Genomic DNA, 71184 nt, shown 5'->3' with positions numbered 1-71184 from the left:
TGTCCAATTCTAGTGAGCTTGAAAAATCAATATTTTACCACTTTTATTCTTCATCCTCTGTTAGAACTCTCTTAGCAGCTTACTTGTAATTTATTTAAGTAGTCTTCAGGAATAGTTCTCCGGGTTTCTTGAAGGATATTCAAAGCTCTTCTTTGGATGTTGGATGTTTGCCATACTTCTTCAGGAAAGTTGATATGTGGGGTCTGGTATTTTCAGTCCACTTTTTGTGTAATTTGGCATACTTCAGCCTTTCCTCCCTGTTTCCTTCCTTAAGTATGGCTTCTTGACAGCCACCTTTCCACTGAAACCATTTGATGAATCTTCAGTGAAAAGTAGATGGATCAACTGATGGGCCAGATGCATCTCTCAGGTCACGTTTCTGGGTTTGTTTTGGAGGTTTTTGTTTTTCCTGTTTCTTAAGGACATGACTTTCAGATACTGGTTATCTGCTGGAGATACTTTTTTGGACCACCACTTCTTCTTTTGTCTTCCACGAGTCCAGCGTTGGCAATTTTTAAAGGACACACTGCAGACCATGCGAAGATATCCCAAGTTTAAGGGAATCACCTTGTTGGGTCAAGGTGAACCACTCGTGTCTTAGTGACAAGCTGCTAGCAACAAAGTGCCTAAAGATACAATTTAAAATCGTCTCTTTGCTAAGTTGTCTGTTATGTGTGGACATAATACTTTGAGTTTGGTGCCTTTTCTATGCTTGAATGATTCATAGGGCAGTGTTAAGCGGTTTAACAAGAAACAAACAAACAAAATGAAAATGGTAAGGTACAGGGATTAGGCTAAAAATCAGTAAAAAGGCAGCCAACCTCCAAAGGAAAAAGTTTGAAGGACCTCCAGGAGGCCTGGAGAACTATTGCTTAAGACCGCTTTACCAGAAAGTCTGACTGTTGGAAACAAAATATAAAGAAAAGAGAGGTGGATGAAGACTTTTGCACAGCACTATATAAATGATCAGATCTGCCTCAGAATGTATAATTATCAATAGTATATTGATGTCACAAGTTGCTGAGCAAATGTCTGCAAACATATGGACAGATACCAAAATGTTACCGTGTTAGTTAACATGTTCTGGATCAGCAGATTAAGTTTTAGGTGAAGTCTCATATAATTCCCCTAATTAATTTGTGTTAAGGCTTAACTTTATGCATGGTTAACGGTGTAGGCACATTCAGTGCCAACTAGGCGGCTAGTTGTCTGCTAGGTGTCACCTCATGTTGTTCGACTCACTGAACAGGAACTCTCTGTCGTGCTCGATGACACACTTTGGAACATTTTTCAAATAATCAGCTGTATAGTTAAGTGCACCAAAAGTTTTTAGATAATGAACATCTATGATTTTATTTTTCATGGTAGCACTAATAAGAAGATGTCTGGGTACATAGAAAATCATCTTGTTAACCAAGCGAATTAAGTTCAACCCATTTTCTCCAAATATTGCCTTTTCTAGCTCCAAAGAAACAAGATGGAAATAAGATGGTCCACAAGGTAAAACTAAATGCTTCAAAATGTAGTAACATCGCCTGTCCATTTACCTCCATAGCAACCAACCAGGGGCCATGAACACTAAAAACTTAAAGAACATAATAAACGTAAATTTACAGAATGACACTCGCACAAATTGTGTGTTTCTCAGTGATAGCATCAGTGAGAGTAAAAGGCATCATCAGCAATTTGCTCCACAAACACTCAGCAGCTCTTGAGCGCCCTGAAGGCTCCACAAATGCACATTGCCTCGCTCAGAAGAATCAGCAGGCAGTCAGAGCCAGTGTATGTGACTTCCAACAGAAAGTCAAAACAAGCGGCTCTGACATGAAAAGACAGGTGATGAGAGGGGAAATGAAAAGGAGTGTCAGGAAATGTAAAAAAAAAAAAAAGAAAGGGGGGGGGGGGGGTGACAAGAGAGCTTAGTGGGATGGAGATGCTGTGTACTTTAGAGGAGAGAGATGGAAAAGTAGAAAAAGATGATCTCTGGATGGGGAAGACAGTGTGTGTGTGTGGCTGGCTCTAGACAGCTGAAGACAGAGAAAATGGACATTGGGGTGTGTGTGTGTGTGTGTGTGTGTGTGTGTGTGTGTGTGTGTGTGTGTGTGTGTGTGTGTGTGTGTGTGGGCCAAAAAAGAAGTTCCCATAGGGTGAAGACATATTTTAAGGTCAGGGTTAGGTAAGTAGTGGCTCTGGAAAAGGTTAAAGTAAGACTAGAGAAAATGAATGCAAGGCATTGTAATGTGTCCTGGATACCAGACTGTGTGTGTGCATGAGGTGGTGTGTGTTTGTGTTAAAATGAAAACAAATCTGCAAGGTGTAGAGACAAGGAATGTGTGCGAATTAAGAGATATGGAGATATGACAGGGGAGCGGCCCTGTGAAAATCAATGCAGCTATGACTGAGAGAGATAAAGTGGATTGAGGAGAAGTGGGGCAGGGGAGGAGAGAAAATGGTGACAATAAAGCTGGAAGAAGGGAAGACTTGAGAGAGGCAATGAGAGAGCGATAAGGAGAGAGAAAGAGACAGAGGGTGTGATGAGTATAGGAGAGAGGAAGATGATGTGAGAGGAGCTGTTGTTTGTCCTCGGGCTGCTCTCTTCGAGGAAGGACAAGAATGTGGGGGTGGTTAGCAACATTTACTGACATAAACTGAGAATGTGTGTGTGTGTGTGTGTGTGTGTGTGCGTGCGTCCGTGTGTGTGTGTGTGTGTGTGCTCATTTTTCACAGCAACCAGTCACCAATAACATTATATAAGAATGATCAAAACAGAAGAAACCATGGCAACTGTAATCCACTAGTAGCAGCCACTTGCTACACAGAAAGAACACAAAATCAGGTGTGGCAATGCAATTACAGACGATAAATATCACAAAAAAAATCATTCCCTCTTTAATATTCTGGGTCTGATGTTATTTTTACCATGAGAGGGGAGAGGCGCTTGCAGCCTAACAGGGAAGAGATGTTTTTGTTATCGTGCCACTGCAGACCGCAAGGCTCTTAGTCAGAAAATTTCTGACGGGAGCCCAGACAGTGACAGGCATAGCTTCTGGGAGATGAGCGTATTTCAGGCCTAAAACAGAGGCTTTGATGGACAGAAGATCAGGGCATCTGTGTCACTGATGACTCCGTCGCTTCCCAAAACTCAGGCACGAGCCTCCAATGACTGTCTGGATCCCCAGCTTAGGAGAGGATGAGGGGATAAATGAAGTAGCTCCAGAGAATGCCGTTTCACTAGCTACAGCTTAAAAGCTCATTTGCATCGGTTTCACCATCACACAGGCCTAAACTGGGTCTTGCATGGCCTAAATACCGGTTAGCCCACCTGTCTTTACTAATCAACCCACAGGCCTTCAAATTACTTATCAGAGTAACACAAAAACAGACCTACACAGCAAGTTTCCGTTTACTTTAAAGCCTCTGCCTCTGCCTTGTCTGTGGGCACCAGCCTCATGACTACACACTGAAAGTAGAGTTTTACAAAAAAAAAATATTGTTGTGCAAATTCTAAACGTAGTTGTTTCATTTTTTTTTTTTATAATAATACACTTGGGTTGCTCATTAATCTTTTGGTCATTAAGCTCTAATTAATCTCTAATCTCTAAACATATCAAATATTTAAACTGAGAAATGACCATCTTACCATTTTAAAGAAAAAACAAGTTCTTTTTGTATTTGATGTCTTTTAAAAACAGCTGCTGGACTTTTGAGAGATGAATGTTGTCCCATTCTTGTCTACTGTTCTTCTTTGTCATATTTTTTGTTTCATGGCGTGCTAAATGTTTGCAGTTGGTGAAATGCCTGGGCTCCAGGCAGGCTGATTCAAAACTGAGTGAACTGAGTGCCGATAACAAGCCGAATGGTCCCTCTCCTCTCTAGTCTGGAGGATGTGGCGTCCATGTTTTCCAAAAACAATTTCAAATTTTAATTCGTCTGACCACAGAACATTTTTACATTTTGCCTCAGTCCATTTTTAATGAGCTTTGGCTCAGAGAAGATGGCAGAATTTCTGGATCATGGCACAGTGAACTGTGTTCACAGACAGGGATTTCTGGAAGTTTTCCTGAGCTCATGCTGAGATTTCTGCGACAGAATCATGTCAGTTTTTAATGCTGCGCTGTAGGCTTGAAGATCAGTCAAAGATTTTCAGTCTCGTCCCTTGCGCCTTGCAAGAATTCTCCAGGTTTTCTGAATCTTTTGATGATATTACGTACTGTAGATAATGAAATATTCACAACTTTCACTTAAGGAACTTTATTCTGAAATTGTTCCACAATTTTGTATATAGAATTTTTCTGCAGATTGATGAACCTCTACCCATCTAAACTCGGCATCTCTAAAATGCTCCAAGACCCAGTTATGTTAATTAATGTTAATTATTAATTGCCAGTTGCCAATTAATCTCATTAGCTGCAAAACATTCCTCCAGCTGTTTCTTTTTACTATTACTTACTTTTCCAGCCTTCTGCTCCCTGTCCCCTTTTTTTTAGATATGTTGACCAACCAAATTCAAAATGTGCTCATATTTTTTTTCATGAAATAGTCAAATGTCTCAGTTTAAATATTTAAAATGTTTTCTATATTGAATGCTATGATTTGCAAATTATTGCATTCTGGTTTTGTTTACCTTTAAAATAGTGTTTTAGCATTTTCAGAATTGGGTTTTATTGGAAAAAGAGTAAACAAGCTTTCTTGTTTGAACATCTCTAAGAAGAATATGGCAACGCAGCTTAACTTTGCAGAGCTACATATGAACAACTCACAAAACTGCTGGAACAATGTTCTTTTGGACTGATGAGACCAAAGTGGAGATGTTTGGCCATGATGCACAGCACCACATTTCATGAAAACCAAACACAGCATATTTTACACAAAGATCTCTTACCAACCATTAAGCATGATGGTGGAGGGGAGGTGATAAGTTTGGGTTGTTTTGCAGCCACAGGACCTGTGCACCTTGCAGTCACTGAGCTGACCAAGATCATCCTAGAAAAAAACCAAAGAAATTTGCGAAGTAATTAAGATTAATTCTCTGGAGACATGTTTGAGAAAACAGCAGCTTTGTCTCTGAATTTTTAGTTGAGAGCAACTAAACCTTTAGACTTCTGCGCAGCACTGTGTGGGCACGCACAGATTGTGTTTTGTTTACTTCTTTATCACCTTCCTGTTGGTTTTATTGAACTTGCTAGGCATTGACAATATCAAAATAAATCCACAACAAAAGCCTGATCAGCCAAAATTCAAAGTGCATGATCCCATCCCGGCTGCCCTAAGGAAATGCAGGTTTATGAACTTATTATCAAATTCAGAGAGTACACCTGCATTTTGCATCATAATATTCCTTTCTTTTTTTTACCTCAAAATACTCACATAGATGGGAATAAATTAAGAAGCACTGTGAGTTTCAACCTCAAAGAGAAAAGCTTAGCTGCTTCTTAATTTACTGTTAAGGCTGATGGTCAGGACTCCAGCAGGGAGCCAAGGGCCCTCTAAATGTAACAAGGAAACAGCAGCTTGAAAATGGAGTCAGCTAGTAGATCCACTGAGGTCTTTTATGCTATAATTAAAACTTTACAATCAAATCTAAAAATCTCTCGAGGCCACTGCAGAGAGCCGAGCAGCACTTTCCTCTGATATGTGTTTAGATTTCATCAGTAGGAGACATGGAGCGAGAGGAGAATGAATTAAGCGTCTGCGTCACCTTTCACATCTCAATTCTGCCACTTGAAATAGGTAATACATCATCACTTCCAAAAACGTTGGTGTGTATATAAGTGATTGAGTGTCAGCAGGTCAGCGGTGGGGCTGTGGGTGATTGCCTCACATCACCTGCTGATATAACATTATTATCAAAAACTGTGGCAGGAATGAACAGAAGGCAGAAGGCAAACTCCCCGTGAATCAGAAGTTTCCATTCAGAGCCATAAACAGGGCATCTGTCACAGTTGCTCATTCAGTATTCCATCACATAGTCGCTCCAGACCATATGGGTAATAGGAAAATTCTGGGTAGCTAGCCAAGCATTTTATTACAAAATGTCTTGTCCTAAATAATGATCCCAAGGATGTGCTACATCAGTTCTTGATGTTAAATATTTATTTTTGATTCAGGTGCAATTTGTCAGTGTTCTGAGTTTACCGTGAATGTATATAAACATTATACATTACATTACCTGGGACCTATCTCAACTTATCTTGGGTAACACATTCACAAATGTGCTGTAGCCTGACTGATGACAGCATGCTTTCATTTTAATAAAGCTATTTATTTCCAACCAGAGTTCCCTTAAGTTTTCACCAAGATCTTATACTGATGGTGGGAGAGTTACATCTTCTCTGGTACATCCCCAACACTTCCAGTGGGGTTAAGGTCTGGCCTCTGTGGTGGCCAATCCATGTGTGAAAGTGGCTGAACCCCTCTTTCACAGTCTGAGCCTGATGACTCCAGCCATTGTCAACTTGGAATTCAATTCAATTAAACTTTATTTAAATAGATCCAAATCACAAATCACCTCAAGACAGTTTATTGTCTATTGTAAGATAAAGAACCTATAAGAATGCTCAATCTGATATCCTCCTACATCAACACAATTAATGTGGGATCAGGTTCAGCACTGCAAATGACAAGTCGCATTTTTATGATGTCATAATTTTGCGGGGAAAAAACCCTGCAGTTGTCTACTCAGGATCGGTTATGATATACTACAATTATAATATTTTCCCTTACCAGTTGGCCAACTACCAGTTTCTAAAGAAAAAATGATTATTGTTTTTCCTTGATATTAGATCTTTGCCACTAACATAATTAAGCTAACGATTATGCATTGAGTCAAAGATTTACAACATCTACTTTTATATAAATAACTAACATCAAGACAATAAGAAAATTAGGACACGGCAAACTATTTGAGTCATCATATCATCATATATGTCCCTGGGCCAGATACACCTACAATAATAGAGAGAAGACCCCAACAATCAAATGACCCCTTATGAGCAAACACTTGACGACAATGGGAAGGAAATCTCCCTACAGGAGGAAACCTCCAGCAGAACCAGGCTCAGGGAGGAGCAGCCATCTGCTGTGACCCATTGGGGTTGAGGGGAGGGCGACAGGGAAAAAACACACTGTAAAGAAGCCTGCACTATCAAGGAATAGTAATGTAACAATAATAATAATATGAAAATTGGTTACATTTTGAACTTGGCTTATGAATATAATTCCTGAAAAAATAATGAAAATCATTTGTGTCTTTCCTGCAGTTTGCGTGTAGTGCTAATAAGCAGGTGTTAGTTTCCTAATATGTGTGTTTTCACTGCAAGGATGTTAGCATGTCAATGCTAGATACTGTATATCACAGTACAGCTTCATAAAGCTGCAGGCAAGGCTGAAGATGTCTTAATGAGAATTGATTCAAATAATTTATTTTATTTGTATCACTGGGTCACAGAGAAGAGCTTCTGATAGAGGTATCCATTATGTTGCTGCTTATTTGTATAAAGACAAATACACATAGGTTAATGAGCTGGTAACAATGTAGTGAGAGAAGAAGTTTATCAGTGCATTTAAACCAGCTCGGTGTCGTTACGCTCTAATTACTCGCTGGAGTTTTCTCATTTCGCAGTAGGTCTGACTGAGCTGTATGATACTGAGTGGATGCCCAGGTGCACATTACATCTATTGTGTCTAGTGCTGAATTGTATTTATGAATATCATCATACAGCCAAGACAATGGAGCAGTTGTTGAATAGTCACCCTCTCTCTTTTGTTATGAAACCTGTCCTCATATATCATATTGCCAACCTCTACGGTTAAAATGCTGTCACATTAAAAACAAAACTATTCACTTCTCCCCCCACACGTGAAACTTTTCTGCTTATAAAAAGATGCACATACGGCAAGGTAATTTATGCGCATATTCATCGTCATTACCTTCCCTTTTCTGTTCCCCAAGATGTCTCCAATAGATGGGAGCAGAGCCCGGAGATGAGTCCTTGCACACGCTGGCTAAAGATAAAATGAAAGAAAAATGAGTCAATTAATGGGAACCAACAAGAGTAATGTCTTTTGACATGTGGAATGAAGTGTGAGGATCACATATTGTCAGTGCAGATGCACAAACAGAAAAACACAATTACTATGACCGTGCATTTCTTGCAGTTTGTTGCATCCCATGCAGTTTGCGTGTGTGTGTGTGTGTGTGTGTGTGTGTGTGTGCGTGTGTGCGTGTGTGTGTGTGTGTGTGTGTGCGTATCCGATGATCTTTGAAAATAGCTTGTGACATGAGGAAGGCCAGAGGACACAATGCTGAATCATATTGGTTGCTCCTCATATTCGATTCTCTTGTTCTCCCCTTTTTTTTAGGTGAAAGGACACATCTCATGCCTGAGGCTTCTCTCACCTTCCTGTTATTTTGGGGTTTCATTTTCTCTCAGCATCGATCTGATTTGAGAGGATAATAGGGCATCAGAGAGCGAGACTTGTTCGTTTTCTTTAAGACTGCGAGTGTCAGAACATTATCTGCTTATTAAAGGGTGCTGTTGTTCATAAGCAGCCGGCTGGAGAGCCCTGCTGCTGTACCTAATCGGGACTGAGAGCGTGACACCCTGATTAAAAACCCACTGAAAGCACTCTCACATGCACACACAAAACACACACACACGCTGTCCATGTCTGCATTAAAAACAAACCAAATGTCTCTTAGAGCCTGCATCATTTCTAAGCTTCATTCTCAGCCATACCAAAAAAAAGGCCTTTGTATTGGAGGTGCACAAAAATATACTGCGTTTATATTTAAGGTTTGCATTCTGTGGGTGGAAAGTTTTATATCCATTCTAATGAATTCATTTTCACCCTTCCATTTGATTTGTTTCCTAAAATCAAAACTAGTATTATACAGAATAATACACCCATGACTCACTAGCATCATGATAGAGAAGCAAGTTTTGAACTTTCTAGACTACTCATAGCTAAGTAAAAAGTAAAAAGACGGAATCGTCTCGTATTCAGAGAAAATATTAGGCGTTTCGTATTGAGCTGAAAATGAACACAGTTTGTCCCGGATTTCAGCTAGGATGGAAAAAGACACAAAGCTGGAGTTATTCTGTCTTTACGCTACACAGCTGTTTCTTCTTCTCTCATTCTCCCCCTCCCTCTCCTGTTTCTCCTTCAATCATGAAACTGATCAATGATCAGCTTTTCTCTCTTGTTTGTTTATCGCCCACTTTGCGCCAGAAAGAGGAAACCAGCGGATGTCACGCTAAACAACAGCAGCACGTTTAAGCTTGATCAGCTGTTCTTAGAATTTATTTAAAATTAATTTCTAGTATCAGCTGATGTTTGCTGGAGCCACAGCTGTAAAGCTGCTGGTCATGATATCAGTTTGGTTATGTGATGAGAGGGAAACATGAAGATGAAACCAGGAGATGTCCTTACTGAATCATCAGAGCTGAACAGGTGATGGAGAAACAGGTTTACCTTTTAGGTGACATGAATGAGTTGAAGGGAAGTTCTGAACTGTTTCTGAGAGACAAATAACACCAGGATCCTTTTCTAAGTAGCTGACAGCTGGTAACTATGCAGGGGCGGGTCTAGCAAAGTTTTCCCAGGGGGGCCAGGTGGGGCATTAACAGGGAGAGGTGGGCACAAAGAAATACTTTCTCATTCTCATTTAAAATATCTAGCTTTTAATAAATAATCATCTGAGTCTTACAACCAAAGTTTTTATCTGATGTAAAATGTATAGAAATCATACCTATACCAACAAGACAGTGTACATCACTGTCACAACAGCGTTCATTTTCATTCAAAGGCTTTATGGCTTTTCCTATAATACCTGGTGGGCAGGTCTCTAGTCAAAATGCCAGTCCAGCCCTGAGACTACATCACTGATCATAACAGAAAATGACACTACAACCTCATTAGCACATGAGCTCTATTTGTATATGAACTGTGAAAAAAAAAACTGCCACTGGGAATATTCTAAGAGTCTTGTGTAAAATATAAAGTAGCTTAAACCATCAAGGATCACGTGTACATGTACAGGTCTTTTTTTTGTTCCACTTTGATGATAATTTTGGTTTAGGTATTAAATATGGAATAGGAAAAAATGCTATTCCATTTGAAAAATGCTATTCCATTTGCACTTGTGCAAAATGTAAAAAGAGAAAGAAAAAAAAGAAAAGAAAAATAAGTGTGGTAAAGCTGGAAAAAGGAAAAGAAAAATTATTTTAATCCTCGCTGTCTGGAAGAGGATTGATGCACATGGACTTAAACAATGATGTAAAAGACATTTTAATTGTTTTCCAATTGAAAAACTCATAACACTAAGGAGAAAACAAACCAGCAGTATTTATGGTGCATCTCAAAGACAGATATTTAGATGTAATAACGTAATAAAAAGAGTTGTAATGCTTTAGGATATTAATATTCTGCATATTTGTTGCTTTTGTGTGAATGTGCATGAACTGGTAAATCTTTATAAGTGTATTTGTTTGATTAGCTTTGCAAAAAATATAATTAAAATATTTCTCTCACCACCCCTTTGGTGTGGTATATGTGTGCTCCACCAGCTTGTGTCCTTTGCCAGAGGCCCAGGATGTTCTGAAATACGGTATATTCTTTGGACAGATAAAAACCAAAATGAACTTGTGCTAAAATTAAGGAAAGAGAAAAATACGGAAAAGCAGATAAATAGCTCATGATCTGAGACATGCCACATAATCTGTCAAACACGGTGGAGGTAATGTTTGTTTTTTGTTTTTTTTTTCTTTTTTCTTTTTTGCCTGTCCCGTTTGGCTCTTTTGCCATCAGAATTGTTGTCTAAAGGCAAAGAAAGATGCCCAACGGATTTACTTTACCAAACTGACCATCCCAGCCTTGCCGTAATGGTCCATTTGATTCACCTTTTATTGTTTATTTTATTTTCACTTACTGAATACGGGACAGACTTGACTGGGGGAAAGAAGGGGAGAAAGAAAGAGGGAAAGAGAAACAGCTGAGAAGAGGGACGGGGGAGAAGGGCAAAAGACAAAAACCAACAGAATGGGTAGAGAAAAAAAAAGAAGAAAAAAAAAAGCATATATCAATCACCTGGATCACCTGCTGAGAAAGCAAAAAGAAAACAAGCAGAAGACAACAAGAGTAATAGAATAAACAACATCACAATGATATATGGGAATATGACAGTAAATACTAAATATTAAACATTATTGTGCAGCACATAAGATCAACAGAACACAGTGTGCTTTGAGGTAGGAGCCAAAAAGGGTGTAGTTTGTGGGTGTGATCACCCGTGTGTACACCTGTGAGCATGGACGCGCTTGTTTTTTGTTTTTTCAAAAGGTTCCTTCATGTAATGATCTGCTAGAGGGTGTGGGGGGGTCACAGCCCCCGTCCTCCAGGGCATGAAGCAGGTATGGAGGAGATCAAAACTCCAGACATCCAGAGGCCCCCAGAACACAAGAGACCAAGGAAGACCAACAGAGGGGCAGCCGCGCCACTGTCCCAGAAAGAGCTGAGGAGAGTCCCAGATGAGGGCTCACTCAGCAGCCGCGGAGCAGAAGCCAGGGGGAGTTGCAGTGACGCGCCCGTGAGCTCCGCCGGCAGCCAGCCGTGCCTGAGTGACCGAGCCCCAGGCCGAGAGGCCGGGGGCACCCCACCTCCGAAGTGGCCCGAGCGAGCCCCAGGCTCCAGGCCCCGATAAGCGGCCGCCAAGGAGTGAGCCGGTGCGTACCTGGACGCCCATCCCCGGACACAAAGAACCACCAACGCACCGATGTCTGAGGGAGTCCGCCACTGGCAGGGGAAGTGGTGGTGGGTGGAGATAGGCCTCCAAACCTTGGAGGGCCTAAGATGTCCCCAGAGCCTCCTCTGCACCCTGGTGACATACCCCTACTCCAAGGTCCTGCATGTGTGGGTGGTTGTGGTGGAGCGGGAAGAGGGAGGCAGCTGGAGATGGGGAGGGAAGGAAGGGAGGGGCAAGCGACCCCTCCCTGGGGCCAGCTCCCCCGCTGACCCCAGTGGGCACCCCCATACTCTGCGACCCACCAGGGAAAGGGGGCCCAGGCCCATCCAGACCGGGGCCCCACAGAGCCCGGGACAGTCCACCCAACCCCACCACAAAGAAAACTGCACCCACCCCACCATCCACTCATCTTCCAGACTACATAAGACAATAAACACCCAGGCTGAGATCTTCCTCCACCTCTCCTGTGTCTCCCCCTCCTGCAGAGAGAGCCCCTGAGGAGAGGAGAGCTCCTGCAAGATGTGACAATCTTCCCCACCAGTTGAAGAGCCCCCCAGGTGGCTCGATGCACCGGCAGCACCCTGCTCCAGGGCTGGGCCCCCATGCACCCACCCGCCCACAACCCCGGCAACACACCAACCAGGACCCAAGCCCCCGAGGCCCGGCCCGGGCCCCAGCCCAGAGACGGAGCGCCCCCAGAACCTCACGCCCATCCCGGACCCACCCAGGGGCAGCCAGGCTACCAGGTCAGTAACCCACGTCCGTCAGCACAGACCCTCCCCTAGCCCCGCTGCACGCAGCCGCGGTGGAGGTAATGTTATGGCATGGGGAAATACAACTGCCAGCAAAACTGGGCCACTAGTACAGGGCTACAGTACAAATGAATATTTGTATGAATGGCCCAAACCACAAAAGCAACCCAAGATTTTCTCAAGACAAAGAAATAAGACATTCCTTAGTGGCCAAGTCAGCTACTTCGTGTCAACACAACAACTTCCCTACAGAACATGCTTTTCAAAACTGAAAGCAGAGAGATCCACAAACAAGCTGCAACTGAAGGTGGCTGACCTAGCAGAGCATATCAAAACAGGAAGTACAGAACAGATTCAGTGATGTCCATGGGTGAATACCAATGGCTGTAATTCCTAAAAAATGAATACAAAGTTTTTGTTAAACCTCTTGAATTTAAGCTGAAAGTCTGCACTTCAGGTAAATTTTTGATTGTTTGATGCAAAATTCACTGCAGTGGTGTACAGAGTCTCATTGTCCAACAAATAATAGACCTAATTCTATATAAATTTGGTAAGTAGAGAAAATAATATTTATCTGGGAACACTGTCTTGAGATGTAAGTGTGAAACTGATCAGCTAGACTATCAAACATTCCCACCCTTGCTCGTGAGGACCGGAAACACTAGTCTGCACATTAATACTTTAGTGGAGAACAATGTTGTTTAGCTGTGGGTTCTGTTACAGCTGTTACACAGCGACCTGACACCTCTCTCTCTTTGTGCGGAAGTTGTAAAGAAGTAAGGGTGAACACAAGACAGACGATAGCACCACTATAGGCACTACTGTGTAGTATTTTGATCAATATAATAAGTAAACTGATCTAGGCAGTGCCAGAGTAAACTCAAATGGACCAATGTGTGACCACATACTGCACAGGTTCGTGGACATTAGCCTCCAAGGAAATAATACACTAGATACACTAATCAGACATGGTGTGTGTAATGTCTGGCTCAAAATTCCTCATATTTAAAATATTCTGTATCACATACAAATGTATGAATATGCACAATATTAAAGATTTTTATTCTGCTTGGTTGTGTTTTTTCTGTGTTTCCTATTTTTAGACTGCCTTTTCTTTTGCCATTTACACTGGCTAATACATCCATCAGCAGTAAATTTCCTAGCAAATACTGCATACAATAAAAAATAAAGTAATGCAGAGAAACACGACATGCTTTAGCAGAAAATTTACACACGCACTCGCACCTATAACTACATGGGAGCCTTTAAGCAAAGGCTGTCATTAATCTTTTACCTCCATCACTCTACTACCTCTCCACCTCTTTCTCTATTTCAGCATCTCTCTCTCTGGCACCCCACTCTAACCTTTCATTCTTTGCCCTCCTCCCAGTTTTGTGCCTCTCAACCCTGTGGTCATAAGCAGTGAGTAGTTATGTATGCATAAAAAGGAAAAAGGCAACGAGAGAGATTTTTAATTAATTTTTCCTGTCTGTATCACCCTTTATCCACCTGCTCTGCAGTCCTAGCAGGCAGTGTAACCTGGAGTCAAGCCCAAACCTCCATGATGCTGGAATTGCAATTATTTCTTCAACACCCTTATCACAAAGCACAACATTCATCCACTGAGGTTTCTCCCTTTTAAAGGAGTTTTAAAATAAATGTAGGGCTGAAAGCACACACTTTTTTGTGTGTAGTGTCTCATCTTTGACTTAATTAATACAGTTCAGCAGAAATAAATACAATCCACATTATTAAAGCTAACAAAATTCTCCACATAGCTCTGGTACCAGGTTTATGAAAGCCTAAACATCTTTTAGCCTATTTATTCAACTACAAATCACTGTGTAGTTATTCTATTCTTTTTATAATTCGCCTGTGTAATAATAATAATAATGGATTGCATTTATATAGCGCTTTTCGAGACCCTCAAAGCGCTTTATAATTCCACTATTCATTCACTCTCACATTCAGACACTGGTGGAGGCAGCTACAGTTGTAGCCACAGCTGCCCTGAGGCAGACTGACAGAAGCGAGGCTGCCATATCACGCCATCGGCCTCTCTGGCCATCACCAGTAGGCTGTAGGTGAAGTGTCTTGTCCAAGGACACAACGACCGAGACTGTCCGAGCAGGGACTCAAACCGGCAACCTTCCAATTACAAGACGAACTGCTCTTGAGCGATGATCGCCATGTACTATGTATTTATTTATAGAACGTATTTCACCAGTACAAGCAAACATGGATGTTGTGACATGCAGACAGGACTCAAGTGTAGCTCCAGTGATGGATTGGGTAGCCTCTTTATTGAACTCCAAACCCCAAATCAAATCTTATATCCACACAAATTATTCCATATGCTGTACCTCACGATGATACATGTAATTTCATTGTTCAGCACCACTGACAGTGCTGTATATATACAAAAAGTAAAGCTCGACACTGGTTATTCTTCAACTCAAGATGTGTGTTTCTATGTAACCACAATCTTAATTTTGCCCTAATCTGATCAGTCATTTTCTCATCATTATTAGATTGTACTATTCAAGTATAGATAATGTGGTAATCAAGATGTCTGTGAAGGTTCTCAGTCATCCAGGTCATCGTAGTCTAAGGAGCTTGGAAAGAAAAGCGTCTGGACTTCTTTAAGTTGCTTGAAGACGTTTCACCTCTCATCCGAGAAGCTTCTTCAGTTCTAGGGTCAAATGGTGGAGAGTCCCAAACTCCTAAACACAAACTTAACAATGTGGTGTATGCTGTACAGAATGCCCAGACCTCTACATTGGAGAGACCAAAGAGCCACTTCACAAAAACATATGGCACAACATAGAAGAGCCACCTCCACGGGACAAGACTCGGCGGTCCATCTGCATCTAAAGGACAAAGGTCACTCTTTCGAGGATGCCAATGTTCACATTTTGGGCAGAGAGGACAGATGGTTTGAAAGAGGAGTAAAAAAAGCATTTATGTCCACTGTGAGCAACCATCTTTGAACAGAGGCGGTGGTTTACGACAACAACTGTCTGCCATCTATAATCCAGTTTTGAGATCCCTTTCCAGACGCCTTAACGCCCACTTACATCCTGGGCCATCTGACATCAGGAAATCACATGATAGGGTGGGGCTAGGTTTCACAATGAGCTCACCCAAAACCCTTTCTGATTGTGACCTACACCCATTTTCACACCTTGGCTCATGTAATTAGGTAGAGGATCATTAGGGGCTCCATTGTCCCTCTTGGTGGGTTACTCCCAAGCTTAAATCTGGGACTCTCCACCATTTTACCCTCGAACTGAAGAAGCTTCTTGGATGAGAGGTGAAACGTCTTCAAGCAACTTAAAGAAGTCCAGACGCTTTTCTTTCCAAGCTCCTTAGACTGGTAATCAAGATGATTTCATAAATCTACAAATTTGGCAGTACAAATAATGCTGTTACAGTGTACTGACTTGATGTCCAACCATTTAATTACTACTAAGTTTTTAGATTTGTGAACGATGCTGTGACAAGGTGCCACTCACAGCATTCAGATCTGAGCTGACCCTCTTCTAAGCAGCTGCACTCACAATTCAATACTGGGTTCAGATCATTTAGGTGAAGAGTTACACTCACTTACCATTTTGTTAGGTCCAACATTCGAGTACTAGGTTGAACTCTGTCTTGCTTTCAAAGCTGCCTTAATTGTTCATGACAATTAGCCAATACTTCATGAGCCGATGTGAATTGAAGCCTTAGTTCCCCTTTCTTAGGTGTGGTCTTTTGCTGCTGCTGTAGCCCAACTGGTTCAAGGTTTGATACGTTGTGCATTCAGAGATGCTCTTCTGCATACATTGGTGTAGCAAGTGATTTCTTTGAGTTACTGTTCCCTTCCTGTTAGTTTAACCTTCCTGCCTTCTTGGGACCTTTTTGTGCCACTGCTATGTGTTAAATGGCTGCCATTTCCACTGTGTTCAGTGGAATATAACCAAACTTGCCACAGGATAGTTTTTACCTGTCAATGTTAATATTCCAGTGTGAATTCCTTAAATCAGCCTAAAATGGCTGAGCAGCAGAAATCCCCACACCCATCACCCTGGGGACCATTTTCTGCCCATTGACTTCCATTATAAACGCTATTTTTCAACCCCAAATTATCATCATATGATTTTATTTTTTCTTCTTTTCTTGGATGTCAATGAAGACTCAGGGCCTTGAAGTTTTAATTTTTAAATTGCAAAAAAAATGCAAAAAAAATAATGGCAGGTCAAAATGTATGTTGGTGCCAATCTTTGGTCCATCTAAAGGCCTACTTATAATGACAATCACATATTACTTCAACTGGTTTTTTGTGGAAATATTTAGTTTCGTTTTTTGGTTTTTGGGGCTTATAACACAGGGCGCTCATGTAATAACACTGGGATTTGAAGGGTTAAAACAACGAAAATATAATTAAAACTTTACATGAATATTTCAGGGAGAAGTAGTTTTACAAGGTTGGCTAATTTAAAGTGGAATAAAATATGGATATATGGTCTTTTTATGGCGTGGCTGAGAATGGTCCCTAGGGTGATGGGTGTGAGTTTTTTAAAGGATGGCAGGAGGGTTAAAGTAGTCAACAATCCCAGTGGATCAGCAGATTGTGAAACACTCAGACCAACCAGTCTGGCACTAACAACCATGCCACATTCAAAGTTATTTAAAGTACTTTTCTTTCCCATTTTGATGGTCAGTTTGAACTTCAGCAGGTTATCTTGACCATGTCTGCATGCCTCAATGCACTGAGTTGCCATATAATTTGCTAATGAGATATTTGCATTAACAAACAGATTCAACACTTCAGCACTTGTACCTGTCAAAGTGTATATGCAGATATAAACTAAAAACCAGTACCTTCTTCCTCTACTCAGTCTCTCACTGTTTTGCTCTATGGCAGCCTGATAATGGGTAAGATCAGCCTTACTGAGAGGAATAATGTGTCAGGCTAGAATAATGTTATCTGATGATTTTGCAAAACCCTTGGTAACATTCTGTACCAGCATTTTTATTTATTGTATCTGCATACAGAAACTCTGTTAATACTTAGAGTCAGGAAACCACATTCAAGTTTTTGAAAAATTGCATTATGGCTAATGATATTGTAATAAAAACCCGTCCATAACCAGCTGTGATTCCTGCACTATAATCTTTAAGCCTTACCTCGAGATTTTGAAGAACAGTGTTGTAAAGTTAGTGGAAACTGTGGTATTTGGAAATGCAGGAGCGGTCGAGTATATTTTGTCACGGTTCTGGGTCAGTGTTGACCCAGCATTTTGAGTTTCTTATATTTTGGTCTATTTTTGCATTATGAATTATTTTCTGATGTTCTGGTGCTTTGTTTATTATTATCATTATAGATCTGTTTCAGTTATTCTTGGTGAGGTATCAGTTCTTAGGTTTTGGGTTCTCATGTGTATTGCAGTTTCTGTTCAGTGTCTAGTCTGTCTCTGTGTCGTGTCTGCATCTTTGTTTAGTGGTTTCTTGTTTCCTGTCTTAAAAGTCTGAAAGTCTTTGTCTTATGTTAGTGTGTGCAGCTTAGCTCCCCCGTCTCGTTAGCCCTGATCTCCCCCAGCTGTGTCTCCCTTCTGTTACCCATTCCCTGATTACCACCCTGTGTATATTAGCCCTGCGTTGTCCTCAACCCAGTGTTGCATCGTATCCTCAGATTATGCCTGTGTGTTTCTTTGGTTTCTGTATTCACGTCACTTCACGTTTGGTTTTCATGTCAGCAATAAAGCTGAGGTTCTGATTTACAATTCTGTGTTCGAGTCCTGCGCTTGGATCCTCCTCTCTGCCTGCCCGCACACAGAGCCCTGACATATTCAGTTTCATGTCCTCTACCTAATCCTTATCTAGTGTCTTCTTCTTTTTTTGTCTGTTCATGTAATCCCTGGCTCACTTGAATCAATTGTCTGATGTATGGATCTTTCTTTTTTTCTGTATGTTTCAACACTACCATGGTGCAGACTGAATTTAGCACTGATCACATACATCCCCACTTGTCCTGTGTGATGAATCACTTGCACAGTACTGTATCAGCAATGTTCTCTCTAAAATAGGTAAAATACATGTCTCTTATTAAAACACTTCCACTTTTCTGCTGCTCTACTTCCTGTCCTTGTGACGCCTTTCTTATGATGTCTGATCTGCATGGAGGAGGAGATGATGGCACATTAATCATGACGAGTAACACTTACAACTTCCCCCGACACTTGCATACACACACACAAATTAAACTCATCCTCACATAGCCTAGAGCTCTTCTAGCCCTCTAAAAAGCAATGCAGTTCAATGCTGTTTAAGGACTGGAAGCAAGTCTCTGAGTTTACAAAAGGAAGACTAAAGCTTAGAGCAAGGTTAGAAGAGGTCAGGATGAGAGGCAAGTAGAGGATGAAGGAGAGAAACAGGAAAGATCCTCAAAGCAGGAAAATAAAAGGTGTGGACTGGAACATCAGAGGAGGAGATTAACCAGCCTGGTAGAAGGTCTAAATCAGAATATATAAAGCATGAAATAGAGGGGGATTGACAAGTGAGTGGGCAGAAGTGAAGGGAAAATGGAGACTTTGGCAGAAATGCCATATGAAATTGGCTGCAGAATTAGAGTGGGTTTGGAGACTTGATGGTGGAGAGACCAGAAAATGAAAGGATTGTGCAAAGAGGATAAAGAAGAAGGAATGTAGGAGACTTTTAAAGGCTTTTGGTGGTTACCTTCGTTCACCTCGGGCTGAAAAATATATCTGTACCTATACAGCCAGGCAAACCAATACACCCACAGCCTCTCTTTCTCTCTCAGATTTACATAGTCTCTTTCTATTTACAAATCTCTTTCTATTTACAAACAAGGGATGTTTCCATATTCTCTCCACCTGTCTAAACGAAACACCCAGCATACATCATTAAACATACACGCACAATTAAGGGCATGCTGAGGTTTGTCACATGGAATGTAAATGGAGCTGGCACCAGAGGAAAGAGGTTAAAAATATTTAACCAGCTAAAAAAACTACAGGCAGATGTTGTTTTATTACAAGAAACTCACAAACCTGTCACAGGTTTAAATGAACTTAAAACACCTGAGTTTCCTAACGTGTTTGCAGCCGGTTATAATTCTAGACAACGGGGAGTAGCAATTTTAATACATAAAAATGTTAATTTTACAGTACTCGATACAGTTATAGATCCAGAGGGTAGATTTCTAATTATTAAACTATCAATATTGAACAAAAAACTATGTATTGTTAGTATATATGGTCCAAATGTTGATGAACCCTCATTCTTCCACGGTTTTTTTAGTGCACTCTCTGAACACCTTGATTGCACACTCATTCTTGGCGGTGACCTCAACCTTGGACTAAATGAAGAAATGGATAGGCTCAACACAACAGGAACTCAGCGTAATTGGCAGTCCACAAATATAATCAAACAGTATATGAACGACTTTGGTCTTTGCGATGCATGGCGCTCTCTTCACCCCACCAGTAAGGAATATACTTTTTTCTCGCATGTTCATCACTCTTACTCTCGTCTGGACTATTTTTTGGTCAGCAGCTCACTGCTGTGTGACATTTCAGACACTGAGATTCATCCTATAGCTGTCAGCGATCATGCTCCTGTATCTTTAACACTAATGCACAAGAATAATACTACGCCAAGTAAAAACTGGAGATTTAATATATCACTACTTAAAGATGAAGACTTTATTAAATACTTTAAAAAGGAATGGACTTCATATTTAGACTTTAATGACACTCCCGGAATATCTGCTTCTGTTCTATGGGAAGCAGGGAAAGCTGTGATGAGAGGTAAAATAATTTCTTTCTCATCACACAAAAAGAAAGAAGAAAACAAAAATATTCAGGAATTAGAAAAAAACATCAAATCACTAGAAGAAGCCTACGCGTCCCACCAAGATCAGGAAACATTGAACAAAATATGCAAAACAAAACTAGAATTAAATGAAACTATTAATAAAAAAACACAATTCCTTATACAAAGACTTCGCTTGCAGAATTTTGAACACAGTAACAAATCAGGTCGATTTCTAGCTAACCAGCTAAAAATAAATAAAGAAAAAACAACTATATGTGCTGCTAAAGATTTATCGGGGAACACAATATATGATCCTGGAAGAATAAACAACATTTTTAGGGATTTCTATGAAACTTTATACTCACCACAAATAAACCCATCTAAAAATGAAATTGATCTGTTTCTTGACAACGTAACTCTTCCAAAATTACTAGACAGTCAAGCAATGGAATTGGATTCGCCACTGACGCCAAGTGAACTCCAGGAAGCCCTGATAAGTATGCCCAATAATAAGGCTCCAGGTCCAGACGGCTTCCCTGCAGAATTCTACAAAGAATTCTGGACAATTTTGGCACCAGTATTCCACAGCATGTTGCAGGAAATCGAGGAAAAGGGCAGACTACCACCAAATATGAATTCTGCCAACATTAGTCTCCTGCTAAAACCAGGCAAAGACCCTTTATTTCCCTCAAGCTATCGTCCAATTTCTCTTTTAAATGTAGACCTTAAAATAATCTGCAAAGCTCTCTCAAAGAGATTAGAGAAAATGACCCCCCTCTTAATTCATCCTGACCAAACTGGTTTCATAAAAGGTCGGCACTCTTCAACAAACACTCGTAGATTACTTAATTTAATAGACTACTCATACGATAAAAACATCGAAGCCATAATATTATCTCTAGATGCAGAAAAAGCATTTGACAGAGTTAATTGGAAATTTTTATTCGCAACTTTACACAAATTTGGTTTTGGAAACTCTTTCATAAACTGGATAAGAATATTATACAATTCCCCAACGGCTCGTATCAGAACAAATGACCAGACATCCTCCAGCTTCTGTCTCCTGAGGGGCACCAGACAGGGATGCCCACTCTCCCCTTCACTTTTTGCAATTTTTATCGAACCTCTAGCAGCAGCATTTAGACAGGCTACAACAATTAAGGGCATAAAATGTAAGAACATAGAACATAAAATCAGTCTCTATGCGGATGATGTGTTGCTTTTTCTGCAAAACACACAAACCAACCTCTCTGAGGTAATTACTTTAATAAACTGGTTTTCAAGAGTTTCAGATTATTCAATTAACTGGCCAAAATCTACAGTTCTCCCCATTAACTGCTCCTTCCATAATTCTTCCTCTGCCCCACTGCAATCCGGAAATATTAAATATTTAGGTATTAATATCTCTCCTAAGCTTTCAGACTTAACTAAACTAAACCACATCCCACTTCTAAAGAAAGTAGAAGGCGATCTGACTAGATGGAAATCTTTACCCATATCACTCATGGGAAGGGTCGCCACTATAAAAATGATGATCTTGCCAAAAATAAATTACTTATTTTTGATGATCCCTAACAAACCATCACAAGATTGGTTCAGATCTCTGGATTCATATATTTCCAAATTCCTTTGGAAAGATAAACCCCCGCGTATTAGCTTAAAAACGCTACAAAGAACCAAGGATAGAGGAGGATTAGATCTGCCTAATTTTCACCAATACTTCTTAGCCAACAGGCTTCAGTTCATCTCAGAATGGTTAAAACATACCTTCTTAGTTGAGCCCTGGCTAGATGTTGAACAGGCACTATGCAAGGATCTAGAGATTTCAGACCTACCATTTATTAGCTCAAACATCAAAAGACATGAATGCTTTAAAAGTATCAACATCAGCTTTTCTCTAACAGCATGGTGGGAGTTTCTAAAAATAACGGAGTCTTCATTAATCCCATGCAAACGTACACCTATCTGGAATAACCCTGACATATTACAAAACAATAATATGATTAATTTCCCAGAATGGAGTTGTAAAGGAATTAAATACTTAGAACATATATTAGAGGGAACAGAATTTATTCCATTTGACAGACTAGTTGAACAATATGGGATCAACAAGACAAGGTTTTTAGAATATCAACAAATTAAATCCATAGTAAAAAAGAAATTTAACCTCAGTCAAGTTGAATTACAAACACCACTAAGTGCGGCACATTTTCTTACTCTTAAATCCCCCAAATTATTATCTAAAATATACAGAACACTTTCTAAATTAGATGAATCAATATCCCTTCCTACTGCAAAGTGGGAAGCAGATTTATCAGTCAACCTAGACCAAAACTTCTGGTCTCAGATTTGCTTAAAAACTTTTAAATTAATTAAAAATCCCAGTCTGCAATTAATACAATACAAAATACTTCATAGAGTGCACTATACAGGTCATCGGATGTTCAAGATGGGCTTTACATCTTCCAACAACTGCTCACACTGTCAAGGCAATACACCAGACAATTACATCCACGCTCTTTGGTTCTGTCCACCAGTGCAAAAGTTTTGGCGCGAGATATGTGAAGACTTATCAAAATGTCTGAAATGTAACATTCCAACCTCCCCCTTAGTGTGTTTGTTGGGCAGCCTAGATAATGTCACTTCAGAAAAGAATATAGCCCATATGATCTTCACTGCCCTATGCATAGCCAAGAAAACAGTCCTCATGAACTGGAAAAATAAAAATAATCTTAATTCTAACCAATATAGAAATTATCTATTAGATTACATTAGTCTTGACACAGCCTCTGCCACCACATTAGATCAATTGCTCTGGGCCCCTTTTATCAGCTCCATCACCTAGTGGGGGTGGGGGGTCATAGTTTGGTCCCGCCTTCACTGTTGTGATTGGTGAGGGGGTAGGGACAGGCTTAGGGCGTCGGGGGGTTCCCCGGAGGCATCTTCCTTGGGGGGCTCAACCCGGGGTAGCGGTCACGTCCGGTTGAGGGCTCTGTTGGCTCTCAGGTGACTGTTTCCTCGCGGCTGCGTGCAGCGGGGCTAGGGGAGGGTCTGTGCTGACGGACGCGGGTTACTGACCTGGCAACCTGGCTGCCCCTGGGTGGGTCCGGGATGGGCGTGGGGTTCTGGGGGCGCTCCGTCTCTGGGCTGGGGCCCGGGCCGGGCCTCGGGGGCTCGGGTCCTGGTTGGTGTGTTGCCGGGGTTGTGGGCGGGTGGGTGCATGGGGGCCCGGCCCTGGAGCAGGGTGCCGCCGGTGCATCGAGCCGCCTGGGGGGCTCTTCAACTGGTGGGGGGGATGGTCACATCTTGCAGGAGCTTTCTTCTCTCAGGAACTCTCTGCAGGAGGGGGAGATACAGGAGAGGTGGAGGAAGATCTCAGCCTGGGCGTTTACCGTCTTATGTAGTCTGGAAGATGTGTGGATGGTGGGGTGGGTGCAGTTTTCTCTGTGGTGGGGTTGGGTGGACTGTCCAGGGCTCTGTGGAGCCGGGGGGCGCTACTGCACTGGGCCCCGGTCTGATGGGCCTGGGCCCCCCTTCCCTGGCGGGTCGCGGAGGGTGGGAGTGCCTACTGGGGTCAGCGGGGGAGCTGGCCCCAGGGAGGGGTTACCTGCCCCTCCCTTCCTTCCCTCCCCATCTCCAGCTGCCTCCCTCTTCCCGCTCCTCCACAACCACCCACACATGCAGGGCCTTGGAGTGGGGGTATGTCACCAGGGTGCAGAGGAGGCTACCCCCCCCCCCCCCCCCTGTCCCCTTCTGGCTGCCTCTGCCTCAATTTTATCCCACAACTTAGACATTCACATTATTCACACTCTCATTACACATACATATAGGATCTTGGGGGTGGGCACAATCACGGAGTCCAAATCACCATCAGGGTGTACACCTCACCCCTGACGTCGTTGCCCACCTCTCAATTTTAAATACACTTAGTCATTGAGGGTTAGCAGGAGGGACTATGCGCTTACCTGCTGCTCCTTGGCAGGTAGCTCCATGCCCTCCTGGGTTTTAATTGCATCTTAGAACACATATGCATCAACACTACAATGAGCGGGTGGAGGGAGGTTTGGAGTCTTCTCCCACCCCCATTCTCTGCGGCCTGCTGGAGCGGGAGGGCTAGTAGGAGGAGTTGGCCGTCCGACTGCGGTCTGGGGTGTGGGGCCTCCCTGCTGCTGCGGAGTCGGGGTGGTCTGCCTCTCCCCACCGCAGGGAAAAGGGTAACACCACCTGGGTCTGGGTGCAATTCCCCCCTCCAGGGGCAAGGGTACCTAGACCCGGTTTGTAGAGTACGCTTGGGGAGTGTGATTGTGTGTACAGCGTCTCTTTATGTCTGTCTCCACGTTGGTTGAGTGTGGAGTGAGTGCATATGAGAGCATGAGGGTGGGAATGGATGTTTGTGTCTGTGTGTGCCTGTATGTCTGTGTCTATATGTCAGGTTGGGTATCAGACGCCACCTCTCTGGGGACACCTCAGGCCCTCCAAGGTTTGGAGGCCTATCTCCACCCACCACCACTTCCCCTGCCGGTGGCGGACTCCCTCAGGTGTCGGTGTGTTGGTGGTTCTTTGTGTCTGGGGGTGGGCGTCCGGGTACACACCGGCTCACTCCTTGGCGGCCGCTTGTCGGGGCCTGGGGCCTGGGGCTCGCTCGGGCCCCTTTGGAGGTGGGGTGCCCCCGGCCTCTTGGCCTAGGGCTCGGTCACTCAGGCGCAGCTGGGGGCCGGCGGAGCTCACGGGCGCGTCACTGCAACTCCCCCTGACTTCTGCTCCGCGGCTGCTGGGCGAGCCCTCATCTGGGACTCTCCTCAGCTCTTACTGGGACAGTGGCGCGGCTGCCCCTCTGTTGGTCTTCCTTGGTCTCTTGTGTTCTGGGGGCCTCTGGATGTCTGGAGTTTTGATCTCCTCCATACCCGCTTCACACCCTGGAGGACGGGGCTGTGGCCCTCCCACACTCCCTAGCAGATCATTACATGGAGAAACCTTTGGAATGCAAGCATGCTGATCCACACAGGTATGCACACATGGGTATTCACAGACGCGGACTAAAGCTTTCTTGGCTGCTGCCTCAAAGCACACTGTGCGCTGTCTATCTTGCGTGCTGCACAATATCGTTTATTACTTAGTAAATACTGATATCTATGACTAGCTAGTTTATTGTGATGGTGCTTTGTTTTCTCTATTATTATGTTGCTCTTTGTTGTTTGCTGTCTCCTCTGTTTGTTTTTGTTTGTTTGTTTGTTTGTTTGGGTTTTTTTCTCCATACAGGTGACCCAGGAGTTTTGTTTTTTTTTCTCTCTCTTCCCCCCCCTTCTCACCGTCTCTTCTCCCCTTTGGTTTTCTTTCTTTCTCTCCCCCTCTCTCTCTCATTCATTCCCCCTGTCCTATTTATTAAAAAAAAAAAAAAAAAAAAAAAAAGATTTACATAGTCACTCACACACACAAACTAATCTCAGCACCCCTTGACTCCAATATGTAGAAGGAGCCTATGCCACCACCCTTTCTCTCTCAGTCTTTGACTTTCTGTCCTCCCACTATAGCTGAAGTCAGTTCAAGCTCAAAACATAGACAAATTATTCCAGCACGTTGCACTCTGTCTGCCGCAGATACCCCTCCTGTAGAGCTCAGCTAATACATTGCACAGACTCTTACTGCTTGTCTTATAGTTTAAGAATGATTTTACATAAAGATTTTGCAGGAAAGACTAACTAATGATAAATGTGGTCTTCAGCCAAGTGAAGAGCCGTGTAAGCCTATAGACTGCATACTGTTGTATAAACAGACAGGTACTAACAGCTGGTTCCCTGTACATTTGACTGCACTGTTAACTCACTCATGATGTAATGTAGTATCATAGCTTCTATTTACTTTAAAAGACTGCAGACAAGCAGGATACAGTCATAGTCTGTGTGATATGAACATGCATGTAGCTGCTAGATACATTCAGAAGTCTAAAGAGGCATTCAATTTCTGCTGAGACAGATGAATACAAATTATAATGAAACTAACTCAAATGACTGCATATCCTGACTTTTAGCCCCCCTAGAGGCCATGATCCAATATCATCTTAAAACTGATTGTTACAATATTACAGTGAAAGTGGTGGCATGCAATGTGCACATTTAAAGCTATTGCAGTTTCCATTTGTTTTATTACAACCAGAGGTTAAAAGTGTAGCAGAACAATCCAGAACAGGGTTCTGGTACCTTAAATCAATTAATTAAGCAATCAAATCCAAGCAGAGTCTTACATATAACCCTAGATGTCTATAAATTAAGTTATGTGCAATAATGAGAAATGACACAAGGAAAAAGTATTGAACATGCTTACTAAAAATGTATGAAATACATTATACAAAACCCTCTTTCAATTAATTATTTCAGTTGATTTTCAGTTGGATTCAGGTGAGGTGATTGGCTGGGCCATTCCAGCAGCTTTAGTTTTTTCTCTGAAACCAGTTCAGAGTTTTCTTGGCTGTGTGTTTGGAATTGGTGTCTCTACCCTCATTTCATCTTCATCACTCTGGTAGATATTGGCAGATTTTTTTTTATCAAGAATGTCTCGGTACATTTTTCATTCGTCCTTTCTTTAGTTATATGAAGTGTGCCTGTGCCCTATGCCGAAAAACAGCCCCACACTATGATGTTCCTGAGTCCAAACTTTACTGTTGGTACGGTGTGTTTGATGTGATATGCAGTGCTTTTTGACCTCCAAACATGGTGTGTATTATAGCTTCCAAAGAGTTCACTTTTGGTCTCATCTGACCAGACTATATCCTCCCAGTATTTCACAGGCTTGTCTAAATGTTGTTCAGCAAACTTTAAATGTGTTTCAACATGCTTTGCCTTCAGCAATGGCTTTTTGAGCACGGATACAGGCCATGAGTGCAATACTTACTGCTTTCTTTGAAACAATTGTACCTGCTGATTCTAGGTCTTTCTGTAGCTCTCTGCAAGTGATCGCGATCAATGTTAGGTTACATAAAGAGCAGCAGAAATCCCTTTAAATGCACATTAGTCGCTCACTGAATTCCACCTTTATATACCAGCTTTATAGAGGGGAGTTTATAGTTCATGTAACAGCCTCTTATATCTTTTTGAATTCAGTTGGCTAAATCCATATAGAGCAGCAGGAACTCAGAGAAGCTGAAAAGTCCAGCTGATCACAGCCTGTACATAAAGAAAAATCCGCTCACCAATTATTCTGACTTATTTCCAGCACTGCTATATACCCAATCCTCCACCTGCCAAATCTCACTTTAATCCCTGATTACACTTGATAATGGGTGATTTTTTTAATACATAAAATAAGACATAAAAAATCCATAAAAGCAAAAATCATTGCATTTTACAATAATTGCAAAATGTCAACACCAACTAAGTGCTGAAAGGATTATAACAGGCCAACACAACTCTAACTTAACTCATTGGTCATTCTACCATCATCCTGGTATATCCATAGCTTGCAGTGTATTAAACATATAGTTGTTTTTCTTTTTTCTTGTTCTTTTTTTCATTTTTTTTTGTGTCCACCCTTGACTGACCTCAAGCTTGGCAATGAAAAAAAGCGTATGTTTAAATTGTCCACTCTTTCACTCACTTATGCGCTCTGTAGTGTTTGCTGCAAGCAATTTCACTAGGGAACGTGCAGGCGGCAGTTGATACATTTCACACGCTAAACAGACGTAAAGCTGCTACAGAATTACAGAACACACCCATTTGAACCACATTTGAGGTCAAGGACAAATCAGTTAGTTTCTAACACAAGTCTGTGCACATTTAATTTTATTTAAAGCTTACTTTGGATCAAGTGTTTGGGGACTGCACCTGCAAGCATGCTTTTGTATACTAATCTTCAATATATAAATACAGTATTTATGCCTATTGCAAATATTTCATAAGCAGGCTACTTCACCTCTGATAAACTGGTGTCCTGTATATTGTGCTCCACCCGCTCACCTTATCTCTATGCCTATGACAATTGGGACGAGCGTGGATGGAAGAGCTACTTCACAATTCATAAGTATTTAATTATTTTATTTCTGCTTTCTACTACACATGAAACATGTTTCTGTGTTTTAAATGTAATACCTGTACTGATTTTCCAAAATTTTACCTCTAACGTGTGCCCTTTATTCAATAATGCTTAAAAAGATTAAAACTAAGACTGAATGTAATTTAAAACTAAAGTAAAACTAAACATTTTCAAATAATATGAAATAAGCTGAAGTCCACTCTGGAAACTAAACTGAAACTACATTATAAAAATAAAAACTAGTCATAAAAAGCAAAACTACTATAACTCTGCTGACTTTCCTTTACAAACGTGCAGGCTCAAAGTCCACGTTAAGCTACCCCTGATAATAACATCATTTATTCTTCACCCCGAGGCTTTAGAAAGCTACCCCAGAGCCACTGAAGACATTTTTTTTCGAGCTAACCATGACTTGTAAACTGCCTTTGACATGTAATATTGGTCTTTAATGTGAGTTACTGTCAAGGCACCTAATGGAACTATGACAATAAACATGTTTTGTGTTGAAGCATTAGCACAGGCATTTTTTATTATCTGTGAAATTCTCACTCTGTCGTGTGAACAACGCCATGTACTCACATATAAGTGTGCCATGCCAGGTTAGCATATCTGACAGAAACAAAAAAGGCGCGTGTGCAGACACACATATCAAAAACTACAAAAGACGGGCGCCTTTTTTTCTGTGTGTGTGTGTGTGTGTGTGTGTGTGTGTGTGTGTGTGTGTGTGTGTGTGTGTGTGTGTGTACAAATCTTCATAAGAGTGTTTGGAAGTAGCGATAGGTGCAGTGATGCATAGCTCATTCTTTCTCTGTGCAGGACATCTGATAATAAGCCAATCACTGCGGCTGATGGAGAAAGGTAAGTGATGAGAGCACTGTCTCACAGCGGCAAATGAGACTGAGAGGAATAGATGATGTGTGTTGCTGTAGACCAGGCTGCTTTCTGCCTGGCAAGACCACCTACCACCTGAGACCAGGGCCAAAGCAGCACAGCCAGTCACAGCTGAGACAGCCCTCATTGTCACAGAGAGCACATACGCAGTAAATGATTGCCTCAACACAGGTCTCGGCAAAGCATTGGCATGAAAATATGGACAGTTTGTGTTTGTTTCATAATTCATCATATCTGAAGAAAGATGTATAGTTCTGTCACAAGTGGAGGTAATTCTGGGCTCTGTTTCACACAGGCACTAATTATCTTATGATATATTTACAAATTAACAAGTGCTCTGTCAAGCCTCGTGACATTTCATGCATACAGAAAAGAAAACACTGATAAATGAGGCTCAGGTTCGCATTAATTACTGCACTCTAACTGCACTGAGAAAAATAAATGGTAATCTTATTTTATTTTGGTACCTGCCGTGGGACTCCTACGCAGAGCTGAAATGGAAACAGTGCTGGACTACTATTACGAGGCATACATTGATCACCCGCTTATCGCCAGCTGCAGGTCCACACTGCAGAAATACACAAGCAAGCGCACGTCCCAATATACATATGGTACAGAGCCGTCACATATCCCCCCTCCTGTATTGGTCTCGCATTACTTTTTTACTGCAACTTGAAATGCCCAGTGCACATGAACAAAGAGAACCAGAGAAGTAAAAACATCATAAGATAGGTGTGAATAATTGCAACATTTTTGGTTGGTTACTGCGTTACAAGGTCACCCTAAAGGCATAACAACACATGATCAGCTGTAAAGGCAATAAAACTTGGCATCACTAAAGCGTTGTTGGGGTGTGTGTGTGTGTGTGTGTGTGTGTGTGTGTGTGTGTGTGTGTGTGTGTGTGTGTGTGTGTGTGTGTGTGTTCATCTGAAACGCAAACTTGCAGGACAATACAAGCCTGAAGGAGACCAGGAGCACATTGCAGTTCACTAATCACATACTTACTGCCATCTTTCCCTCTGCAGTTCATCTATTTCCTGCTTTTTTCTTTCGGCTGCCTCATTTCACAGCCCTTAAGTATAAACCGAGACCAGTGATAGAGGAGCAAGACAGAGAAAAAGATCCTGTCAGGGTACAAAAAGTGTATGTATTCAGTATTCTTGCCATCCTGCAAGTCCTGGCTGTAAAACAACTAAATAACCAAAGAACTGGAAGTACTCAACAAGCTGTTTCAGTTGCATACATGATACTGACTTTCATGGGGTTTATGTAGAGGGAACAACATTATCGTGTCAGTGAAAGAGAAATCCTTTAATCCTTGCTTGTGTATGGATTCATATTCTTTCCAAGCGTGTCTTAAAGCAGCTCTCACCTGCTCATATGAACAAAATGTTTGCAGCTGCTCTGTGCTCAGATGTCCTCATTATACTGATTAGAAGAGATTTGGGATTTTGGTCTCATCACCTGCATCGGAGGCATACTAGAAACTTTTCTGCCAGAATCGACACGATGAGTGATTAAAGCAATAAGTATTTGAATTTAGTCGATGAGAACACAAGAACCAAATTAGAACAGATTTTAAAAAACACCCAAACATTTATTGGGCAGAAACCAAAATGATGTGGATATGCCAACGTTTGCTATCAAGTTCAAATACAAATCAACAGGCGAAGGAATGTCAGTAATGTGTCGTTGCTCGTTTCTGATGCCACGAATAAGCATAAGCAGCCAACATGTCAAACTAACAAACAAACTTTACCAATTTGGTGATCTATTTAAGCAGCAGAAGCTTTTTTTCCTCTGTCAGTGTCATGTCAGTGTCACTGCTGCTCTGTAATTAGAACAAGACTGAGCAAATATGGCTTGTTTGGAAATGTTGGCAGGAGAAAACCTGTTTTCTCAAAAAAGAACATGACAGCAAAAAAAAAAAAAACCCAAAAAACCCACAAGATCGCTGGAACAATTTCATATGGACAGAATGAACCAAAGTGGAGATGTTGTACAACACTACATGTGGAGAAAACTAAACAAAGGATGTCAGCACAAACACCTCAAGCATGGTGTTGGAGGAGTGCTGATTTGTGCTTGTTTTGCAGGCACAGGCCCTGAGCACCTTTCAGTCACTGAGTCAACCACAAACTCCTCTTTATACCAAAGTATTCTTGAGTCAAATGTCCAACAATCTATCAGAACAATGATCCCAAGCACAGCAGGAAATCTACAACAGGGTGCCTCGAAAAGAAAAGAAAAGAAAAGAAAAGAAAAGAAAAGAAAAGAAAAGAAAAGAAAGTGTTGTAATGGCCCAGCAACAGTCCAGACCTGAACCTCACTGAAATGCTGGAATCCTCACAAAGCTGTGCATAAACAAATGAACTGAAGCAACACTGTAAAGACGACTGGGCCAAAATTCCTCCACAGCAAAATGAGAAGCCATACAAAAAACAATTAATTGAAGTTAATGCTGCCAAAGCTGATTCTACAAGCAGTTGAATCATGAGCTGCACTTAGTTTTACACAGAACTACATAGACTACTAAATCTAATTATAATATATTAACAAGATATAATAAGAGAAATGTTACAGAAGAGATGAATGTTTTCCTCTTGCGATTTGTTGCCATTGTAGTCAGTGACCAAAGTTACTTTATATGTACAAAAATGAGGTGAGACTGAGAAACATTTTTTTTTAATGATGAAAAGAAGAGGCATGATACTTCTCAATAACACAGTTAGTATATAAGTTCTTTTCTTTTTCTTTAACTAAGCAGTAGTCTTGATTTGGTGATGATGATTTATACCATTTGCGCTGTTTAAACACAGGAAACTCTGCTAAATGAATGTTAGAAGATACAATAATATCTAACACTGGATTTAACTGTTATCATTTTGTGACAAATCCTTTTTCCATCTCTGTTTTTCTGGTAGATTCATAGAAGAGTGTGGATGTCCTTGTACCCCTAGTGCTTTCAACCTTTTAGAGACCCTGTATCTCCTTTCATCCTTTCATCATGGGGACAATGTCTGACAGTCTAATAAATCATACATTGAATAAAATCCAAACATTAAAAGAACAAGTTTTTGCTTTGAACTTTTGGTCGCACTTTGAAACTAATGTACCTCATGTATGTCAAGTGCGAGTCAGAGAGAAGAAGTTTATGTTAGAGAGGGATGCAGAGGAGACAAAAAAAAATTGCATGGGTCTGTGTTAGCTTTTCTGCTTTGATCTCTCTTGCTATTATCTACTTTCGCCCGCGGTCAAGTGTGCAGCTGTCATTGCTCCCCATGAAACAAGGAGACAGACAGAAGGGGTGTTCCTGTTGAGTGAGGACTGTTATGAGTTCTCAAGTCTGTGCTGTCGCTGCGCACAACGGAGCTTATGTAAGCAGGAGAACGAACGAGGGAGGGAGGATGCGGAAGACAAAGAGCAAAGATGAAAAAGAACAGCAAGAGAGAAAAGTGTCAGAGAAAGAGAGGGAGAAGGAGAAAGATGAGGAGAGCTGTCATCATAAAGAGTCTGACTCATTCCTACTGCTCTGGATATAGCAGTCGAGCTGAGAGGCATGTTGCTAATGTACGACAGCTCGAGAACAATTACATTCCTTCAAACCAGGATTAGGTTCATAATGTGGAAGAGAATGGGGCAGACTCCTCAAAACTAGGCTGTGAAAGGACTCAATTTCCATTGAAGCCACCTCCAAATTATGCCTGGTTGAGAGTCTTCAATATTAAATCAAGACATTCATTTAAAGGGTGGATACCATAAAGAAGTATTTCTGTCTCAAATATGCCTGAAAAAAGGAGTATTCAATGAGTTGTAGCACTGAGCTACACACTTAATGTTCAGGAGGTAAATACTGCATTTTTTAATGTAAACCTTTGGTGTTTTAATACTGAGGTGTTCACTGGGTCCATGCTGGACAGCTTTATGTGTGAATGCCTGATAGCACCCACATAAGTCAAATATATGATTTTCATTTTGTCATATTCACTGTGCCATTGTGTCTGCAGTTATCCCCAGAGGCAGTTAAGGGTCTGATTGGCATGTTCTCCCTCTGTAAGTGCCTCCAGAAAGGACTGGCTGTGAATGCTGCAGTCAAATAGCTGTAATTATCTGCAATCAGTTGACAACCGGGGGCCGACTAAAAGGCTGCTCACACACAAACATGGTGGAGGGAGAGACGCATCAAGGAGCATGGAGGGTAAAATATCTCAAAGGAAGAAGAGAAAAATGGTGGCCATGTTAGTTTTGGGGGGGGGAGAGAAAAAAAAAGATCAAATCATGAAGCAGCAGCAGATGTGTACACAAATCAGACAAGAAAAGCGCAACAGCAAAGAATCCTGTATCTAAAGCCTTATGTTGCCTAAACATCCTCATGCTTCTCCATTCAAAAATGTCCTTTTTCCACCCGAGACATTCTGGCTCTATACATTTTATTTATAAATTATTTATAAAGTGGCTTTATGAATCATATATAGAAGGTTTGTTTTGAAGTTAAAAACTCAGTATTGACAGGCAATATGTGATATGGCTGAACGCTTTCTGCTGCCAGTTGCAGTGTCGAGAATTGGCCTACTTTTCACATTTACTTGAACATACAGTACTGTGCAAAGACTTGAGTCACTCCTCATGTCTATATATTTAGCTAGGAAAATGGGAGAAAGGTGCAGTGATTGACTGAAACGTGTGGAAACATACATTGAAATAAAAAAAAAAAGTAAAAGTGGAGTCTGTGCAAATCTGACAAGCTTGAAATCAAAATTTGGTGTGACAGCCTTTATTCTTCAACCCAGCCTGAACTCTCTTAGGTACAGTTTCTCATGATTTCTTTAAAAAGACTTCAAGAGTAGTTCTAGAGATTTCTTCTGCTGAGATCATTTCTGATGAGGCTTCAGTAAACAGTAGATGGATCGACTGAAGCGCCAGATTCATCTCTCAGCTCCTGTTGTCAGATTTTTGAAGGGTTTTTTTCCCCCGTTTCTTAGATCATGACTTACAGTTTCTGTGCTATCTATCTGTAAATTGTTTTTTAGACCTTTTAGACCTTCTGAAGGTTGAATCTGTTTTTCAATAGATTTGACACCACAGTGTCTGCTCCCACCCCCACAACCTCACCTGCAGTCAGCCTGGAATCCAGAGCCACACCACTGTGCCAGCCTCTCTCTTCACATGTTGCCTCCTGTGAGATTCCTGACACCCCTCCCCCACCCATCACCTTCACTCAATACCAGGTTGAGATGCAAATGAGGAGACTTCACTCAGGCAAGTTTGCTGGACCAGACGGAGTGAGTCCCCTTGTCCTCAAGACCTGTGCCCCCCAGCTGTGTGGAGTCTTTCATAAACTGTTTATGCTGAGTCTGAGTCTGCAGAGGGTCCCGGTGATGTGGAAGACATCATGCCTCGTCCCTGTACCAAAGACGCCTCGTCCCAGTGGCCCCCAGGATTACAGGCCCGTGGCACTGACCTCCCACATCATGAAGACCCTGGAAAGGCTCATCCTGGACCAGCTGCGACCCATAGTAAGACCACATCTGGATCCCCTTCAGTTCGCTTATCAGCCTCGTCTCGGAACAGAGGACGCCATCATCTACCTGCTCAATCGTGTCTACACCCATCTGGACCAGCCGGCGAGCACTGTGAGGGTCATGTTTTTTGACTTTTCCAGTGCTTTCAACACCATCAGGCCGACCCTCCTGGGTGATAAGTTAGCAGCGATGCAGGTGGATGCTTCTCTGGTGTCCTGGATTGTTGATTACCTGACAGGAAGACCACAATATGTACGTCTCCCACAGTGTGTGTCTGACAAGGTGACTAGCAACACAGGGGCACCACAGGGGACTGTCCTCTCCCCCTTCCTCTTCACCCTCTACACCACAGACTTCAGCCACTGCACAGAGACCTGCCATCTTCAGAAGTTTTCTGATGACTCTGCGGTGGTTGGATGCATCAGCAGGGATGATGAGACAGAGTACCGGACTGTGGTCGACTCCTTTGTCACGTGGTGTGAGCAGAATCATCTGCAGCTCAACGTGGCAAAGACCAAGGAACTGATCGTGGACTTCAGGAAGACCAGGAAACACTTGACCCCTGTTTCAATCCAGGGGGTCAGTGTTGACATTGTGGAGGACTATAAATACCTTGGAGTACACATTGACAATAAACTGGACTGGGCTAAAAACACCACAGCACTTTACAGGAAGGGCCAGAGTCGTCTCTATTTTTTGAGGCGACTGAGGTCCTTCAACATCTGCCAGAAAATGCTGAGGATTTTCTATGAGTCTGTTGTGGCCAGTGCGATCCTCTATGCTGTTGCATGCTGGGGGAGCAGGCTGAGGGTCGCAGATGCCAACAGACTTAATAAACTGATCCGTAAGGCCAGCAATGTTGTGGGGATGGAGCTGGACTCCCTCAAGGTGGTGTCGGAGAGGCGGATGCTGTCCAAGATAAAGACAATGTTGGATAACACCTCCCACCCACTCCATGACATGCTGGTCAGTCACAGGAGCTCGTTCAGTGAGAGACTGAGATTACCGAAAAGCACCACTGAACGACACAGGAAATCATTCCTGCCTGTGGCCATCTCCCTGTACAACGCATCCACTTAACACACTGTTTGCTGCTACAACTACACATGTTTCTTTTCCAACTATTTATTTATAAGTGACTTATGTATGTATGTATGTATATATATGTATATATTGTACTATTCTTAGTTAGCGTATTGTCTGTCTTGTCTTAATGTTGGTTTAAAATGGAGCACTGTAACAAAAAATAATTTCCCCCAGGGATCAATAAAGTATTCTGATTCTGATTCTGATTCTTTTCTCTCATTTCTTAAGGAGACACTGCACACCAAGTTTTTGGCCTTTAGGAGTCACCTTGTTGGTGAAAAATAAGGATTTTTTCCCTGACAAATTGTATTATTCAACTAAAGAAATTGGAACAAATGATATGTTTTTGGAATGGGTTCTGCTAGTAACAATTGGTTGTTACTAGCATTGTTTTTTGTTTTCTGTTATGTGTAGACTCAACACTAATTCATCCCGTGAGTTAGGTACCTTTGTTATGCTTGACAGATTCATAGGTCAGTGTTAAGTGGCTTAAAAAAAGAAATAATTTCTCTGAAAATGCCACAAGGAGCGGATGGAAAATAAACGGAAAAGCACCCATTGTACAGAGAAGACCCTCAAAAATCCTGGATAAGTACTGCTGAAGGCCACTTAGAAAAATTTTACAAGAAACCCTCCTTTGAAGCAAAGTATAAAGAAATAAGTGGTGGCGCAAGCTCATTGTGCAGCACTGTGTTTTAGAGGATTGAAGAAGAGCAACAAGCCTGCCTTGTTTGCAAGATATTTTGTAACCCTCGCAAGCCTGCAAAATCCAAAATCTTAGAAGGTCTCGAAGATTACATCCCTAATAGCACAGACTGAGCACTGCCACTGATGACTAAGACGGGCAGAAAGAAACCTTGATTAGAAGAAGGATGACACGTGAGTAAGAGGGGGTTTATGATGTTGTCAGGCAGCACTCATTTCTCTTAACAGCTGTAACATAAGACTGACATATGAGTGGAGGATTAAGGCCACAGTTTTTAGGAATGTGTTTGTGAGGAACCTTGAGCTTGTCTTTCATATGAAATATACACATTTCTAAGCTCTTGTGTGCATAGAGTAGACATAAGGGTAGTGGAAATCAGACAGCATATTGCTTCTCTTTCAGCATGAGCCTCAAGCAGTCTTACCCATAAGTAAATTAACACCAATCAGTCCAAACCACACCTCCTGCCTCTTCCTTCATGTGCCTGTGATTGGTTTATTATTGCAACAAAACAAAAACTCCCTGCAGTTATTTGAAATCTCCAAGTGAAATCTCCTTTGGAACTTAGTGAGACCTTCGCAAATTCGTTCTAAAGTTAAAGTCATTGCCTGTATGCACAAAATTATAATTTGCCTATTCAGTTGTGAGAGATTTGGGATCTTGCAAGTTTTGTTGCGTTTTCTTCTGCCGATTTTAGCAACTGCAGAGCAGTAATAGTCAATCACACGCTTCCTCAGTGCATGAGGTTTCACATTACTCGTATCCCGTGGGCGCATGCAGCATTAGGGCTGTGACAGAAGCTGTGAAGCACTGGCCTGGAATCGCTGCTTTGGAGCATGCTCAAAGGCTAAACAGTCTCAAATGAATAGATGGTAATTAATACACAAAGCACCCGGGAGAGTGAAGTACAATCTCAGGGCAAATTAGTCCATCAATAAAATGGCCCACAGACACAATTTGAAACAGGGACTGGGGTGAGGGGTGGGGTCAGTATGATAGGCAGTGAAAAGCATCAAAGTTACATAAAAATAGACAATGAGGTCTGTAGAAAGGGGGAGGCATATTATAATCAAACATTAGTAATTAGATTTCTATCGTCTCTAAAGAAATCCAACAACTCTAACAAATTACTCTTCCATCTTCTTCACTTTTCTCTTCCCTCACAATCCATCGATCTCCGATAATGATGAAATATGGCTTTGAGATATTTGAAGAAAAGTGATCGCAAATAACCTGCACAAAATGAAAATTTCAACTGTGCTATTCTTCTTAAACCGCCCCAGTCAGAGTCATCATCTTGCATATTCCAGCGTTCCTGTGCGTCAAACTCCTTTTTCAGGCATCTCTCTCTGTGGATGTTACACCTCTGCTTCCATCTCCGAGGATGTGAAAATGATGGGCAGATTATCACATTGTCTGGACATCTGTGCATTTATCTGCCTGAGGGTGAGGTCTGAATTACAGAAAAATGCCCCCCCCAAGGTGCAGAACTCACAGTCACGATCTGGGCAGCTCCTTGTTGTGGTCTCTGAAAGATCAAAGGCTGAGGAGGGCTGCATGAAGAGATACAGAGTGGCAGAGAGGCACACGAGTCCCACGGTGGCTCCAGGAGAACATGAAGGCTTTGGTTTGAGATTTAAAGTGAAAGGCAAGCAGCACCGAGACATGTGACTGAATCCTTGCTGATCCAGTGTCATTCATCTTCAAATGCTAGTTTTACACTGTCAGCACATCTGAGAAACATGATGTCTAACACACAGGCAGATATCTGCGCTGGAAGGCGGGCAGGTTGTCCTATGAGGCTGCCTGCTAAATGAGGGCTCTTCAGTCAGTGCTGTTGACTTACTCTGAGGCTGGTAACCGCTGGTACGGTATGGCTGTAACCATATAGACATTTAAGGAATTAGCAGCTATATATAAAACTGCAAATGGACACTTAAGTTAATGAGAGAATAATAAAGTGTAATTAGTAAAGAGATTGAGTTTAATAAGCGACATATTATGGATTCACTTTGTTCTGTACATATATTATTAAGTCTGTATGGAGAGCTGCATTGCTACATCAGCAACACTGCATCCACAGAGTGCCTTGTTAGTGCTTGTAAACTGAAAATGATTCAGCCTCACAGACAACACAAGGTCACCACTTATGCTCAGGTCTTTTTAAGCATGTGTATTTCAAACTTTCAACCTCCATATGTGAACAAACCCAATTAGGAGTGCTGAGACTGAGACAGAGGTTTCATTCAAAGAAGCACAAGCAGTTGAATAAAACAGTCTATAAGATTTCTGGTGGATCTATGCAGGATAAATCATGCTCTGCTTCTGTTAGGAAGCCCTACCCACTAATCAAACATTGTCTTAATTCTCCATCTCCAGGATCCAGCATCATATTGTCTCAACAAACTGTAAATCGTCCACATCCCTTAAATTTAAGACCAAATCAGGTCTTTTGCAAGTTTCTTAATCTCTCTTTTTATTCCACATCTCAGTGCTTGGTATTAAAATATTTGAATATTCTTCTTTCAAATTAGTGTTAATACTTTTATTAGTACAAGTATTGGCTGTAGAGTTTCCTTCCCACCGTCGCCAAGTGCTTACTCTTAGTTTGATTGTTGGGATTTTGTCTCTATTATCGTAGGATGTTTACTTACAATATAAAGCACTATGAGGTGACTGTTGTTGTGATTTGGGACGAGATGAATTGAATTGAATTGAATTGAATTGAATTGAATTGAATTGAATTGAGGATGACACCAGCCACTGAGCTCACGTGTCAACATAACCACATGACAGGAAATTAAAATCCATTTACTGATAAGGACTAAGACTGAAAGCCCTGGTAAAGTCTATCAAGTCCACCCTGAGTTGTTCAGTGAGGCTCTGTTCAGAGTGTTGTCATTCTTTTTTACTGAATAGACACGATGCCTAAAATCCCTTCAGCTGTTATTTTTCTCCTATAATACATTTTCATTGGGAATATTATGTTTAGAATGAATTTAAGCTATTAAAAAAGAAAGGAAAACCTACTCATTGAGCGCACTACAGCGTCAGGCTCACCTTCTGGACTCGCTACAGAATTGAAACACTCTGTATGCATGGTACATAAGGCAGTCAAGCAATCATTTTACAATCCTGTACTTCACTGACTGGCACTCAGTGTGTACTCACCTAAAACACTTTTGAAGGACATGGACAGCACTGTTGTATTTATAAACTCACAGACCACTTCATATGGCAGCGACTCAGTGTATCTAGGCATTAAGACATCATTATGACAACCTACTGAAGTTGAAATTGAGCATCTGAATGGGGAAGAAAGATGATTTAAGTGACGGTGAACATGGTTGTTTGTCCCAGACATGCTGATCTAAGTATTTCAGAAACTGCTGCTTTACTGGGATTTTTCTACACAACCATCTCCAGGGTTTACAGAGGATGGTCCAAAAACCTCCAAGGAGACTGGCCAGACTACTTGAAGTTGATAGGAAAGTAACATTAACTAATATAATTACCCATTACACCCAAGGTATCTAGAAGAGCATCTCTTAATACACTGAAACTTGAAGCAGATCTGATACAGCAGGAGACTTTGCCGGTGAATTATGACCTCAGTTTCCTGAGAGTGCAGTTCACTGATGTGGTCTTCTGCTGATGAGCAATTGAACATTGTTTAAATGCCACAACCTGCCTTAGTATCAGCTTCATGTATCCTCTTTTTTGCGTGGATGCCTCGACACTACAGGCACCCACCTGTTACACGAAGAGAACACCTACAGTGGTCCCCTGTAGAAACCTGGATTCCACTTCATAGCATGAGTCTGGGATTACATGAAGACTCAGAGACAGCCTACCTACACAGAAGAAATGTGGCGTGTTCTCCGCGATGCTTGGAGCCATCTGTGTACCAAGCACCTTAAAAAGTGTGCAAATGTGCTGAGAACAACATTTTAAAAAGGTCACACTAATTCCTGATTTGAATACTTATTAGTTTACTTCACTTTGCATGAAGTTTATTGAAAAAAAAAATACACGGTCAGTGATATGACCAACACATTACTGTATATGGTTATGCACAGTAAAATAATATTCCAAAATATTCCATCTGGAAAAAAATAAATGGATAAAAATACATTTGGAGTAGAGGGAAAGTTTAGATATGCAGGGGGTTTTTCAGGAGTGTGTTTGTATTTTTAATAAGCCAAGCCTTTAGGGAGTTGAGACTCTAATATATCAAGTCTCTGAGCGGTCACGTATTCTGGTTTGTGACGTCTTGAGGCTACAGCACCAGAAAAACTACTTTAATTGTAAGGTTTGCCATATCAGGTCTTTTTTTCCCCAGTGATTTCAAACTAAAGCGATGTAACAGTGTAATTAAAAGCAATTAAAATAATCAAAGACTGAAACAATATTCAAGGCGTCATAGCCTTTATGTTCCAGACAGACTACAACTAATGCTGCTTCACGCTTCTTCGTGCTACTCAGTGAGAGAGGGCACAGAGCAGCTCCCACTGCGTGCTGGACAGGCAGCTTGTTCTCTGAGCACAGTCCCCATTATGTAAGGACAAAAGGGGACAGAAAGCTTCACCCAGCTAAGATCTCTCTAGTGCCCGAATCTGGAACGTACATGTCCGTGAGCAATGTTTGCTCGTTTATATTGGATAAAATGTGTCCACAGGAGGGTTAGAGTTGCCCTTGAAACATTCTTTAAGGTTTTGTCCCAAACTTGCAAAGTTTCACTTTATTACCTTGACGTGTGCTCAATAAAGGATGAAAGGAGAACCCCAGATTACAGAGTGCTGAGAAAGAAAAAAATTTAAATCTCTATGTTCATTTTGAAACTTGGTGGAATTATTTTTATCCAGATCAAATGAGCTTTCAATCAGTGATAATAGAAAGAACTCTTCACACAGATGACGCACTCTAGCATGCGGTGAAGGAGCATCCTTGGGACTAATAAGTACCGACAAATCAGCGGGGTGAGAGTGTGCATTTGGTCAATTAAGGCCACAGACAAGCTCATTATAAGCAAGCATGCCGAGTGTTTTGAATTTAAAAAAAAAAGAATGCAATAAAAAGCTGAAAATCAGCTAAATGCTGGTCGGAGTTCTGCGGATTAGATCGACAAACAATTAACACATTTTTGGGGAATGAAGTATATGTGGAGGTCTGCTAGAGGCTGCTTGCATTACATTGGAAAACAAAGAGTATATCCCCGGTTTGTTTAGGTCAGTCTCTTCACTTCAAAGGCTACAGAGCAAACATCCAATTTTAATAACTGACAGCTAAAGCAGTGTGCGATTCAACTGGAATTGGGCACAGTACCAGCAAAGGTATGACTCATCAGCATCGCCACAAGTCTGTTTATCAACACTTCCTCTCCCCTCCCACATAAAGGTGGCCTGCAACCACCTAACCCTGATATAACCTAATCAGATTTACATCTGTTCGCGTGGCTTCTTGTTAGTGGCCTCCATGTCACATAGAAGGATGAGTTTGCCTCCAGGCTTCACATCACACACAGAATGACAATACCTACTTGTCTTATTAATTTAACAAGGGGAAAAAAGAGGAAATATGCTGCAAAGCATCTGCATGAATATAATCTGCTCAGACAAAATGGCCTAATGTGTCTGAAGTGCTGGCATCGCAGATGTAGCTTCATAAAAAGAAATTTGGCAGACCCTCTGTCTGTTTGACGGCTAATATGGCTGACAGACCACAGGCCTCATCTGCAGAGCAAAGTGCCACAGACTCTATCTCCCTAATAGCGCAGCAGCGCTCTCTGCTGGTGAGTAATAATACAAAATTCAAACCCCACTCACCTCTCTTTTGCAGCATTTTTGACCATTTGCTTAAAAATATCAAAATCACTGTTTGCAGCACGTTGCTGTTCAAAAACTTTGACATTTTTCCTCCTTGACTCCTTGGACACAAAGTGATATTTATCCAAAATGGGTCAGAGTTTTTCAGAACTGGTTATTTCCACCCACCCTCATCACTCTGTGATCTAGTGGTTGCATAAAGCATGTTAATGTCAGCCCTCCCTCAGTCAGCGCCTGACACCTAATACCTTTTTGTTTTTTCATTCTCCGCCACCTGTTCATGGCTATCAGACAGTTCAGAGTGAAACTCAGCTGCCATCTTTGTGGAGGAACAACAGCTCTGTGACAAAGGCTTCCCAGCACTGCCCAGGGGACCCCAAATGTTGAGGCAGGTAGGTATTCTTTCAATTGGGGTTTGACTTTACAGCTGAAACACAGAAAAGATTGATCAAGAATATAAGAGAAACATTAGGGCTTTAATTTTTTTGTGTATTTATATAGTGTGTATCCATTTGTCTGCTGGTACCATTGCTTTATCTATTTATAGGCCTGGAAGGGCATTACCTCAGTGTCTGTTGAGAAATGTCATGCAACACATAAGGCCCTTACTGTATTCATTTGTAAATGTTAAGGTCAGCAAACTGCTTTAATTTAATGCAAAAGTGGCAAAGTTGACCTTTTACTAGTATCGTTTTATGCAGTCTAAACTGAATCCCAATGAGACATCAGGATTTTTTTTTTTATGGGGGAAGGAATAGTGATAAGAACAACTGTGATAAGAGTGCGATCCAATGAATTATCTCGCATTCAGAACTTAAGAAAAAGCAAGAACATCCCTTAAAAAAGCTGAACTGGCCTCTGCAGCTTTTGTGATCTTTTTGTGATTGTCTGCTAAAACATGAAAAATTTAAATGATTTGCTACTCCCATGTTCCTTCTCCTCCATCTCTCTCAGGGAAGAAATGGAAGAAAGCTATGAAACATTTGAAGAGGAGTTATGGCCACCAAGAGCAGATCCTCCTCCACAGAAACCTGTTAGGCAGATCCGCAAACCAGGTGGCGACACACACACACACGCACTGAATTGTTAATGACTATGCATAAATGATTTCTTCCATTGCAAATACAGGATATGCGTACAACTCTATAAATACTAGGGAACAGCAGCACAAGGAGCCACCGAAATCTGACTCCTGGTGGAAAGCAACACAGTGATAATGAGCCACAGCCATGCTGGATGGATCATTTCTCAGTGCAGTGGGGTGCACTGTGCTTATTTCCACAAAAATAACATCTTCTGAAACATAAATCTAAACAAAAAAAGGAAAGTATCATATTTTCATGTCATATGTTTATGAGGCCTCTACAGCAGGAGTTTCTGGAAACTTTTTTTTTTGGAGAAACATTTTTCAGACTCATTGTCACAGTTTATTGCACAGTTTAGCTGGTTTGGTCTTGACAGTGTAGAAGTCGAATTGTTCTCTGCGCGGCTAACAAGCTAGGCTATCAAATAGCACCAATGGCTGTAGAAAACAATAGCACCAACAGCTTCATGACAGTTTTGCTTCTCACACTCATATCTGACTTTGCGCTGGGCATAAAAATCTGGGCTTTTGTTCTTTTATTGGTTAATGATCAAGTGCATCAACCTCACCCTGAACTTTGTGCTAAGTGCATGTTGAGATGGGGAAACATAGCATTTAACATTCAGCTCAAAGCCAGCCGGAGCTCCCAGCATGCCTGCAGTCTTTTCAACCAGAACAGTATTTTTCACTGATGACTTGTAGTTTATCTACAGAGGAGTTAATAAAATTGAAAAACATGTGTTCAGCCAGCACAAGTATATGAATATATGTTAATAGATGTAAACAAACCAGTTCCAGATTGAGTGCATGGCTGTTTGGGGTTTTGTTTTTTTGTTAATGGTGTATGATATCACCCTTCATTAAATCTCCATCTGTCCCTTCCAGAAATGTACGCTACCAGAAAAATCAGGGAGGTAGGTTGGAAAACAACCAGCATTAACAATTTCTCACTCAGCTGCCAGCCCTCACAGCTCACAGACGTTTTTTATTAACCTTCACATTGTTCTTAAATAGGAAATGGCTCCAGCTCCACAGCAGCCAGCACCAGAACCCAAGACTATAACCAGAGAAGTCAGTTTCCCCAAACCAAGTGAGTCCCATCTTTCTCCCCTACCCTTGTCTCCCTGATCCGTGCATCCTGTTAACTTCTTTTTTCTTTCAGCATCCTTGCACAAAACCTTGTCCATTCAGAATCCGACTCAGATCGAAACCCCGTGGGAGAACGTCACCCTGAACCGCTGTTTGCTTGTGGCCATTACCATCCTGGTGCTCACCTCAGGTTTTCAGAGGCTCAATGGCAAGTAAACCAGTGAACTAAAGTGAAAACTCAGGTATGAAAATAGCACATCTACTGTGAGTGAGTGATCCTTTCTTGTAACCAAAACAGAAACCTTACGTGGTCACAAAGCAGTTGAAGAGGAAGAAACTGGACTGACCATGAGGCGATCAGGCTCACTGCGACACAGAAGACCACTGCCGGAGGTAAATTGGCGATTAAAAATGATCGCTGATCAACATAGGTGGCGTGAACATTTTGTTTGATTGTTCTCCCCCGGCAGCCTGAAACATCTCTGTGGGAAGTCGTGTTTTGGTGGCTGCCTGACTTTGATGACGAGGAAGAAGAGGACGATGATGATGGAGAGGTTAAAAGGGGAAAATCAAAGAGAGGAGCAACAGCACGAGGATTAAGAGCTCTGAGAAACAAACCACTTCCAGATAAGAAACTCATAAAGCAAAGAGATAAGAACTTAAAGGGCAGGAGAGCCACGAAAGCCAGAAATGAAGAAATCAAAGTAAAGAAAGGTAGAGACAAAAAAGGTGATCCTGAAGATGCAGGAGATGAGGAGGCTGTTGCTCAGGAAAATAAGAGGTCAGAGGCAAAGAAAAAGAGTCCAGAAGAATAATTTCACTCTAGTAGAAGCTATTTTCTCATCAGCTGGTATGATTTATTCATTATTAAAAGGTGGCAATTTTGTCAAAATCTGAGCCTTAAAGTGTGCTTGCAATTAAATCTTCTGACATGACTTTGTGCTGTGTTATAGATTTGGATGCTTTCTGGTGGTTTGGTGTATTAAATCCTTTATTTCAAACCGAGGCATCTTGTTAACAAATTTGTTTTTCTGGTTCTGAAAGGTGGCACTGAATAAATTATGCCCATCCATTCAAATGCAGTTAAAATGTCAACAGTGTGTTGCTAGAAGTGACTTCAAGTGTCAAGTGACTTCATTTGTCCAGTTTAGCTTGTTGTAGAGCCACTAAAGAGAGCCCAGTTAAATAAAACTGTCCTCTCAGTAAATTCAGGTTTTCACACTGATAAGCAAAGCTGAGATTCAGTATTTAAAGAACACTCAAGAAATCTTTTGGTGGAATATCTTTATAAAATCAAAGACTCTTATGACACAAACATTTTCTGTTTGTCCACAGCATTTAATTACAAAACCATAATCCTAAAATACGAACTTCCAATCACACCTCCATATCCAGAATGTGGATATTATTACAAAAGAGTGTGGTCATATTTATGATGCTGCAGTAAGAGACTGCCCTGCACATTTACATAAACCAAACAAAGACTGAAAACTCCAATAAACATGAACTTTAACCCTTTGCAGAAATAATAAAACTAAACATAACTGCAGTATCTACAAGGAGATGGACATTGTAAACAGGCAGGGCAGTGCGACTACACACCATTACAGAAATCAAGGTAAATCACTAAAAACAGATCACTGGCCAGAGATCAGTTATTAGCTAATGTAAGGCCCTCCGGAGGGGGTGGCCTCATTGGCATGGGGGGCATGGGCATCTGTGGGGGCATCTGAGGGGCTCCTGGGGCACCAGGCGGAAGAGGAGGGATGGACATTCCCCCTGGAGGGGGAGGGGGCAGAGAGTCGTTTGATGGGTGATCTCCACTCATAAGGGGAGGAGGACGCTTCACAGTGGCAGCAGGTGCTGGGCCGCTCGACTGGGTAACAGGTTTCTCCATTTTGAAGTGGAACTGTAGGAAAAACTGGATAGAACAACAAAAAAAGAACAATTAAAGACATGTTTCCACTATTAGAAACAATTTAGGAAAACTAATATACGAGTTCCACTAGTTCAAACTAGTGTATCACAGAAACTTTTTACAAGGATTTTTAAGATGAAGAGGTAAACATATAGAACAAATATTAAGGTCACTTTATTGACTCACTGTTCCCATCAACTGCTATTTGTGCATAACAGCTTGAAAAAATTTGAAATATAAACAAGTTCAAGCGACCGTTTTACCTTCATTCACCCACGGGCTGACATTCACCCACGTTTGTTTACTAATTAGATCAGGTTTGCATGTAAATGAGGTAAACAATGATTCAGAGCTCTCTCACTCTGCGGCACATTATTGACTTCTCATACGGAAAGACAGGGAAAATTCCCCAAGGTGCGCATCTTATCAGACAGCTAGAAGCTAAATCTACACCTCAGCTGTTCCGTTTTTGACACACAGTGTGTCCACTTTGCTTCACCCCTCCCATTGGTTCTGGCTGCTGGACCCAATAACTCTACTGGCAGACACTCTGTAACATACATGGTACCTGTTTAGTTTCTTTGTTCCAGTGGGTCCAGAAGCGGTTTTCTGCTTTATCAATTTCTCTGCTGGGTACCTAAAACAGCAAACATCTTGTTATTACACGAGTGAAGGAAAAAATGACAAAGAAAAAAAAAACATAAGGGGAAGAGAAAAGTGCAGGTCTCACCTTGAAAGCAATGGTCTCATATGGTTCAGCAGCAAAAAGCAGGTACTGCCAGCGACGATCGGGAGGCTCAATGCGCTGTTCGTAAGCAGACATGAAGCGATGCCTGGGTCCAATTCCTTCAGCGATCTCTGGATAGTCAATCTGATGGGCCAAGAAAAGAAGGTCAGTAACACATGGCCTTTACTGTTGTGGTGTTGTGAAACTTTGCAGGTTAGAGCATGAGGTTATGATTTGTTCCTGTGACCCAGTTTCAGTGTAAAGCCCCTTTACACTCACCAGATTATCCAAAGAATAAGTGAGCATTTTGCTTTGGTTTGAAGCACACAAATAATAACTTATTTACGTGGCCTCAAAAGGATACTGGATTATGTGCATTCTTTCAAAATATACAAACCTGGAAAAGTAAAGATTGCTGTCCCATCTCTGGATCCCTCTGTTTGGTCACTGTGAATAATTTAAAAAAAAAGAAAAAGAAAACGTTAATTTTTTTTAACAATGCATTTTTTAAAGAAACTAGTATTATAAACCAAACTGTGACTACCATATAAAATGCCAGAGCTTGCCTACCTTTGTATCCTGGTCGACCAATTTTGACAAACTTCTTGACCTCAACTTTCACTTTGGCTGGAGCTGGTTGAGCAGGAGCTTCTTTTGCTTCTTTGGCTGCCCTCCGTGCTCTGAAAAATGTATGTAAAAGGTTTTCCTCAAAATTACATTTCTTTAAATTTAAATTTCTCCAGAAGTTTTAAATTGGGACTCATTTGTGTTAAACAGCCACTTTAATTAAATCAGAACATAAAGTTACAGCTATTGCACTTCTGTGTTGTAGCACAGATAATGTATGGACTTACAGATTGGTCTGGTGTTTCTTTCCTTGTGTGTGAGCTAAGTAGCTTCCCTGAAATACAGAGAGACATTTTTTAATTTTTCTTTTCAAATAAGACACCCCGATGACAAGAAATAAAAGCAAATTCAGTTAACAGAGAAATGTCTCATTATGCGTCTCTCACCTCATTGTTGTGAAGTGTCAGACAAAGTTTGCACTCGTATGATCCTAAATGGTTCTTCATAAAGTAGGGGTCTTTGTTGATATCAATGGTCTCCAAGGCCAACTGACGTAACCGTTCTCGCCTGTCACGGTTACTCTCAGAGGCAGATGCCACCCCTCCGCTCCCCGTCTTCCCTCCAGCTCGATGCTGGAAATCCATTTTTGTAAGGTTTTGGACTTAAACAGTCACACGAACGTTGACAGTTACTCTAAATAGATTCCCCCGATTACCTGGTGAAAAACAAAACAATAAGTACTAGGGCTGGGCCATATCATACCATTCATAATACCGGTATAATGTTAGGCAATGATAAGAAAATGAAATATCGCAAAAGAATATGGGTAAAACGCGCATGTGCAGTGCCTTTGTTTTCATACATACATGGCGGAAAAAGCATGGTGGTGACGGAGAATGAGAAGGGCGAAAGCGAATCGTTGAATGAAACAGATGAACCAGAATTGGTTTGTAAAAATGGTGCAACTTCAGTGGTGTGGAACTGGTTTGGCTTTCATCCGTCAGATACACCCCAAAGCAAATTTTTTGGTAGAGAATGCAAGTGGGCCGTCGTTATTACCGTACCGATTTTATGCAGTACGCGGCGCTCAAAAATCTGTCAAAAAATGTTTTAGTACGACTTTACAAAGCCGCACCACTTGATGGATTGTCGGAGCAGGTACCGTAGTCAGGAGCCTCGCAGAGTAATATGTACTGTGCTTCAACATAATATTACCGCATTGTGTGTATAACCTCTTTTTTAAGTTTTATGGATATTATACATGGTTATGCTCAGGATATGTCGGCAAATTTCCACTGGTAATGCCTTTTGGTTAAACTGTCAGGAAGGAATTTGCATTTGCACTGTTAAATTTTTATATAACTTTAATGCACATAAAAAACAGCTGCTTGTTTAAGTGAAAATACATTGATTTTTTTTTTGCACTGATAAAGTTGTGGAGTTCTAAAATATTTTGTCTCGCGTCAATTATATCGTCAGTTATATTGTTATCGCAAATTTTCAAATATATAACGTGATAAATGTTTTTGGCCATATTACACTGCCCTAACAAGTACTGCCAGTGAAGGTCCACATTAATAACCCTGCACTCCAGGGCTGTAGCACAACAACAGCATCATGTGTAGATTTGCATTATTACTTGTGTTTTAGCTAAGGCTCTAACCTGGACACATTTTTATTGCTCAAACCTATATGGGTCATATAACCTGTTTTAAAAGCAACTCGTCATTACAATCCCCTCTATACGAAGATTCCCAATGCTAACGTCCTTACAAAGAGTCAACATGAACACTGCGGAGTAAGGCCCAAACAGCGGTTTTTAGAGGACCAAGTTAAGTTATCGGTGGCAATTTACCAGCGAGCAAAAAAAGATTCTTCCCGTTATTAAAAAAGAAATCCATTCTTCTGAATGATCCCAACAACATCTAGCTAGCTGTAGCATTTTAGCATACAAAAGCCGCTAAATGCGCTAGCAATTTTAATGCTAAGCTAATGGTGCTACCAAATAAAAATGAAAAGCTTTTAACAAATACAGATGATTAAAGTGAATATTAAAAATGCAAAATGACCACATCCGTTAGCCACAAAATTAAACATTTTAGGAGACTACAAACAGATTACTTTATCAAAACACTCACCAGTTTCACAACGACAGCGACACGCTCATCTGATTTGTTGCGCGCATGCGCTTCAGTAGATTCTTTTTCCCGGGTTTTGGTGGTTTGTAAAAATCCCTCTGGTGTGTTACTGCCACCTGCTGGGCTGGATCTCCAGCCAACACGACGGCTGGACCTATGAGGGGGGCCTTCGTGTTCTTAAATTTCTGATTGTTTCACAGCAGCAGACACAGGAGGTAAAAAATAATTAATTAAAAAAGATAAACTGCTCAGTGGTTCATTTAGAAATTCTGGCCTTTTTCCTATTTCATTTTCAGTAGAAACACAATTCTAAAACACAATTTTTAAAGTTTTGCATTTTTTTTAGTTTTTTTTTTTCTTAATTTCTTAATTTTTTTTCATTGTACTTGACAGTTTTTTTTAGTTTCGATTTCATTTTCAGGTAAGCTGTAGCGCTAAGAGGCATAAAAGTTCTGCAAGCCACCACTAGCCTGAAGCATTTAAGGCAGGATGGAACAATAATTTCATGTTCTTTACCCCAAATTCTGACACTATCATTCAAATGTGGCAGCACCAATAAATATGCTTATTTAATTTTATTTAATTTATTTAATTTTCATAAGCTTGTGTGAATTGTAGCCTCAGCTTCCCTTTCGTAACTGACACGAGTGGCACCAGATGTGGTCTTCTGCTGCTATATCCTATCAGCTTCAGTGTTCAATGTGTTGCCCATTCAGAGACACTCTTCTGCATATTTTGGTAGTAATCACTGGTTATTTGAGTTACCGTTGCCTTCCTGACAGTTTGAACCAGCTTGGCCATTCTCCGCTGACCTCTAGTATTAGAAAGACATTACAAATACATTTGTAATACCAGCAGAGAATCAGAATCAGAATACTTTAATAATCCTTAACGAAATTATATGGGTTTCAGTTGCTCCAAGACAATAACAGTAACAGACTAAAGTAATGAAATAATATAATACATTACAAAGTTTACAAATGTAAGAAATAGCACTAATATATACACATGTTCAATTGTAAATATCAAGAAGAAAGGGCACAGAGCAAAGGAGCCATTTTTGACCTGCAGAGGGCAGTAACGCGCCTGACGAAGAAGAGGAAGAAGACAACCTTAGCAGAGAGGAGTGTCATTACTACTAGAGGTGTGGGTGTGTGACATGAAGTCCAGAGCTGTTGTTTTCAGTTGACCCTCAGAAATGATCAAACGCAGTCCGACAGGTTTCGGGGACGTTAGATAACGAAGCAGCGACGTGGACTCAGCGGTGTATACAGTATAGTTTTTGCACCGTACTACCGTTAGCTAACTCCTGTGTTATGCTTTCGACTGGGGGTACGGGTCCTCTTTAGCATCCGTGTACCTGCGTGTGTCCGTCTGTTTGTCAAGCCTGTGAGTGTTTGTGTGTGTCCGCGATGCGTTTCAACGAGAAGGAGCTGGTGTTACTGAGCCGCCAGCCCTCGGAGAGAGCAGCTGAACTGGGGATGAGAGGTCCCAAGAAAGGAGACGGTAAGGACAATCATTCAGACGCACTTCCGTTTCGTGTATTTGGGCACAGCAGCTAATGTCAGCATCAGATATTAGACATATCTCTCTCTGTGTACTTCATGCGACAGCTGGGCTGCTTTGTGTTTGTTGTAGAGACGAGTTTGTCTGTCTAACTTCCCTTTTGTGGCCTTGCAGTTGTAAAGAAGAGGCTAGTGAAACTTGTCGTCAACTTCCTCTTTTATTTCCGGACTGATGAGGAAGAGGTCAGTATGCTTGTTGTCACAGCATTTTCTGTGATAAATTGAATACATTTTTTTCAAAAGTGGGGTCAAAATTAACTGAGTGTTTATTTGGCAGCCAATTGGAGCTTTGCTGCTGGAGCAGTGTAGGGTGGAGAGGGAGGACAGCCAGACTTTCTCTATTGGTAAGCTTCAGCATCCTTTAGAGGTACAGTTAGGAGTGACTGTAAGTCTATAAGTGACCGATTTGTTTTTGGTAGTTCTGCCTCTGTACACAACCCCAGTGGTTTTTACATCAAACAATGAACATGCCTTTGAAGCGCAGACTCCCAGCTTTTATTCAAGGGCTATAACAACAATATCACATTACCTCTTTAGGAGTTACAACCATTTTTATAAACTGTAACCCTCTGTGCTGGTCTTTGTTGCAGCCACCTTTAGTTACTAGTTTTGGGTTGAGATCGGGTGACCAACTTCAGTTGAAGACGATCCCATTTCTTTGGTTTAAAAAACTCTTGAGTTGCTTTTGCTCATATTTCTATCAGCAGTCACAGAGTGCAACTCCCGCCGAAGAGCAAGGGCTGTGCTAAAACTGTTATATTTTATGATGTCTTTATTACAACATGCTGACATCAACCTGTTAATGGCATCATTGTGACATCATCGGGTGTCGTATTGAGAAAATTGAAAGTGTGTTGTACTGGTCTCTCCATGTGCTTTCATATGATATATTACTCAATATAATTTCTTTAAAATGGTTTTCAAGGTCAACTTTGACCTTGGGTGCTAGAAATGAAGATAAAGGTCAAATGCTTAGCCAACCTAGTTTTAATTTACCCCATGGTCTAGTTTCTTGTTGTGAAATTTGAAGACAATCCATTAAAAAAATTGTGGATGATATAAAGTTTACAGCTTTTTTTTTCATATTCTGTGTGACTTTAACATTGACACAATTCTCACTAAAATGAAATCACCTCGAGCTGTATTGGTATCTACCATCACACCAAATGTGAAAATTATATCATGAAAACTGTGGACACTAAACTGCTAACAAGCAGACAGACAAATGGTACCGATTACATACTTCGTCGCTTTGGAGGGAAAATAAATATTAGTGATCCGGTTCCACTGGCAGCCATATAATGCCCATGTATGACAGATAATGTGTGATGCCTCCGATCATGAGCTGTGTCTTTCCTTCTCTGTACTTTTCTCCTTCCATCATCCTGGTACAAGTTCATCTTGGTTTGATCTGTCCAGACTCTGTTAGATGTTTTCTGAAAAAGTCTAATCTGGCCTTCCTTTTCTTGAATGTAACCAGTGGTTTGCACCTTGTTGTAAACTCTCAGCATTTCCATTCATGAAGGTGTCTCTTCATTCTAGACTTTGATGTTGTTGAGTTGGCCAGTGCATTTCTTCTTCCTTTTTAAGAATGCACCAGATTGCTCATTTGGCTGTTCCTACAGTTGTTGTTGTTGTCTCTCATTTAGGTTTATTTTGGTTATTCGGCCTCCTGCGCCTTCATCAACATCATCTGGAATCAACTCCATACTTTTTATCTGCTTATCTTGTCATTGAACAAGGAAACAGGAAACACCTGGTCATGAAACTGGCAGTCAGGTGTTTGACTGTGTAAGAAATGGTTGTAATACCTAAACAATCAGTTCATTACTTTTGTTAACTACATTGAGTTAAAGCTAAAGTCTGCACTTCTGTAATATTGTAATAGTTTGATGCAGAATGAACCGTGGTGGTATATAGAAGCAAAACTACAAAACCATATTGACCTAACTGTATATTTCACTTTCTCACTGGTGCTCTGCTGTTTCTGCTTGTTTCCTTCATGTGTTTCTGATCTCTAATGGCCTCTGTTTGCTGTAGCATTTCTGGATGAAGCAGAGAGGAAATATGTGTTTGAATGTGATACTGAAGAGCAGTGTGCCGAGTGGATAGACTCCATTATCAAAGCAAGGTAGGACTGACTTTTCTTCTTTCTTATTCCAGGAAGCACAGAAGCTTACAGACACTTACAGCCGTCAATAAGTGATTAATAAATGGAGAAAAACGTAACTTTTAAACCAAATGTATTTTTTTGACCGGGTATCAAATAATATCCCATAAAGGTCAGAACACACTCACTGCATACTCCAATAGTTACACCTGTTAAACTGATCTTTAAAGCAAATATTTAATCAGCCAATCACGTGATAGAAACTCATTGGAGTTAGCCAAGTAAACACAGTCATGATGATCTGCTGAAGTTCAAACTAAGCATGGTGCAGGTGGTGATGGTCAAGACAAAAAAAGTAAAACCCTTAACCCCCCACAGTGAGTAGTTTTTTTTTTTTTGTATTTGTTTAATTTTCTATATTACGTATTTAAAAACACAGAGCTGTACTGACTACATATGCTCATAAAGTCTAAAAGAAGAGCATTTTGTATGTGTTTTCTAACTTAATAACCAAATAATGAAAAGCTGTGTTCTGTACAGCTGAATATGCTTACACATCTATGCCATTTGAACAGTGTGGGTAGAACAAGCGACACCTCACATAGTAACAGAGTAACAGACTCACATGGGTGAAACTGTCACAAATGAATGATTTTGCTGTTTTCAGAGGCACAGTGTTAGAAATGTGAGTGTTAAACGGCTTCAGTCTGATCCATAACAGCTCTGACATATTGTTTTAAAGCTTACTGGGAATGCATAATACTCCCAAACAGCAGAGGATATCTGAGGAGGATCATAGCGCTCTAACTTCTCCTTTGGGCTTCAGTGAGTCTGCCGGAAAAATTGTCAGACCTGGCAGCTGTGGCGTCGGGCACATTTAATATTGTGCTTGATTAATGTATCTGCTAACTGCTAATTGAGTGGTAGCTCAGACAGACCTGCTGGGCTTCATGTGAGCAGACAGGCGGAGAGAAGATGGGAGACAGAGAGACCCGCAGAGTCCATTTCTCACAAATAATAATCATCATAATAACAGTAATACACTATATTTTTATAGTGTATTGTTATTTTAATATAACACAGTTTACAAAGTGCATTGACAGCCAGGGGTACACAGCCATTAAAGTCACATAAATACACACATATATATTCAAAAAAGACTAAAAATGTGAATAAAATGAATGAACTACTGGAGCAAGGATTGACTTAGAAGCAAGTCTATAAAAAGAAAGAGGAAGTGATTCTGTAAGCCTGCTGTCTTCAAGAAGGTCATTACAGGATCTAAGGCTGTGAGCAAGCTTATACGGGGTCAGTAGTTCTGCTATGAACCCAGACAAGGATGAGCTAATCAGTAAAATCCTAAAATCAGATTTAAACCATAGAGGAAGCAAGCAGAAAGAAGCCAGGATAGGGGTCATATGATGCTGTCTGCTAAAATCAGTAAGAAGCCTAGCAAAAGAGCACCCATTCATATTTTAGCTTGTTTACATAAACCAATAAGAGATTTTATTAGTGGACAAGAAGTAGACACAGATCAGCTGAACAGGTAAATGGTATGAAACAAAAACATTTGTTCTTTATTCCACTTTTAACTTTTATTTAACTTTTTTATTTAAGCATTTTTTATAGTAACAGTAATAATAATAGTAACTATATTAATAAGATGAGCTATAAAAATACTACAAAATCAGCTATGAAAAACTGTGTCTCTGCAAGACAGATGTATTGAAAATAAATAGTTGTCCATCTTGGTAGCGGAGTGTAAAATTCATTGTGCTTAGAGCTGACAGGAGGTCAGCCGAGGCCAGGCAGACTGCCGGGTTTGTAACGCACTGGTGGAAACCCTGAGCTTGCGTAACGTAGCTAGCATGGCCCAGCTACCTGTCAACGAGCAACAAACAATTAAAATGTTCCTCTACAGAACATTTTAAGTCGATCCTTGCTCCAGAGGAAGTTCCTGTGACTGTGTTTAATGTTACAAGCTGAGTTGCAGCTCTGATCTTTACTGTATTTGTCTAACATTATTTCTCCCTAAATGTCAAGTTCATTTGTTGTCTAATCTCTTGCAGTTACGAGTTCATGAGGAAGAATCTTATATTCTATCGAACAGAAATCCACAGGCTCACAGGGAAGGTGAGACCCCTCGCAGCAGCACGCCAGTGCGCTAAATGCCACACAGATGGTGCTTCTAATCAGCAGCGTTCATACTGTGGGATGGTTACAGTGCGGTTTGGAGTTCATATTATCATCATCAATAGCAGACAGACTGGTAGATTAATGAAGGGGGATGGTTTTGGTTTTGCTCGGCAATGCTGAGCTCTCTCGGCTGCTAAGATTCATGTAAACAACACTGTGGAATTTCATGATGACTCTCAAAGCGCACAACGAAACATGCCAGAGAAAGCTCAATTAGCAATGTGTCTCTCTAGAAACAATTTCCTAGTTACTCGGGATGAGACAGGCTGCAAAAGCTTTTCTCCTCGTGTTGTACATTTGATTGTGCATATAATTATTCATTGCAGTGTGAGCCGCAGCTGAAATCCCACTAACCTCTGGAGATCTCAAAAATCTCTAAGTAAAAGCCAGGCTTTCTGACCTCTAGGTTTGAGTGCTTTTCTATTTGTTTGGTTCTTTGAGTCTGATTTTGCTGAAGTAAACATTTCATATAAACTCTGCTTCTGCTTCAGTAACAGCTAATTTTCCCTGTACACTGTTTTACTCACTGCCTGCTTTCTCCACAGGACCCCTTGGAGCAGTATGGTATATCCGATGAAGCTCGTTTCCAGGTCAGCAACGGTCGGCCGCTTGTGGCTAGAGATACCTCCTCCCTGTAGACCAGCGTCCTGTGTTCACATTCTATGTTTTATTTTGATTAGTTCACTCTGCCATTCCAGCATCACTCCACACTGGTTTGAAAACCACAGCGTTATCGCCCACAATCTTGCTCCTTAGAGCTCTACTGCGCTGCATTTATTATATCTCGGGTTGCCTCAGACCTATGCAGGTGTCTTGTAAAGCCATCCTCAGTTTAGTCCTGCTGCGTCTTTGTCAGTCATTACAAGCAACGCAATGCTTTGGTTAAGTCAACACTATCATATTTGTGATTTCGGGGCATTCTCATTTGCCTTTTCTGTGTCATTTTTAGACTTCTGGCCCAGTTAATCAGTTCCCTGTATAAACATTTTATGTTTTCTACTGTTGATGCTATACATTCAGACAATGTGATTTCAAGAGCGACTTTCATTCAGGACTATTAGTAATGTGAGTAGAACTATGTTCAAAATATCTAATTTGAGGACATATTAACACGTAAACCATTGTTTTAATGGAGCCTTTTAAAAGAAGCTTACAGTTGATAGCGTGCCTGATTTAGAAAACCTTTGGCAGTATTCCTGCTCTGATTTGAACTGTTTTTGAGTCTTTTGAGCTGCTGAGTTGAGCCACATATTTTACTTAGTGTCTGTGAAAAAGGCAAAGCTGTCCAGATGTGTATTTATCATGTTATGCCTCATTGTTAGATTCCTTTAGTGTTTAAGACAATACTTTTGCACAGTTATTGGGTGTTGAGGGTTGTTTCTTTTATTACAACTATCGTACTTGATCAGCCTACTGTACCTTTTCTGTGGCACTTTGATTCAGATCCCTTTATGTAAGCTGTTGAACCATGTGTTTAAAAACCAGGCTCTTGGCATGATTCAGGAAATAAAAATAAACAAATCACGTGAATATTTGTGAAAACGAGAGCTGACATTTTGCTCTCAACTCAAGTTTCCTGTAAGACTTTTTTGCATCTTTCAAATTAGCGAAATCTTTGTTTTTCAAGAGTCTCTCTGTAATTGCATGTCATTGAATGTATCTTCATTTTAAATGTTTTGCACATAGAACTTTTGTTTTTAGTTAACAACATCTGCTTCACTGGCATCTCTTTTTTATACTAATAAAGCCATTTGAAAGAAATTTTAAATTCATCCAGTGTGTCATCTGTCAACCAAAAGTGAAAGCATTTGATAACACACATACACGCACACACGCGCACACACACACACAAAATGTAATGTGTGTCAGTGGCTACATCCAGCTCTTGTAAATAGTCTGTAGCTTAGGTTCTATAGGTTCTTAATACATTTTGGCCTGCCAGGGTGCAGCTGGAGCCCCTGTGCACACACTAAACTAAACAGACAGGCACACCTCCACTGCTACTACAAATACACAAAATGAAACAAAAAGGAAAGTTGATGCTGAAGGCAAATAATTTCAGCTAAGGCGAGAGACTGAGCTTTCGTATTTCCCTGGTGTAAAGAAGTGCCTGTGTATCAATTTTCCATAAGCCAATTTCTGTTATCAAACGACACAATTTCCTTTGTCATTTTGATGTTTGAATCCACACACCAGCAAAGGAGGAGTTGTGAACAGGGAGCTGAGGCTTCAAAAAGTCAATGAAGTGAGAAGAGGCATGCAACATCAGCACAGCAGACAGGTTGGTTTTTTTATTTTTGTTGTTGTTGTTTTTAGCAGAGTCTCAAAGCAAGTTTTCATTTTTATGTGATTTTCACTGGACTCTGCAAAACTTGTGCCAGTAATGTCCTTTGTGGGTACAAAACAACGCTAAATCATCAGCCCTCCACCACCATGCCTGACAGTTGTCAGGTTATGGAAATATTTGAAATATTTTATTTTTAATTAAATAATAAATTACTTTAGTAATGTTTAAACAAATAAAATAATTAAAAATAAATTTGTAAATAAATTTACAAATGCATAATTATCACACAACTCATTATTTAGGCACAGAATTCTTTATTTTTGGAGCGCGGGACTGTTCTTGTCCTTCACAGTCAGAGGTCTGCATGAATTTATTCTTTAGTAAGAGACCACAGAGGCCACGCCTGAAAGAATGAAATCTAAAACTGTCCTTCAAGCATTACTATATTGAAATACTCATTCATAATTATAATCCTGATTGTACCATCCCTTAAATGGTGATATTGATTAGTCTGTCAACTTACACAGTCGGGATTATTAGACAGTCAAGAACTGCCAGAAAGTGATTTCTGATGTTTCTGTGTTTTGTTGTGTGTGTGTGTGTGTGTAATGGTTTATACTTGTAAACAGACAGTAGTCAACAGCATTTATGAAAGAGTTATGAATAAAAAAAGAGAATATGGTTTTTGCTGGTATCTTTATGACTGCATTATACATTGTAATTAATGCAGTCCTTTTTCAACCACTGAAAATATTTTTATACAACTGTGTTATATTTGTTTTAATTTCTGCTGCCCTCTTGGCCAGATCTCTCTTACAAAAAAGTATATTTTTAATGCCAATGGGACGTTTTATCTGGATAGATAAAGGTTATATAAGCTTCACTTTGCCAGTCTAAACTTTACAAATATATCATCTCTTTTGTTGTTAAGGTGAGTAAAAACCAGACAATGGAAAGATACTGGCTTTGTAGTACAGGCCTCTGGAAACACACACATTATATAAATAATTATTTATTGAGTATATTGAATTAAACCTTTTTGTTCACTAAATGGTGTTTGATGTTTTGTCATATTGTTTTTTTAACTATCGTGCAAATACATCACCGTTGAAAGTGGAAATAAAATAAATTTTAGTATCAACGCTGATGCTCAAACATGAATCCACAATGTAAGAAAGTAAAATGTATGTTTTTTTAATCGCATTTTTGTTGCATTTGAGATTCTGTTCTCTGTGGCATGACCTGAACTGCTATTCATTTTGAAACCTGTGCTAAATCTTTGACTATAAACTGGTGAGACTATAATCTTGTTTAGCCTCGGTTGCCGGTTAAACCCAGAGGTCAGGTTTTACCGACAGCGTTCAGTCGAGTCGGACACGTTTCCTTAACAACGGAAAATGTGTGTTTCAAAAACAGCGACGTCACGCACTTCCCGTGATGCTTAGCGAGCCTAAATTGAATGCTCGGCAAAAGAAAACATTTGTATTCTGTGTGTGTCGATTTTACGGGTAAAAAGCACAAAACAACACATTTGAACTGAGTTAGAAAACACTACGAGAACCAAATTAACAGTGCATACGGGGGGAAGCGTTTACTGGGGGAAAGGTAGGTGCTAATACGATAAATTGTCTTACACAGCTGAGCTAGCGTTAGCATTAGCCTAGCTTTCTGTGCTGGGTCGTTGGATTATTTAGATTTTCTTTATTCGTATTTCAGCGATAATCACCAGAGATAGCAGTATTTCGCTTTGTGGGATATGCAAGTAAATGACTGCTGTTGGGTTGCGTTTCAAAGTTACAAGACTAAGGTTTTCATAAAGATAATTTAAGTGCTGTTAGCATGTCAGAGTCCACAGTCGCAGCTGATCATAGGTACTGGTATGTCATTTAATTACACGTCGGTGGGTGGGTGGTTGGTTAGTTAGTTAGTTAGTTGGAGATGGAATGAAACCAAAAAACTCTACATTTTAACTATTGATTGGTTTATCTTTGTAATTCTTCCGGAGGGTTTTAATGTAGCTTTATTGCCTCATTGATCAATACAAAGCAGTTCCTTTGGGGATTACTGCTCCATGTCGGTGACTCTTAGCATTGTCGTTTGATAAACGGTAAGTTCAAAGCGTTTTAAATCAGTTGAATAACGGGTTTATTTATCTAACAACAAATACACCGTGTATGCCGATGTTTGACAGGTAGCTTATACACGGTGCCATTTCCTATATAGAATAAACACATCGTCAATGAACGCATCTTGTGAATGAACTTTATTGTGGTCTTGTCCTGTTCTCAGGATCATGGATCAGGACTATGAGTGCAGGCTCCTCAGACAGATCAATATCCAAAATGAGAATGCAAGTCCCATTGTAAGTAAAAACAAGTTTTTTTTTGTCTATTCTGTCTGATTCCTTGTATGTAAAGTAATGTTCATCCTCTGAACAAAAGCTAATTCTGCTGTCTAATTAAGACTAGTCAAATCTGCAAGTAATCTTGAATAAGGTCATTGTCTTAATTTTTAAATGATGATATCCCCTCCAAGGAGGGACATGAGGGCAGTGCTTTCCATGTATTATAAGGGAAAAATGGTTTCACATGGCAGTCTATTGACACTGTCACCACTGTTGAGTAAAAACAAGACCTTACTGGCCAAAAGACTGGCTTTTGTGAATGTTGCCTCCTGTTGTTATCACCTCAAAAAAACACACCATCTGCCATCTAAATTATGTTCCTGTTCCGTTATTGAGTTTTCAAATCCACTCCGAGGCCTGTTTGTTTGCCGTAGAGTTAAAAAAAAAACAAAAACACAATGCTGTCTTCTCTTTTCCCTTGTGCAGAAAGCTCTAGGAGCAGTGCGATCTCTGACACCCACCAGCTCCCCCCTGTCCTCTCCTAGCAAGCATGGTGATCGCTTCATTCCCTCCCGGGCTGGAGCCAACTGGAGTGTCAACTTCCATCGCATTAATGTGAGTCTGCCACAACAGCAAATACACCAAGCACTCTTCTGCCTGTCCTACCAAAAGAACAATGCTCTCAAGATTAAAGTGTTTGCTTTGTTTTTTCTAATACTTAAGTTTACAGAATTGGTTGAGAGTGATCATTTATTGATTATGATTATTTTAACACAGGAAATTGAAAAGTCGCACAATCAAAATAGGAAAACCAAAGATGGCACCACTGACAGCAACAAAGGTAATCCATTGCTTTTCTCTTGAATGATGACAAACTGTGTTTCCACCTGCACCTCTCTTGTCACAAGCATTTAAATTGTGAATGAGACAAAATCTGTTTTTGCATTTTCTTTGTGTTCAGTTTTCTTTACTTTAGCTTCTGTCTGAATGTTTGTGTAGTTGGAATTTAGTTTCACCCCTGTGTTTGTTCATTCAGACTTTAGTATTAGAGTGAAAGCTCTTAATGGTGCTGTAAATTTGCTCAAAATAAGGTTGGTTATATGTCACACTTAGGTGTGTGTTTTTGTTTTTTGTTTTTCAAGGCTATCGTAATGGATAAAAGATGATGAAAAAAAACTTTAGCCTATATTTTATCATGATATTTAGTTACTGAATAATTATCATGATAGTCATGTATTATGAGTTACTCGCTTTCCCATCCCCAAGTGAAATATGTTTTTCTGTGTTGTAGATGTGCTTTAGGTGTGAGTTTTATCCATTTTCAGTTCATTTCCACAGGTATCTCTTTCTGCTCCAGTCAAACTTGATAATTTGACCTTCTCTTGTTTACTAAGCCTGGGCAGGCTTATGGAGACTGCAGATAAGGGCTAAACAAAGCTTAGTGGAAAATTCTCCCTGATCTTCAGAGATGTGAGCGAGAGCTGAGAAACTGCAAAGGGAGCACAGGGTTTGAAGTTAATCATTTCGACAGCCTGGTTTGATTTCCCCTCTGTCTGTTCCTTTGTCTTCAGCGGACGGTCTGGCTTACTCAGCTCTGCTGAAAAATGAGCTACTAGGAGCAGGCATTGAGAAAGTCCAGGACCCCCAGTCAGAAGATCGTCGCTTGCAGCCATCTACGCCTGCCAAGAGGAGCCTTTTTAGTGTAAAAAAAAATAATAATAATGTTTTTGTAACTGGCTAAGTGTTTTTTGTTTTACGGTGGGTTTTGTCTGCGTTAGAAATAATCTGTTTGATTGTTGTAGTATTCTGTAAGTACCAAGAGAGCTCTTCCCGACGAGGATGGAAACACAGTCTCTCCCTATTCACTATCACCCGTCAGTAGTAACAGGTAATTAAATTTTCCAGCTAAACGTGAAAGTGCCATTTCTTAATATGGGGAGAAAAATTGACTGTGTTGCTTACATGTTATTGGGCTTTACAGTCAGAAACTTCTTCGATCGCCACGAAAACCAACACGCAAGATTTCTAAAATACCTTTCAAAGTTCTGGACGCTCCAGAGCTTCAAGATGATTTCTACCTTAACCTAGTGGACTGGTCCTCTCTGAATGTGCTCAGTGTGGGACTGGGTACCTGTGTCTACTTGTGGAGTGCCTGTACCAGCCAGGTGTGTGTGACATGTTAGCTGAGAAAACCTGTGATAGTGTGTCATACTTAATGAAAAAGACATAATTGAACTACCTCCTGGTACATTCGTATTAATCTGTCTCCTTTGTCTGGCACTTTTCGAAACTTTAGGTGACTCGTCTTTGTGACCTTTCTGTAGAAGGAGACTCTGTGACGTCAGTGGGCTGGTCAGAGAGGGTGTGTTTTTCTTTCATTGATTCTTGTCTTTGCAAGCTCTCGTCCAGGACTTTAAACAATGCTGTAATAAAGCCTGCACAGCTGGCCTTTTTTTTACAGTTTCTGAAAGCAGAAAAACTGCCAGAAACTGAGTGTTCAGAGCACTCTACAGCCTGAGGTTTGGGCTCATAGTTATTGTTTTTTAAAAATATGACTTTAATTATCGATTCTTTGGATATGTTTATGCAAGGTTGAGAATTCACCATCACAACGGTATATATGAAATATATGACAGAAAGTAAGGAAAAGCATAATTGGTTCACTTTGAAGGTCTGCCATGAAACAAGAGTATGTCTGGATATTTCAAAGAAATTCAAGCTTATTTATGATTTCAGGCTTTTAACCTGTGCTGTAACTAAGAAAAGGCTTGAGGGTATTTGCACTTGCTCCTGTTTTTGTGCCATTGTAAGATTAGACTCCTACTTGCCAGTGTCATCTTCAAAGTGTGCTGTCTGTTTTTAGGGTAACCTGGTAGCTGTAGGCACCCACAAAGGCTATGTACAAATCTGGGATGCAGCAGCAGGGAAGAAGCTCTCTGTGCTAGAAGGACACACAGCCAGAGTGGGTAAGTTGAAAGTCTATGGAAATGAAGGCAGAGACAGTCATTCAAGCTTCACTTATTTTCAAACAGTTGTTTAGCAACATCTCTCATTCATGATCGGTGAATCATCTCCCCTGGTCGTCATTCCCTGCTTCTAGGTGCTCTAGCATGGAATGCCGACCAGCTGTCGTCTGGGAGTCGTGATCGGGTGATCCTGCAGCGGGACATCAGGGCACCGCCTCTCCAGTCAGAACGTCGGCTCCAAGGACACAGACAGGAAGTCTGCGGGCTCAAGTGGAGCACAGACCACCAGCTTCTAGCCTCGGGTGGAAATGATAACAAGGTATGCAGAGAATCTCGCCCAATGCCTTTGTCTGTGCCACATTTTTATTGGGGTCCCTTTTTTTATAAAAAACGCCAAAAATTTTCTGTCCTCTTGTTATTGCAACCTGCTGTCTGCAGTTACTCGTGTGGAACCACTCAAGTGTCCTCCCAGTGCAGCAGTACACGGAGCACTTAGCTGCAGTGAAGGCCATCGCCTGGTCTCCTCACCAACACGGCCTGTTGGCCTCTGGAGGAGGCACAGCCGATCGCTGCATCCGCTTTTGGAACACTCTGACTGGCCAGCCTCTGCAGTGCACAGACACCGGCTCTCAGGTCTGCAACCTGGCCTGGTCCAAGCACACTAATGAACTGGTGAGACACCCCATGTCTTTGACTGCACTCTGCTCCTGTGAAATAGAATACATGCATCTGCTCTTAAATACAGACATACACCAAGGTTAATTTTAGGGCTGTTGGTGAGGAGTTTTTTTGCTATTCAGTAGCATTCAACTCAGTTTTTATTTATTTTTCTCTTTTGTGCGTGTGTTTTTGGCTGGAAAATACGATGGAAGCAGTGATGTGGAATTGTTGATTTTTATCCGATGGTAGACAAACCTGCCAGCTAAATAAGTGGAAAAAACTGTTCCTCCTCTGCAGGTCAGCACGCACGGTTATTCCCAGAACCAGATCCTCGTGTGGAAGTATCCGTCTCTAACTCAAGTGGCCAAGCTTACGGGGCATTCCTATAGAGTACTTTACCTGGTCAGTATATTTTTTTCCTTTATAACTAAATTAAAGATAATCTTAACTTAAAATAAAACTGTAAAGCAGAAATAAATAGTCACAGAAAAAAAAGTGTAAGGAAATGATCCTATAAAACTAGACTCACTGACTGACCCTTTAAGAAGTGTCGCTGTTAGATATCCCAGGGTAAAAGGGTGACACTGACACAGAGCTTCTCAAAAATAAAAAAATGAGTCAAACTGACATTTTCTACCTCTTTCTGATGTTTTGTGTAAGTGCTGTTGTGAGTGATTTCTGTGCATCACTTTGGCTTTACACCAACAATTAATACATAGGAATGCACATGTAAACTTAAGAAGGATGTTAATTAATATTTTATGTGCTGAAAGCAAATATAGTGAACTTTAGATAGGAGTATAAAAATTATATTTTAATAAATAATTACACTTAAAGCAAACTAAAATGATAAAATCCTTCCTGTGCCCACTTCAGATTCCTGTAATTACATCAGAATCAGAATACTTTATTAATCCCAGAGCAAATGATGTAGCTGTTATAGTGGTGCATATTCAGTGTTTAATAATAACTTGCATGCAGGCTATGTCACCTGATGGGGAGGCCATCGTGACGGGGGCTGGAGATGAAACTCTGAGGTTCTGGAACGTCTTTAGCAAGATGAGATCCACCAAGGCATGTTTTCTTCCCATTTCTCACTTTCTCTGTGTTGGGCTTCCTTGAATGCAGTTTTCATCACCTGCGTGTTATTTTTGTAGTGGTCTCTGTCTAACGTCCACCTTCCTTCTTTCAGGAATCAGTCTCTGTGTTAAACCTCTTCACCAGGATCCGGTAGTCTGCACTGTACGGGGAATAAAAAAAGGAAGGGAATTTGTCTTTGCATGTCTCCTGGTGTAAATGGGGCCTCTTTGAACACTCTCCTCAGTACTCTGCAGAGGTCCTCCTCGACTGGCCTTAGTTAAGTTGTAGCAGAAGATGAGATGAGAGGAGACACATAGACCGAGTATCGAGGGTAGAAGAGATGCACACAGTATTCCACTTCTTCCTGAATGATGGAGCCACTGCCGCCTCCAGTTTCGGGGCCTTTATCTCCCCGTGTCTGCAAACAGACGTTGTGCATACCTGCCAAATATTGAGTTTATCCTTGTGATCGTTTATTTATTTTCTGTTTTTGTTTAGTTTCTTTGTTGTTTGTATGTTTTTTTGCTCCTCCTCCTTTTTTTTTTTTTTTTACATTTTTAACATATGTTATCGACGTATTTGCTGCAAAGGCTGGTTGACTTAATTTCATGTGCATAACTGCAGTTTTTTGGTCTGATCTGTGGAGCAAGTTTGATTTTGTTCAGGTTTGCAGAAAAAAATTCCAAGCTTGCGTTACCTTTTCCTGAGGGGCAATAATGTTTCGTGTACACTGATGAAAAGATTCATAATCTTGTGCCATTTTGCTAATAGTTAACAAGGATTCAGTGAAAGAGCCTGATCTCTCTTGTTTTTGTTTTTTAAGAAAAATGACATTTTTATTTTAGTTATTGAAAATAATAATCAAACATGGCAAGCATTACTTCATTATCTCCCCAAAACAATTTGTTTTTGGGAGATTATCTTTTCCTAATTGAAAAGCAAGCCAAGGAAAATTAAAAGGAAATAGCTTTGGCTTATCATTGTAGTTTACAGCAACCGCTAGCGCACAGTAAAAACATTTGTGATTAAACCAGATGGTGAAATGCTGCTGTGTAAAGAACTTCTGCTTTGTGCTATGTCTGTAACATATTCAAGCTTGGGGCGCTCATTTTTTTGCTACTTCAAACTTCTTCTGTGTCAGGCAGTCATGCTGTTGAACTTTGTTTTTTAATCTGGAGAAATATTTCATATCCTCTGCCACGTTTTCTTTGAATGTTTCAGTCACCTACCTTTGAACAAGCGCTATTTATTTGTCTTGTGAAAGTTTAGAGTACAGAGTGAAAAGGTTTGCTTAGCGAGGTTGTCTGAAGGGAGCTGACGGTCAACTCTAAATTTTAATGTCACTTAAAGACAACGCTGGCAACTTCAGTTATTGAAAGAATGTTTAAAAAAGAAAAAAATATTTCTGTACTGGAACATGAACAACAATTAAATTGCCATATCTTGTAACTTAGTGCTGTTTTATTGGACTGTAACTACTCCTCAAGTTGTTAGTAATACTTTACGTTCCTGCTTTGTGCTCCAACCAAACATTCATCTGTTTAAACTAAAGGGTGTCTTTAGTTTGCAGGTATTCTCAGTTATTACACGTTTGGTTACATTTGGAGAAGAATCCTTTATATGAATTTATTTATCATATAATTTTTAGAGAACAAAATATTTTGATTCTGGTTTCTAAACTGAGATGTGAACATTTTCAAACCGTTTTACAGTTAAAACAGATAAATTAAACCTTTTTAGTCCCACATGTGGGAAATTTTTTGGTCATGGCACAAAGTACAAGAGCAGTAAAAATAGAATAAAATACTTTCTTATATTGGGAAGATTGCACTTGGTACTATTGCACATCGGAGAGACAGAGTGAAATTTACAATTGTGTATGGGATGTGTGTGTGTGTGGGGTCATCTGCAAAGACCATGTTGTAGAGTCCGACAGTAGCAGCAAGGAAATGCCTGCGAAATCTTTCCGTCCCACGTCGTGGGTGCCGCAGTCTGCCACTGAAGGAGCTTCTCAGTGCTATCAGAGTCTCCTGCATGGGGTGGGAGATGTTGTCCATCAGGGATGACAGCTTAGCCACCATTCTCCTGTTACTCACCACCTCCACTGGGTCCAGAGGGCATCCTAGAACAGAGTTGGCCCGTTGCTACTCCAGCAGACCACACCGTAAAAGATGGCTGAGGCCACCACAGAGTCATAGAAGGTCCGGGCCTTCACTCCAAAAGACCTCTGCAGCAGGTACAGCCTGCTCTGCCCTTTTCTGTAGAGAGCATCTGAATTGTGAGTCCAGTCCAGTTTATTGTTCAGATGAACACCAAGGTACCTGTAGCTGTCCACAGCCTCAATGTCCATACCTTGGATGTTTAGTGGTTGCAGTGGAGGATGTTTGTGCCTGCGGAAGTCTACCACCAGCTCCTTGGTTTTACTAGTGTTGATCTGGAGGTAGTTCTGCTGGCACCAGTCCACAAAGCCTTGGGCCAGCACTCTGTATTCCTTGTCGACCCCATCAGTGATGAGGCCAACTATTGCAGAGTCATCAGGGAACTTCTGCAGGAAGCACTGAGTGGAGTTGTGAGAGGAGTCTGCAGTGTAGATGGTGAAGAGGAATGGAGCCAGAACTGTTCCCTGTGGGGCCCCATACTGCAGACAACCCTGTCAGACCCCGAGTTGTCACATACTGTGGTCGATTGGTGAGGTATTCCAGTATCCATGTTTTGAGGTGATGGTCCACTCCTGTGTTCTCCAGCTTGTCCTTCAGAACTGAGGGAAGAATGGTCTTAAACGCACTGGAGAAATCAAAAAACATAATCCTCACAGTGCTTCCAGTGGTCTCCAGGTGAGAGATTAAATGATGTAGGAGGTGAATGACAGCATCATCCACTCCAGTGCCAGGCTGGTAGGCAAACTGAATTCGGTCCAGTGATGAGCTCATCAGGGGGCGAAGCTGAGCTAGGACCAGCCGCTCCAGGTTCTTCATCAGGTGGGATGTCAGAGCCACCGGCCTGTAGCTGTTGAGGTCCTCGGGACAGTTAAAACTTTAATAGAGCTATAGCAATATAATCTCAGTTTCCTGTTCTTAGATGAGAAGAGTGCCACCACTGTGGTCTTCTCCTGCTGACCAGAAATCCCAGTAGATTAGCAGTTTCTGAAATACTCACATTAACCTGTCTGGCACCAACAACCACGCCACAGTCACTTAAATCACCTGAAATGTTGTACCTAACAAAGTGTCTGTGGATTTTGTGTTTTGATTCAGTGTTTTTCTCTCTTATTTTGGGTTTTCACTTATTTTGTCACTTATCCAAACACCTCCCAACATATTTGTCTTGTAGTTATGTCAGAACTAAAAGTGAACACCAGAGGGAGCCATCCTATGAGCTGGTCCAAACTGAGTGATTCAGTGACGCTACCATACAGCAGAATCTACCTGAACAAAGCTACCTCAAAGGTAAGGATCAGATCTTACATTCAAAAGAGGAATAATTTGATATTAACAGCATTGGTTGTTTTTATAACAAGCTTCTGGAAAGGGTAAAAATCTGACCAGACAAACCCCACGGGGCATGTGGTTTCATTTTACCCTCAGTTTAAAACCATATTTGTTCAAACGGGAGCTTTTAACAGCCAGAAAACATCCCGCGGCCTCACCTGGTTTCCAGGAAGTGTGCAAATTTTCATCATATTACCAGCCCAGCCCACACAAGCATAGTTTTGACCCAGAGCATGAAAAATAATGAATGTTCACTGCCTCCCAAAGCTCCCACACCTCTGCTTGTGCCCTGTTGCTTATCCAAACTCCCTCTTACACATTCAAACAGCAAATGGATTTTATCAGTGTAAACAACAGCTGAAGGGTCCAAATGCATGAATAATGATGGCTGATGTTGAATAATTATGTTGCTCTGGTTTTATTTTAATTTGAAAAAACTGAAATGATCCACAGCTTTGTTGGAATTTGACTATTAATAAGTAGGGCTTAACAAACAAAGATAAAAAAAAAAAAGAAAGAAAGAAAGAAAAATATCACTGCTAATTGAGTGGCTTCAAAAATTAAAGGTCTTTTTTGTGAAGTGGTTGCTTTTTTTCTGTGATGAAAATCAAGTAGTGTAGGCCTAAGTGACTCAGCTCTATCAACACCAAAGAGCCCAAGCCTCTCTCCCTTTCAGACTCCATTATAATGTCATCGAAATAACATGCATAGTTCATTATATCATCTGAATGGAAGACTTTCAGCACAGTCTTCCAGCTCATCTGTGGCTCTCGCTCACTGTGCAGATGTTAACATTAAGCCCTGAAAGCAGAGGGGAGAACAGAGGGAGATCGCTAATATGCATAATCCTACCTCCTGATGTTTCTATCAAGAGGCACCGAGCGCGTGGTTCGTTATACAACCAAAGCCTCACAAGACAGCGAACATGATATTCCCCTAGGTTCCTCCCTAAGCTTGACTCTTGAGTTTCATTGATAAGCAGTCTTTACAGGGATATCAAAGGAACAAAGCTCGTGTGATAGCTGCAGCCACCCAGGTTTCTTCTTTGGTCATTTTGTTAGAAGGAAAAGAGCACAGAGAGTCACTCATGTGACTCATGTCCCACTGACACTCGTCAGTCACCCCAGCAGAACTTTGGTATCCATAAAATGATGGTGGATGGGTAAGGATGGTTTTCTTCAGCCTGTAAAGTGTGACCAGCTGTCAGATGGTGAGCGTCAGATAAAATGCTATTATTTCAGTATCTCACTGGGGGGGGGAGAGCTTAATCGAGCAACCTAAAAACTTTGATGAAATGTTTTTCAGGGGACTCAGGAAACATCCTCGGACTGGCGTTCGAGATTTCTTTAATGGAAAATATTAATCAAATAATGAATGAGTGAAATTGTTTAAAATAAGCAAGTGCCAGTTTTAAGCATCTTTATTTCTTAACAGTTTAAATTAGGACAATAACAGCAAGAAAGTCCTGGATTTGAAACCTTTCTGTGTGGAGTTTACATGCTCCCCCACGTGTCTGTGATGGTTCTCTCTCCGTCCTCCCACAGTCCATAGACACGCGTGGCGTTACCATAACTGGTGATTCAAAAGTGACCATGGGTGAGATGGTGAGCATGAATGTGTTTGTCCTGCAATAGACCTTATGCTATGACAGCTGGGATAGGCTTCTGCTCTGCATCAGACTGGTGACCAGCGGAGGGAGTATGACAGCTGACAGTTGGGATAGGCTCTCGCCTCATGTGGTCTTAACTTGGATAAAGGAAGTAAAAGAAAAGATGGATTGATGATAAACTGCTCCTCAGTAAGTAAAGTTTCTTCCTTTTCCCTGCATGTCACTGTAAATATCACATTTTAGGCGGGGGTTTTGGCAAAACACTGACAAGATAATTTCCAGACATCACTGTGCTTTGGGAACCTGAAATTAGAATTTGTGCTCATTTTTGGTATTTTATAGTTCATGTGAAAGTAGAGCGAGAAACTTAACTTGTCAACGTGATTTGATAACATGCAAACTTATGAGCAGGGCTCAAGATTTTTTGCAGTTTTTAAATCATTCTGGTTGCACGATAATAGTTCTCCCTTTTCTCATAAAAAGGTAATAGTGTCTAATTACAGTCAAAGCTTCTTAATAGCCTACGCTGAGGTTTACTAACAGTTATTAATTATAAAATATAATTCACAGTGAGTATAATGGAATCTTTTACGCAGATCAAAATTATGGATGCTCCAATGTATTTATTTAATAGCTTCAGTGAGGAGCGTTGCAGTTTTTCTCTGGTCCAGATAAGGTGCGCGAGGAGGCATGAAGACAAACGGGACCATTGCTGCTTGATGCTGACTCAGAGAGCTGCTCGATTTTGGAATCATTACAGCGGCAAAACCAAACAATATTACATCAAAACTTAAAAAAAGATTGCAAACTGAAATCACGTTCGACCCCTACAAGCCTATTCACTGACACTGAACTATTAAGTAGGTCAAAAACTGTGAGTAATTGGATAATTTGACTCTTATGCCATTTGCATTTACTGTTGCTCTAATGCAGAAATGACTGTCAAGCATTCTGCTGTGTCTCTAAGATGATAAACATGTTATGTTTA

The 71184-nt window shown here is 40.9% G+C and overlaps 4 protein-coding genes across 5 annotated transcripts; 3 read left to right on the top strand and 1 right to left on the bottom strand.

Annotated features, from left to right (window-relative positions):
* The first annotated feature begins 42657 nt into the window (after positions 1–42657).
* On the top strand, positions 42658–45546 carry LOC309694038 (uncharacterized protein). Its single transcript, XM_082513746.1, has 7 exons — positions 42658–42760; positions 43323–43423; positions 44338–44366; positions 44467–44542; positions 44615–44749; positions 44840–44934; positions 45012–45546. Exons 2-7 carry the CDS (start codon positions 43330–43332, stop codon positions 45354–45356), a joined length of 774 nt encoding a protein of 257 aa, XP_082369872.1. The 5' UTR covers positions 42658–42760; positions 43323–43329; the 3' UTR covers positions 45357–45546.
* A 262-nt stretch (positions 45547–45808) lies between these two features.
* Positions 45809–49998, bottom strand: sf3a2 (splicing factor 3a, subunit 2). The gene is made up of 8 exons (XM_082513745.1): positions 49892–49998; positions 48200–48468; positions 48041–48087; positions 47757–47866; positions 47584–47633; positions 47190–47330; positions 47028–47096; positions 45809–46462 (listed from the first exon to the last, which is right to left on the bottom strand). The coding sequence occupies exons 2-8, from the start codon at positions 48395–48397 to the stop codon at positions 46193–46195; spliced, it is 885 nt and encodes a 294-aa protein (XP_082369871.1). The 5' UTR covers positions 48398–48468; positions 49892–49998; the 3' UTR covers positions 45809–46192.
* Positions 49999–50963: 965 nt separating this feature from the next.
* Positions 50964–57530, top strand: plekhj1 (pleckstrin homology domain containing, family J member 1). The gene is made up of 6 exons (XM_082513747.1): positions 50964–51397; positions 51572–51639; positions 51734–51800; positions 53497–53587; positions 55636–55699; positions 56308–57530. Exons 1-6 carry the CDS (start codon positions 51304–51306, stop codon positions 56398–56400), a joined length of 477 nt encoding a protein of 158 aa, XP_082369873.1. The 5' UTR covers positions 50964–51303; the 3' UTR covers positions 56401–57530.
* Positions 57531–59459: 1929 nt separating this feature from the next.
* Positions 59460–66548, top strand: LOC309693601 (fizzy-related protein homolog). 2 transcript variants are annotated; one of them, XM_082512982.1, is made up of 14 exons: positions 59460–59654; positions 60339–60411; positions 60880–61008; positions 61171–61234; positions 61965–62095; positions 62196–62281; positions 62375–62558; positions 62690–62755; positions 63257–63359; positions 63494–63678; positions 63798–64031; positions 64317–64421; positions 65001–65093; positions 65212–66548. In XM_082512982.1, the coding sequence occupies exons 2-14, from the start codon at positions 60343–60345 to the stop codon at positions 65251–65253; spliced, it is 1491 nt and encodes a 496-aa protein (XP_082369108.1). In that variant the 5' UTR covers positions 59460–59654; positions 60339–60342; the 3' UTR covers positions 65254–66548. The 2 variants fall into 2 exon arrangements, with proteins under 2 accessions (XP_082369108.1, XP_082369109.1); XM_082512983.1 differs by lacking the exon at positions 59460–59654 and adding an exon at positions 59690–60156.
* Positions 66549–71184: the final 4636 nt, after the last annotated feature.

This window comes from Aulonocara stuartgranti (genome assembly GCF_965226115.1).
Source record: "Aulonocara stuartgranti genome assembly, chromosome: 18".
NCBI classification, from domain to species: Eukaryota; Metazoa; Chordata; class Actinopteri; order Cichliformes; family Cichlidae; genus Aulonocara; species Aulonocara stuartgranti.
This window is presented reverse-complemented; position numbering and strand designations above follow the sequence as displayed.

Bases quoted from the DNA above. Each gene is read 5' to 3' on its own strand.
- LOC309693601 (XM_082512982.1), top strand. From the start codon at position 60,343: ATGGATCAGGACTATGAGTGCAGGCTCCTCAGACAGATCAATATCCAA. The intron at 61,235-61,964 runs GTAATCCATTGC...CTTTGTCTTCAG, and splicing joins CACCACTGACAGCAACAAAG to CGGACGGTCTGGCTTACTCA. The intron at 63,360-63,493 runs GTAAGTTGAAAG...CCCTGCTTCTAG, and splicing joins AGGACACACAGCCAGAGTGG to GTGCTCTAGCATGGAATGCC.
- sf3a2 (XM_082513745.1), bottom strand. From the start codon at position 48,397: ATGGATTTCCAGCATCGAGCTGGAGGGAAGACGGGGAGCGGAGGGGTG. The intron at 47,634-47,756 runs GTAGGCAAGCTC...AATTATTCACAG, and splicing joins TGGTCGACCAGGATACAAAG to TGACCAAACAGAGGGATCCA. The intron at 46,463-47,027 runs GTACCATGTATG...TGTTCTATCCAG, and splicing joins GGAACAAAGAAACTAAACAG to TTTTTCCTACAGTTCCACTT.
- LOC309694038 (XM_082513746.1), top strand. From the start codon at position 43,330: ATGGAAGAAAGCTATGAAACATTTGAAGAGGAGTTATGGCCACCAAGA. The intron at 44,367-44,466 runs GTAGGTTGGAAA...GTTCTTAAATAG, and splicing joins CTACCAGAAAAATCAGGGAG to GAAATGGCTCCAGCTCCACA. The intron at 44,935-45,011 runs GTAAATTGGCGA...CTCCCCCGGCAG, and splicing joins ACAGAAGACCACTGCCGGAG to CCTGAAACATCTCTGTGGGA.
- plekhj1 (XM_082513747.1), top strand. From the start codon at position 51,304: ATGCGTTTCAACGAGAAGGAGCTGGTGTTACTGAGCCGCCAGCCCTCG. The intron at 51,398-51,571 runs GTAAGGACAATC...GTGGCCTTGCAG, and splicing joins AGGTCCCAAGAAAGGAGACG to TTGTAAAGAAGAGGCTAGTG. The intron at 55,700-56,307 runs GTGAGACCCCTC...CTTTCTCCACAG, and splicing joins TCCACAGGCTCACAGGGAAG to GACCCCTTGGAGCAGTATGG.